Below are 72,089 nucleotides of genomic sequence, written 5' to 3' on the forward strand. Positions count from 1 at the left end.
AACGAAAACCGAACGAGGAAGAATTTTGCAAGGACGTTGAAGATAAGTTCACCCCCTATGTTGGTCAGAAATTTCTGGAAATAGAGGAGGCAGTGACATTTTATAGAATTTATGCTGTTGCTTGTGGTTTTGATGTGCGGAAGTATACGACTAAGAGATGGCGTGGCGGGGAAATAAAATCTAACCTGTTGGTTTGTAGCCGAGAGGGGTTCAAACATAAGGGACAATTGGAGTGTAGTGGCCGTCAGGACTCAGGTAGGAGACACAAAGTCAGGCGCGTTGGGTGCAAAGCGAGGATTAGGCTGTTTATGAGGAATGGGCAATTATTATCTGACAGATTCCATAGTGGCCACAACCATGAACTCGTATCAGCCAGAGATAGAGAGTTTCAAAAGTTGGCATGCAACATAACAGACTATCACAAAATGATAATTCTTTATAATTCAAGAGTGAGTATTCTAGGTTTGCTGAAGTTAGCCTTCACCTTCCTAAACTTACAGTTTTGTTGGTTAGAATTACACTTTGTTTGAGTCATTAGAATTATACTTTTGTTTATTACAATTACTATTTGAGCCGTTAAAATTACACTTTCAAATACTAAGGAATGTTAGTCAACCAATCGTTCACTACAACAAAAACATTTACTTAGTCAACAAATATATATATAATTAGGAATGTTAAGGGCCCCTTGTAAAAAATAATACACTTACAACTGCGAAAACGCGTCTGACTGATTGAACGCATAGTCAATCAAGTATTTCCTGTCACTAAACATTGGCACTAGGAGCTCCTGGCTGAATGCTAGGTTTCTCGTCGCAAAGCACAATTCAGGAGCAGGTGCCCCACAATCAATAGAACACCCAAGGTTCTCAATCACGTGATTCATGCACGATAAGGGCTCGCTCGAGTGAAGTAAAAAAGGATGGTAGCTCAGATCACTGTGAGGGACGTACAGTACCGGGATATGAATGTCAGCGTTCTCTGCCTCTGGTACTACATCAGCTGTTACCTCTCCATGGTCGATAGTCCCTTCCAAAGACTTCGCGGCATTATCCTCCACTGCCGGATCTGTAATAAATATAGTGTAATTTCATCATCAGAAAGTAAGTGTAACTGTAGCAGCTTAAAGTGTAATTTTAGCAGACAAAAGTTTAATTCTAACAAAATAAAGTGTTATTTTAACAGACAAAAGTGTAATTTTAACTAAAAAAAGTGTAATTTTAGCAAACAAAAATGTAATTCTAACAAAATAAAGTGTTATTTTAACACAAAAAAAGTGTAATTTTAGCAGACAAAAGTGTAATTCTAACAAAATAAAGTGTTATTTCAATAAAGTGTCACTTTAACTATAAAAAGTGTAATTTTAACGGTCAAAGTAGTAATTTTAGTGAAAAAAAATATAACTTCATCCATGGCACTTCTAAACTCTAAAGGTCAATGGATTACCTCCGTGATCCTTCAGTGCAGCCCCATCCACCACCTTCTCCACCACTATCTGAGGAATTGTATCCAAAGTTGGCTCACCATTCTTCCACCCTGGCTGTTTTTCAGCATGCACAGATGTTGGGTCCTCCTGGAACAGCGCGTTTACTTCCGCACTAGAATAGACGGTACTTGTCCATTCTACGTCCATAAATTCCTTTGCCTGCAACGCATATACATATTCCGGCAGCTCGTTACCCTTTAAAGACCGATCATCAGTCGTGGCGCATCCGCCGTTTCCGGGCCCCTCTTCATAATGTTGAGTTTCTGCTGAGGCCTGTTCGGCTGCACGCTCTGCGTCACATATCTCAGCAGTCGAGAAAAGGAACTGAGAGACAGGGGGCAAATTCTTTGTTCTGAGCTTCCACCAACGCATTTTCCGCCTTCTCAGACTCCCCAGCATCAGGCCCACTAAATTCCAAAGATTTAGTCTCCACTTGTACAACATCGTCTAATGTTGCAGTACACACTGTTGTACTTGCACATTGGAGACCAAGCTCAGCATTACCCTTCCCAATCTGGTTATCATCCCTGTCCGTCTCGGCATTCACAACTTCACTCACATGCACAACCGTTCCCGTAGCATCAGGGGCCACTTTCGACAATTCTGGTACCTCTCCAATTCCTTGGGCTTCTCTGGCCGGCATTTCAGCTCGGCGCTCTGCTTCAATAATCTCGGCAGTCGAAAATAGGAACTGAGTGACAGTTGGATCAGCGTTGGTGGGCTCATCCTCCTCATTTTTCTTATCAGCTATCTGAGGTTCCCCAGCAACAGGCACCTCCATTTCCATAGTCTGCTCTTGTTCCTTTGCAGCAGCAGCCTTCGCATAGAACTTCTTCTCTGCATCATCAACCTCTTCTTTTGAATAATACTCTTCAAGAATTTCCCGATCAAATTTAGGTGGTTCGTCAACGACCACCTTCTTCTCCACTACCTTCCTCCTTTTGTAAATAACGGAAATTTCCCGAGTATTACCAATGTCCACGTTGGTGTCGTTACTGTCATCCTCTCTATTAGCAACGTCCTTAAATTCAGCCGTGTTGTAAAATTGCACCACCTCCATTATCTGTTTTGTAGACACCTCTCGTGCTTTGTCACTGGCTAGTTCATCACAATCAATTGAGGCGGCTACCCCACCTTCGAGGTCTCTACCAACATCTAGAGTCACCTCTTTCTCATTATCGTATCCATCATCCTCCATATCATCACCATCCTCCACATCATCACCATCCTCGTCATCTCCCTCATCCTCGTCATCTCCCTCATCCTCCTCTTCATCATCATCACCACCCTGTTGCTCGTATCCCTCATCATCTACCTCCTCATTCTGATACTGAACACCTAGACTTTGTTGCAGCACAAGCGCTGATTTCACGGAATCATTTATTCGTTCAGCTATCTCCTACATTTCCACAGCATAATCTTTCATCCTTTGGCTTTGAAAGAATGATTGCGTGCATTGTGTAGCGACATGGTCACTAGAATAGTTGAGACCTCATGTTAACCTTTTGAGCGTCATGGCTGCATCTGCATACCATGAATAGAAGACAGTAGAATTCCTTTGCATCTTCAAGTAAAGCTCATGCACATCCTACACTCAAAAAAAGATAATTTGACAAGTGTTCAGTCAAAAGTGGTCATTCAAAAGTATAATTTTAACTTTGACAAGTCTAATTCTAACGGCCAAAAGTATAATTTTAACGGACAAAAGTGTAATTGTAACATACAAAAGTATAATTTTAACTTTAAAAAGAATAATTTTAACGGACAAAAGTGTAATTTTAACAAACAAAGGTATAATTTTAACAGTCAAAATTGTAATTTTAACAGACAAATGTGTAATTTTAACTTTAATAAGTGTACTTTTATCTGATAAAAGTGTAATTTTAACTGACAACCTTGTAATTTAAGCAACTACTGATTAATATCGCAATTACAATTGTAGTGTAATTGTAGTGAAAGAAAGAGTTACTTTAAAACATGTAAATTAGCTTTGACAAATGAACAAATAACACTTACATCTACAGCCCGAGCTTTCAACTCCTCGTCATCATCAACACCGGATGGGAGTTCAATCTCGATGAACTTCTTCCTGTCTGAATTTGAAGTCACTTGTAATGCCGCATCACTAACCACATTGCCAATGGCCAACACTTTGCTATCATTAGGCACCCCGCCAATGCTTAACACTTCCTTTTGAAGGCACCGAGGATACTTGACCAAGGACCAAGTTTGCCGACCCAAACGGTTCTTGTCAAGCTCACCATGTAATCTTTCGAAAGCGTCTGCGGGTCCCAGATGCTTAATGAGAGGGAGGCTGTGGCGACAACTCATACCACGGAAATCGAAACGTTGAAAGTACGTAATCATTAAGAAGGGGATACAACCGAGCAGGGTCTGTTTATTTTCACCAATAGCTGCCGCGGCCTTCACCAAATTTTCCAGGACATAACTACACCAATCGTACTGCGTAATAACGTTCACATCTTCAACGGCTCTCAAAAGCGTGAAGTCAATCCCCCTGTATGAATTTGGAGTTAGGAATGATGACATGGTGAGCAGAACAAACAGCCTGCAGAATTGAGGACCTTCTTTTATGTATTTGTTTCTTAAGATATCTTGGAATACAATTCCTAAATTAACGCCTTCGTTAACCTCTTTTATGTTGTACGCTTTCCGCCATTTATCTTTCAATTGCTTGTTCTCCGGCGCTTGAGAATCCTTTTCATGGCCCGTGGGTACTAGATCAACTGTTTTAGGACCAAGTGGTAACATAAAACAGTCATACACGTCATGCTTGGTGACTATGAACTCCTTATCTTTAGCTGCCCGAAAAATATACGATTCCTCGCTGAATACTTTGAGAAAATTTTTAACATGACCCATTGGATATGTTTTGAGCTTAAGCTCCAAAATACCACCGAATCCGATCCTCCGTACCGCGTCTCTCTGGGCATCATTAAGCTTTTCAACGAGCTCAACAAGCTGCTTCGGCCGGCACTTGACAGACACCTTTGCTTTTTTGGTCTTGGCTGGTTTAGCCTCAACGTGATCTGACATCTGCTGAAAAAACCAGAATTAATTAACAATGTGACATATAGACCTTACATAACACAAAATACAAAAAACTGTAATTTTAAGTTTTTCAACCTGCTCAACAGGCTGCTTCTTCAACTTGACAGACACCTTTGCTTTTTTGGTGTTACCTGATTTAGCCTCATTTCCATCTGACATCTATTAACATTACAAAAAATTAATTAACAATGTGATAGATAGACCTTACATAACACAATATATAAAGTTTAATTTTAACAGACAAAAGTAAAATTCTAACAAAAAAAAGTGTAATTGTAGCAGCATAAAGTGTAATTTTAGAAGACAAAAGTGTAATTCTAACAATAAAAAGTGTAATTTTAACCGACAAAAGTAACATTTTAACAAAAAAGTGTAATTGTAGCAGCTTAAAGAGTAATTTTAGCAGACAAAAGTATAATTCTAACAAAATAAAGTGTTATTTTAACAAACAAAAGTGTAATTTAACAAAAAAAAAAGTGTAATTTTAGCAGACAAAAGTGTAATTCTAACAAAATAAAGTGTTATTTTAACAGACAAAAGTGTAATTTTAACAAAAAAAAAGTGTAATTTTAGCAGACAAAAGTGTAATTCTAGCAAAATAAAGTGTTATTTTAACAGGCAACAGTGTAATTTTAACAAAAAAAAGTGTAATTGTAGCAGCATAAAGTGTTATTTTAGTAGACAAAAGTGTAATTCTAACAATATAAAGTGTAATTTTAACAGACAAAAGTACAATTTTAACAAAAAAGTGTAATTGTAGCAGCTTAAAGTGTAATTTTAGCAGACAAAAGTATAATTCTAACAAAATAAAGTGTTATTTTAACAGTAATTTTAGCAGACAAAAGTATAATTCTAACAAAATAAAGTGTTATTTTAACAGACAAAAGTGTAATTTTAACAAAAAAAGTGTAATTGTAGCAGCATAAAAAGTGTTATTTTAGCAGACAAAAGTGTAATTCTAACAAAAGGGTAATTTTAACGGTTAAAAGTGTAATTTTAAGGGTTAAAAGTGTAATTTTAATCTTCAAAAGTGTAGTTTTGACAAAAATGAGATTTTGAGCGACAAAACTGTAATTTTAACAGAGAAAGAGTAATTGTAAGCAACAAAAGTTAGATTTTTCAAAAAACTCTGAGTAATCTGAATGAATATGAACATAACAATCAAAAAGAGCTAGCATATCTGGATAATCTCAATTAACACGAAAGGTTAAAAATCTGAATGCATGTGCTTCAATGGAATAGTACAACATAACACACTGGGTTATCAAAATGTATGTGCTAAAATAGATAAGTAAATGTCCTAAATGTGCTAAAAATAACTGGGTAATCAAAATGAAGTAAGCAAATACAGTGATCAAATAGAACAGTACAACAACAATGGCGAATGGCAATTACATAACAATGCCCAATAAATTAAAAAAAACGTCTAAATAAATGAAGAGAAAAAATCATAAAACTCTAAAAACCAAAAAAAAAAAATTACCTTGATAACCTACACAAAGTAATCTGAATGGACGAAAATGGCAGGTTGCAAGTGAGTGAAGAAAATGGAGAAGAAACCGATAATAAGGTAACAAAAAAGCGATAAAATTGGGAGATTTTGAGAGCAGTTTCGTTCTTAGGCGGTTGAAATTATTGGGATTTAATTTGGGGGAAATTTAATTTTGAATAATTGAGTGAAATGAGAAATGGGGGGAAGCCAGTGGGACGTGTGTGATGTTTGATTGACAACCTGCATGCATGCTCATAACCTATGAGAGGTAGGATGAGAGAGGTAATTGTTTTAGCCATTAGAATAATATTATTAGTTGCTTTTTATTTTTAATCTAAGCCATTCAAACACATGATCTAAGGGTAGACAATCGAACTCATGGACTCACATGTAAGACATGGACTTAGTTGATCTTATTACTATATATATATATATATATATATATATATATATATATATATATATATATATATATATATATATATATATATATATATATATATATATATATATATATATATATATATATATATATATATATAGAGGAAGGATCAAGTGAGTCCACCTTAAGTCATTAAGTCCATAAGTCCCATTTAGAGCCCTTAGATTGTGAGGATGAATGGCTAAGATTACACCAAAAAGCAACTTATAACATTAAAATAATATGTAGACTAATTACCTCTCTCCTTAGGCTATTAGACTTACTGTTCATTCTGCATGTATGTTTCTCATCAGTCACTTGCACGTTATTCAACTTCCCTCCACTTGATCATACAACCTCCTCATAATTTCAAAAAACCGTCCTTCCTTATTCCTGTCTTTCATTTCACATTTCTTCATTTCTTTTCTATTCCTTACTGTTCCATTCTCTTGCTTACCAAATACAACAAATCCATTTCTTTTCTGTATTCTATCGCATTCAAACCTTTGTAGTTCCTATCTTTGTTTCTTTATCTCAGCTTGAAGGTAATTCATTGATCATCCTTTATTCTTTTCTTTGTTTAAATTTTTTTATTTTGCAATTTATGCTTCAGTCGTAATTGTTGTATTGCGTGTTTCAATTTTATTGTGTGTTTCAATTTCTGTGATTTTATTATGTGTTTGAATATTTAATTAAATTCACAGTGTAAATCTGAATTGATGGGTAGTGACAATGTATTTGTTAGGGTTTTAATCGAGCCTGTTTTTGGGGATTGTAAATGTGATGTAATTGGGACTGTGAATGTGAGGACAACCCAAGTGTAAATGTGAACCCAAAAAGTGTAAATGTGAACAATCGAAAAGTGTAAATGTGAGGATAGGAGAAGTGTAAATGTTATCAAATAAAGCGTAAATCTGACTCAATTGGAAGTGTAAATGTGAAGATATTCAAAGTGTAAATGTGATGATAGAGTAAGTGTAAACGTGAACACTAAAATCAGAAATCGACAAAAATGGAACTCAGAGATGTGAAGATAATGGAAGTGTAAATGTGAGTTTAGGAGAAGTGTAAATGTGAACAAATAAAGGGTAAATCTGACTAAATTGGAAGTGTAAATGTGAAGACACTGGAAGTGTAAATGTGAGTGTAGGAGAAGTGTAAATGTGAAGAAATAAAGCGTAAATCTGACTAAAGTGGAACTGTAAATGTGAAGATAATGAAAGTGTAAATGTGAGGATAGAGTAAGTGTAAATGTGAACAAATAAAGGGTAAATCTGACTAAAGTGGAAGTGTAAATGTGAAGATAATGAAAGTGTAAATGTGAGTGTAGGAGAAGTGTAAATGTGAATAAATAAAGGGTAAATCTGACTAAATTGGAAGTGTAAATGTGAAGATACTGGAAGTGTAAATGTGAGGATAGAGTAAGTGTAAATGTAAACAAATAAAGGGTAAATCTGACTAAAGTGGAAGTGTAAATGTGAAGATACTGGAAGTGTAAATGTGAGGATAGAGTAAGTGTAAATGTGAACAAATAAAGGGTAAATCTGACTAAAGTGGAAGTGTAAATGTGAAGATAATGAAAGTGTAAATGTGAGTGTAGGAGAAGTGTAAATGTGAATAAATAAAGGGTAAATCTGACTAAATTGGAAGTGTAAATGTGAAGATACTGGAAGTGTAAATGTGAGGATAGAGTAAGTGTAAATGTGAACAAATAAAGGGTAAATCTGACTAAAGTGGAAGTGTAAATGTGAAGATAATGAAAGTGTAAATGTGAGTGTAGGAGAAGTGTAAATGTAAATGTGTAGACTGTTATAGGTTGACTGATACTGTGCATTTCTTATGTACTTTTTGTTTCTGATTCAGATGGTATCTGATGGAGAAGTACCTGGAGGTGAACAACAACCGAAGTTACCCCTCATCAAGCTTTCCGTCAAGTGTCGCCCCAACCGGCTTCACAAGCTTATTGGTAAGCTTAACATTGCCCAACGAGTGCTGTACAGACAGAGGATTGGATTTGGGGGTCGCTTCATCTTAAACTCAGAAGTTTCCCGCTTTCACATGTTCCTGAATTTCTTGAGGCTTTTAGCGATGGTTCTCATGTTTTCAGGGCGTCGGAGTTGAAGGAGTTTATGGTTACTAAGTACGATGTCTATGACTGTTTCATGTTACCTGTTGGTGAGAGAGAGATGGAAATAGTACCTACTGGACACATGCCTGGTGCTAAAGATGAAAAAATATGTGCGCATAAAACAACTGTGGCGCAAAAAGTTCAAAGTGAAATCAAATTCTGATTCTATTCCTTTAGGAGACGTCTTCAATTATATTGAGTCGAGCAATTCAAAGATGGAGGCGATGAATTCTGCGCTTTGTTTGTGCTTCTTAGCATTTCATCATTCCTTGCGCCGACATTGAACAACGGCATTGAAATCAAACTTTTGAAAGTGGTTGAAGATGTGAGTGCCATACCGGAGTATGACTGGTGCTCGTATGTATTGGAATGTCTAGCTAATGCTGCATGATACGTGCATTTTATATAGTCTTATTAGCCTACTTTATGCACGTATTTCTATGCTTTTATCGTGGTTTTATGCTACGAAATGCCCCGAATATGCTACTTTGGTTTGTTTTGTCTTATTTGCAGGAATGAACCCAAAAGTAGTGAAATCAAGCCTTTTACCATCCTTTTAGCATGCATTTGGAGGAAGAGTGAATTTGGAGCGGGAATGAAACTATTTTGAGATGCGCATTGGAGTAAGGAAGTTAGGCGAGCTAAGAGAGTGCTTCAATTTGCTAGTTCCTGCTTGTAAGAGCCATATCTCGAGTTCTACAACTGATATTCAGGTGATTCCAATTGGAGATGAAAGTTTGTCCTTTTAGATTTCCAATGCCACCGGAATCACCCTGTTTGACCAAGTAACGAAGAAATGGCAGCCGTTTGAAGTTCAGTGCGCGAAGCAGGAATTACGCGCTGAGAAGTGCTCGATCGAGAACTACTTCTATTCGATCGAGAGCCAATTTGCTCGATCGAGAGCTACCTATTCTTGATCGAGTGATTTAAGGAAAAGAAGTCCTCGATCGAGAGGAATTGTGCTCGATCGAGAGGAATGCTAAGGAATATCACTCGATCGAGAGCCTTAAGTGCTCGATCGAGTGGATTTTGCTACGGGCTGGGCTTTTTAGGTTTAATTCCGTCATTAGGTTTAATAAACCTTATTTTCTTATAAATAAGGAGTCAGTTTGTCATTGTAAACTCTCTTCTCTTCTCTTCTTCTTTTTCTCTCACACTTTTGCTACATTGCTGATTACTGTTACTCTGTTCTTATTTCCGGATCCTTAATTTCAGTAATTTCTTCTCTCTTTTCTCCCTTTTTATTTAATGGTTATTATTCCCTCTCCCTCTTTATTTATTGTTCTTATTAATTCTATGTCTAGCTAAATTCCCCGTAGTATGTTAGGATTAGGGAAGCCGTGGTAGCGATGCTTTAATTGTATTAAATAGATTAGTCTTGCGATAAGAATTGTATTAGGCAATTTAACTGTTATCCGGTCGAATGAATGCATGTAGGAGACCATAAATTTAGTTAACCCCGACCTAGATCGAAAGATTGGAAGGGAAGGCTTGCTTAATTACAATAGGGTATTGCGGTGAGGGCGAAAGTTAAGTCATTTACGCTCTAGGGCGGTTTAAGGACCGAAAGGTGACGACCATAGCTCTTCTTATCAATAGTTTAATCGCCTTAATATTCTCGATAGTATAAGATCTGATAGCTGCCATGGTAGACCGACTCTTAGCATACTACCCTTTTCCTTTTGTTAATTTCTTCATTCATTTCTCTCGCTTTAATCTCTAGTTTAGTTAAAATCAATTCAACCCCCATCGTGACATTAGACAGATAAATAGACAAATAGATAGTACACCGCCTCCCCGTGTGGAGATCGACCCTACTTGCTTGCCGACTTCTTCATAGTTGTACTTAGGTATTTATTTTTGGTACGAAACGACGGTATCAAATTTTGGCGCCATTGCCGGGGAGGCAATCTATTTATTTATTTGTTAAATTTTATCTGTTTGTAGCCTCTGGGGATTTTTCCCTTGAGGCCGTTTTAATCTTTTGTTTAGTCTTTGTTTTGATAGGCCTTACAGGTACTACCTAGACAGTTCTAGGTGAAAGACAATCAAAGGGAAGGCTTGAGTACCTTTGACCCATCACCGATGTCCCATTATATGGAACAGCCGGTGATCCGCTACGGAGATGTGGTTCTGCCGAGCACAATGCAGCTGTAGTTGTGCCGCCACATCCGCCCTATCAATGGCCACCGCAACAAGATTCCCTTGATATACAAGAAGAAGACATTGCGGAGCTGAAATCCTTGATGGAGGCACTTGCATTCCAAGTGCAAGAATATGTCTCGCGATTTGATGAGCTCGAGTCTCGGCTTGCTCAATTAGCACCGAGATGGAGAGAGAAGAGATCGCGAGTCGACATATTTAATGAGAATGCTTGTATCACAAATGCAAGAGAGTGATAGGTATACGGACGCTCGAATCCCGAACTGGAGTCACAAATAGCTCGATTAGCGAGATGCAAGAAGAAGAGGTTTACCTTCTTTGAGAGCGGTTTTTCTCCTGAGGAAACCGTGTTGCCCAATGATGAGGATGACTTCTGTGACTCGGACGACGAGTTCCTTTCATATTTCACTGCCCCACGTGAAGATTTCAGCTCTATGCAGGAAGAATCACTCGATCGAGTGACTTATAATGGTCGATCGAGTGAATTTCCGAGAAGACGATCCTCGATCGAGTAATATCCCTTCTCGATCGAGTGACATGCAGGAGGATAGTTCTCGATCGAGTGATGTTGTTACTCGATCGAATGAGATGCGGGAGGAAGTTGGTCGATCGAGTGATTATTCGCTCGATCGATCGAAATGGCCATTGGGAGCTTTGGTTCGTCATTCGGTTTGATTTGGATGACGAGTCCGACGATGATGAAGATTACGGTAAACCTCCCTATTCACAAATAGCCGAGTCGGATACACTTGAAGATGCGATTTACGGGATGGATTCCACTGAGGAGGTTGATGAAGAAGCAGTTGAGACGGTAATTGCTCCTAGCACGGAAGAGGTAATAAGCTCTTTTACCTATGATTCCGTCATTTAGAGCGACCGATCTGAGGTAGTAAACGATAATTTTATTATTGTTTGTTCTAATAGTATTTTGCCTCGTTTGACTCGCGCTGTTTCTTTTAAAGTTATACCTCCTCTCATATGGTCGATTAATTTAAAGAATTTTCACCGTCCTTATCATCTCAAAACTGTTAATCTGAATCAGAACCCCCATATATTGACAATTGCTCCCGCGCTCCTTTATTTTGTGGATAAATTTAGGAGCTCCCATAGGAAATTTGCTAGACTTAAATGTTTACATATCTTTATTTCCTACTTTGCTATTCCACTTTTGTGTTACTTATGCTTTTGTGTAGCACATGCGCAGCTATTTGACAGGTTGTTGCGCGCTTTGAGCTGTTTTGATTGTGCTTAATTATAGAGGCTCGAAGAAAAAGAAGGTCGAGCTGGGACCTGACTGAAGCTAGCGCTACCCGGGAGGCAACCCGGCGATTTTAATTTTGCTTTTTATTTTATTTCAGTTGTAATAAATGGTTTTTATACCATAGACGGTCTCAGTTAAGCTTGTCTCTGTTAGTTGCGGGCTGTTTTTATTGCGTTTTTGCAGGTATGCACTGAGGATTACTCGATCGAGTACTTTTTGTACTCGATCGAGAGCTTTTTCTGCTAAATTCACTCGATCGAGTGATTAATCTACTCGATCGACCACCTGCAAGATGAGGAACTACTCGATCGACTGCTATTCTCCTCGATCGAGCAGTTTTTGGATGCCCTTTCACGCTTTTGACTTGGATTAGCTTCCTGAGACGGTTTTCGGGCCCTTAGCAACCTCCCATTTCATGGTCGGTTTGGGGAGGTCCCCTTATTCGCGCAATCTTGTGAGTTTTCCGCATTTACTCTATTTCTCCTTTAGTTTGCATTTTCCTTTCCATGTTTTGGTACAATGGGGGCATTGTACAGTTTGGTTTGGGGAGGTTATGCATCCATATCTGTGTCTGCATGTTGTTTTCATTGCATTTTAGTTATCACGTCTAATTTATGTTTGCATTGTTGTTATTTTTGTTGAAAATTCAAAATCACATAAAAATTGAAAAAATTGTTAAAATTCAAAATTTCACGTTTATTTTAGCATATAGGTTGAGTCGGAACGGTAGATTTCAGTGATGAAATTGCACTACAACTGTCTTTTTGCTTAAGCCTTGCACTGAACTGTTATCTTTTAGCTTTGTCTTATTGCGTAATCTACGAGTTAATGTTAAAATTTAGCTGAACGAATAGACTTGACCTGAAATTTTGGCAACCTACTTATAAATTCTAAGGATTTAGAGCCGTATAAACTGGTGTCATTTGTGACCAGTTTCATGTAGGATTGTGAGTAGTTACTCCTTGCATAACATGTTCATCAATTTGCGCGTATATGAAATTCAATTGCTTTTTGCCGTCAAACATTCGGGTTAGTGGTTGGTGTCACATGCAGGGAGGTGCTTATAATTTCCCTTTCTTTCATTTTTACCCATTTAACTCCACATTAGCCAAATTTGCCTGTTGACCCTTAGCTACATCCAAATTTAGCCTGCCTTGTCAAGCTAGTTTAGATTGTTTCTGCGGTATATTGTCTATTGTATCGAGTTTGGCTTGCATCTATTGATTCGGAGTTGGTAATTTATGAAGAAAGGGAGGATGATGAAAAATGACGTGAAAAAGAAAAAAAAAAGTGAAAAAAAAAGAAGTTGAAAAAAAAGGGAATTCGAAAATGAAAAAGAAAAAAAATTCGAAAAAGAAGAAAAAAGAAACCGAAGAAATGAAAACAAAAGAAAGAAAGAAAAAGATGTTGTTTGGTTGACGGTTTCTGCTCCTATGTTTTATTTATATCATTTGAGGAGTGTTTCTAGTTTGGTTTGGTGAGATTTTATGCCAAATGAAGGGCATTGTGCTTAATCAATAATTGAGTTTGAAATGGATATGTCTCATATGGTTCTGTTTAGGTACTAGCTTGATCACCTATACCTCCACATTCCCATAAATGTTTTGCCTTTTCTTACCCATTGCCTCACTTTACCATATTTTTGTAAGCCCTCGGCTGTGACAGGACCTCGTTTGGTTGGAATGTGTTTACGGTAGTTAGAATTGTCTATCATATGAGTTGCATGCATGTTATGTGGGTCGTAGTCTAGGTGAGCGACTATTTTTCTTTCTCTCTTACATATATTTGTTCACCCTTTGCTTCATGAGAGAAGAGTGACCCGTGAGAGTCCATTGTTAAAGGTCTTGCAAGGTCGACGGTTCAGCTTTATTACAAACATCTTATAACTCGTTTGCATTTGACTGTCTGATATAAGTGTTAGTTTGCTTGCATTAAATTGGCTTAAGTGGGCATTTATAGCTAGCTCTGAGTTATCTTTTCCGTTCCTTTAGTTGCATTTTAGTTTACTCGGGGACGAGTAAAGGTTTGGTTTGGGGAGATTTGATACGTGCATTTTATATAGTCTTATTAGCCTACTTTATGCACGTATTTCTATGCTTTTATCGTGGTTTTATGCTACGAAATGCCCCGAATATGCTACTTTGGTTTGTTTTGTCTTATTTGCAGGAATGAACCCAAAAGTAGTGAAATCAAGCCTTTTACCATCCTTTTAGCATGCATTTGGAGGAAGAGTGAATTTGGAGCGGGAATGAAGCTATTTTGAGATGCGCATTGGAGTAAGGAAGTTAGGCGAGCTAAGAGAGTGCTTCAATTTGCTAGTTCCTGCTTGTAAGAGCCATATCTCGAGTTCTACAACTGATATTCAGGTGATTCCAATTGGAGATGAAAGTTTGTCCTTTTAGCTTTCCAATGCCACCGGAATCACCCTGTTTGACCAAGTAACGAAGAAATGGCAGCCGTTTTAAGTTCAGTGCGCGAAGCAGGAATTACGCGCTGAGAAGTGCTCGATCGAGAACTACTTCTATTCGATCGAGAGCCAATTTGCTCGATCGAGAGCTACCTATTCTTGATCGAGTGATTTAAGGAAAAGAAGTCCTCGATCGAGAGGAATTGTGCTCGATCGAGAGGAATGCTAAGGAATATCACTCGATCGAGAGCCTTAAGTGCTCGATCGAGTGGATTTTGCTACGGGCTGGGCTTTTTAGGTTTAATTCCGTCATTAGGTTTAATAAACCTTATTTTCTTATAAATAAGGAGTCAGTTTGTCATTGTAAACTCTCTTCTCTTCTCTTCTCTTCTCTTCTTCTTTTTCTCTCACACTTTTGCTACATTGCTGATTACTGTTACTCTGTTCTTATTTCCGGATCCTTAATTTCAGTAATTTCTTCTCTCTTTTCTCCCTTTTTATTTAATGGTTATTATTCCCTCTCCCTCTTTATTTATTGTTCTTATTAATTCTATGTCTAGCTAAATTCCCCGTAGTATGTTAGGATTAGGGAAGCCGTGGTAGCGATGCTTTAATTGTATTAAATAGATTAGTCTTGCGATAAGAATTGTATTAGGCAATTTAACTGTTATCCGGTCGAATGAATGCATGCAGGAGACCATAAATTTAGTTAACCCCGACCTAGATCGAAAGATTGGAAGGGAAGGCTTGCTTAATTACAATAGGGTATTGCGGTGAGGGCGAAAGTTAAGTCGTTTTACGCTCTAGGGCGGTTTAAGGACCGAAAGGTGACGACCATAGCTCTTCTTATCAATAGTTTAATCGCCTTAATATTCTCGATAGTATAAGATCTGATAGCTGCCACGGTAGACCGACTCTTAGCATACTACCCTTTTCCTTTTGTTAATTTCTTCATTCATTTCTCTCGCTTTAATCTCTAGTTTAGTTAAAATCAATTCAACCCCCATCGTGACATTAGACAGATAAATAGACAAATAGATAGTACACCGCCTCCCTGTGGAGATCGACCCTACTTGCCGCTGACTTCTGTTAGTTGTACTTAGGTATTTATTTTTGGTACGAAACGACAAGATCACCGCAGCCGAGGCTCGCAACGTGCAATCACATCTTGCTTGGTTGTATCCCTTTCCTTATGATTACTTATTTTCAGCGGTATGATTACCGTGGCAAGAGTTGCCCAGATGGCCTTCCACTTATTCAGCATTGGGATCTGAAAACTCTATCGAAGAGGTTAAAGGATGAGTTGGACGTGGGTCCACTGGGTCGTCTAACTTTGTCGAAGGTGATGTACCCGCGATGTCAAAACAAGACCCCGATGAGAAGGACACCGGTAATACGATGTTGGCTATAGGGGCGTGCCCAAGGCGCCATTGGCAAGCCCCACGCCTCTTCTGATTTCAACGTCGGGTACATCACCCGATAAGAAGTTTATTCAGATTGAACTCCCTCCCGGTGTTGAAGATGACGATGAGTTGAAAGCTAGGGCTGTAGATGTAAGATTTATGTTATGAATGTTTAATTAATCGCATATTTTTATTTAATATATATATATATATATATTGAGCAGGTATATTTTGTGTATCTAGAGTCTTAAATCTTTTTTTGTTACCAACTGTAGGGTGTACACGAGCTGTACTTGAAGATTCAAAGGAACGTTGTGGCCTTCTATTCCTGGTATACGGATGCAGCTGAAATGCTTAAGAAATTAACAACAGGTGCTACTTCTTCAACTGATCTTGTTCCGTCACAAGCGACGCAAGCTTTTTTTGAAGGAGCAAAGGTGAAGGAATATGTTGAAGAAGTTGGAAATTTAGCTTCCCAAATGAAAAAGTATAATGATAACGCTCCCTCATTGTCAGATGTTGGGAAGGTGGCCAAGAAATAAACAAAGGCAAGCAAGAAAAAAAAGACGAAGGCTCCTAAGTTCGAGTTTACGCCATCGTAGAGATCCCGTATCACTTGCGAAGATTCGATTTGGGTGATAAAGCAGGTGATGCGGCGATGTCAGAGGTAATGGAGACCGCTAATTTCTACAACACCGCTGAACTTAACGAAGCCTGTCGACGAGAGGAAGAGGAATGCGGGCTAGATTTAACCGACGACTTGACTCAATACACTGATCGGCAGATTCTAGAGAAAATTTATAGCCCGGATGAAGTTGAAGAAGCGTACACAAAGTCCTCATTGAACGAGGAGCAGGAAAGTTTGGGAGGGGAAGTGCCTGACACTAGTGGTGGCCCAGAGAAAACTGAAGATGTTGTCCAGAAGTGTAAGTCAGAAGCAACGAATAAGGGTGATGCGGATGTGGTAGGTCGATCAATCAAGATGGTTCATCTTCGATTCAACTAAAATTTATTTCGATCACGATATTGATAATGCGCTGCAAGGTTTGGCGATGTTGGGGATGGTGGCGGTGAAGCGGCAGAGGGGGTCGCGTACGATAGGTGAGGATGAGATTGTGCGGGGTATGGATATGGAGTGGCTCAAGAACAAAATTGTTTACGCGAAGGGGAGCCGTCTTCTTCAAAAGTAGTATACAAGGTGGGTGCGGATGTGGTAGTCCCGTCAATTGAAGATGGATCATCTTCATTTGAGTTGAAATTTATAGCGACAGCTGATATCGATAATGCGCTGAAAAAGTTGTCAGACAGCGGTGACATTGAAGTGGCACAGGGTGGTGCACTGACAGTCCAAAATGAGGCTGTGCAGGGCATGGACATGGAGCCGTCCCAAGAGCAGGGGCCCTGCCGCGGGCCCGAACCACTCGTGGTTGGACTAGTGCCTGGTGAGGCTGTGGAAGCTAGCGGTGCACCGGGAGTGGAACAGCCCGTTGACCGACACCAAGTCAGTGGTACGAAAGCACCGGATGGTGAGCCTGGCGTTGTTTCGACCACAGTGCGTGAAGATGCATCGCAAGAAGGTTTAGAGATTGGTAGTGGCATGGTCAACGAGGAAGGTGAGGGCACTCTTGAACAACCTGGTTGCCCTGGTTCATTTCGAATGATGACAAGCCCATGGATGTTGCGAGGGTTCGAGATAAGGTTTTTGTTGAAGCACCATCCTCCGAGTTTAAGTTGCCGGAATTTCAAAGTACGTTTATATCTACTTTGCAGAGCTAGCCGAGGCGTTTAAGGGGGTTCCAGTGAGGATTTTGGAACGACCGATGTGGCGAGCCCTTCTCAACCAAATGCCGTTCCGCGGATGGTCGGGAAATTTATGTCCCCCGGAGTAATATGGATCACCACCCTTTCCTATTTCATTCACCCGAGCCCTTACGGTGCATGGAAGTGGTCCCCGAGAATCGACTTGCACCATGGATTGTGGGGAACCCATGCCCGAGCAGGCTTTGTTCTTCAGACTGCAATTTGAATAAGAAATTATTTAGGGGTGTTTTTAAGGAAAGGAAATACGTCCTGGACTACGTATTTAACAAATCAGAAGCTTGGTTGAAAGGGTGAGTCGATTAATTTCTATGTTAAACATATTAATACTTATATGTTGTCATAACCATGTTTGCCTTATATAAATCAAACTTTTTTGTAGGGAAGAATTGGCGCTTTTTTTCAGACTTTTTCTTCGTGTCACGGGAAGACATGTTAACCCTTGAACCTGGACAGGAAGTTATGAATTCTGTAATCGATTGTTGGTGCCTACTAATCAATAAGATGATGTACGACCAAACCGCACCGATTTGCATCCTCTCGTTGTTTCTTCGGGCTTAGTCACACTGTACTTGCCCTATCCTCACTCAATGCAATTTTTATAGTTCCAATTTAATTGATTAGTAAGTGTCTAAATTTAATAGCGCTGCCGTTTGTTTGAACAGAGCCCCCCGCACTGAAATTTGGAAAGCCAAGAAGAAAGGAATTGTTCTTGACAAAAAGGACGAAATCTGGGCTGGGTGGGATGCTTGGATTCAATTCTGTTTGTCTCCATTTCAACTTGGATCTGATATGGTAAGTGTAAATGTGACCTATTGTGAAGTGTAAATGTCATCACACCGAAAGTGTATATGTGATTTTCACAAAGTGTAAATGCCTGGATGTGATTAAGAAGAAAGTGTAAATGTCATGGAACATGAAGTGTAAATGTGATACGTAGTGAAGTGTAAATGTTATGATGTATAGTGTAAATGTGATTATATAGAAAGTGTAAATATGTTGACATAGCGAGTGTAAAGGTGACTAAATAGAAAGTGTAAATGTCAGCACACATAAAGTGTAAATGTGAAAATATGTAAAGTGTAAATGTCATGACATATGAAGTGTAAACGTGAGACACAGTGAACTGTAAATGCCATGATGTATGTATTGTGGAAATGTGAACATCTAGAAAGTGTAAATGTGATGACATAGGGAGTGTAAAGGTGACTAAACAGGAAGTGTAAATGTCATCGCATTTAAAGTGTAAATGTGAAAATATGGAAAGTGTAAATGTCAGCACTTTGGAAGTGTAAATGTGAGATAAAGTGAAGTGTAAAAGCTATGAGACGGGTAGTGTAAAGGTGACTAAATACGAAGTGTAAATGTCATGACATATGTAGTGTAAATGTGAATATATGGAAAGTGTAAATGTCATGACACAGGGACTGTAAATGTGACGAATTATTGAAAAAGTAAATCTGAATTTTTTACTGAGTGTATCTTTTATGTCTTTGTTGTCACACCCGCCAGGTCTTCATCCCGATCTTATCCGGCAATAATGATCATTACAAATTGTGCATGCATAAACTTCGTTTCCGAGCGTATAGAGTATTTGGACAACCGTCGATACGACGATGATTTTGAGAAGCTTCCATATTTTGGAATTTCCCGCATTGCGGTAATAATTATAAATAGCATTCCGTAATTTGTTCTTCAGTGTTGATGTATTCTGGAATTGTAAACACTGTTTTTCAATTGACTTTTTTTTTTAATTCCTTTTACAGTGTGATTTAATGGGTGCGTATCTGGAGTCTAAAGGGTTTGTCAGAGGATCAAAGGTTGCTGGGTTCAAATTTGTGAATGTCGAATTTAAATGGCAAGGCACGGGTAATTCTGCGCCTTAGGTGAGATGGACGTTCTGAACCTCGTCCGGGCTGAAGTGGTGTCGATTCTTATCCTGAGTGACCATAACAAGGTGAGGGAGAGCGTTCGCTCAAGGATAACCCAATTCAGAGAAAAGTATGGTCAAGGTCTGAACCCGCTGGAAAACCTGGTCTCCAATGTTGCACGAAGCGGAGTCGAACGATGAGGAAGAGATTACGTACGATGCGACCTCGTGTTGCGCCCCACCCCTAAACGCGTAGAAGGAAGCCCTGTGGTCAATCCCGTAGCCATACAGCGGAAAGCAGCCCATTTGTTGTTCAAGCGTCAGCAGCGATCGTCGGGTAGCCAACCGTTGTCACCGTGACGGAGCCGTCCCCGGGCGGGGGATGGCTTGGTTGCTCAATTGATCGTGGGGCTGCTTGTACGCAAACTCTTGTTGTCTCGACCTTCTTACGGAACAATCAAAGTTTGGTCAGGGGTATTCGATCACGTCGAAAGCATGCGGTGGACTATTGCACATTAGACGACTACAACTTTGAAAATTCGTTAGTTCCCCGCCCGCCGTCTCTTATAACAGGGCCAATTCGTTACGATATTTAATTTGTAACTACTTCTCAATTTCTTACTATTATACGTGTGTTTTATTGCAGTGAATCAATCTCTTGGTACAAGAGGCATGCGACGCTGCGCCGGTCCGACATCATGACCATGCTTCCCGAGGTTGTAATGTCGCTGTTGTCATCATTGAGTCGTGGGTCGTTTTTCTTTGAACCATTTGGAGTCTGCTGAACACTTACTTCCTAGGATGGCCTTCTTTGGGATACGTCATATGGTACACCCCCCCCCCCCCCCCCTCCTCCCAAATAAGACAAAGCCTCAAAGTTATACATTAGTTCTTTCTTTTATTATGAAGTCTCACTCACTCCCCGAACAGAATGTATCATGCAAAAAACATGGATATACGTGAAGCAGCTCACAGTCTAATGACATCACTGATCGGCTGTATCACATTTGGGATACCTTCATCCAGGACTGTGATAAAACTTTCAACCTGAATGCCGAGTTTATCTTCGTACCTGTCAACATTGGTGGTCACTTTGCATGCGTGTGTATAAATTTTGGACAACAAACCGTGGATCTCCTTGACTACCAACATCATGCCAACTGGGATCAGTCTGAGATGTGCAATGTTACTCGCCAAGTGGCATCAGCTGTTAGCGATTATTTGGACGTCAGAACGGACAGGGGATATGAGATTACTAGCTTTGAGCATCGGCAAATCCCGTTCAGCGCCAAACACCTCTTCCTAACATAACAGAATCGGGATTTTCTCGTATGATGTATATCTTGATGTACGAGGGTCAACCTTTTGAGCATCCGGACTTGGAGAGGAAGAGGAATCGACGGTACTTGGTAGTCGAGTTGGTGGCGACGCTTGTTCTAGCTGACATAAATGTCAACAGAGACATTTTTGAAGCAAAGTTGAATGGGTTTATCGCTGGAAAAGAAGATTTATGGGCCAAGTTACAAAAGAAGCGCAAAATTAAGGCTGTGTTGTCGAAAAAGTGAACAATTTGTGGACATATTTTTTTTTAAAATGTATTTTGTTTGGCAATCTTGAACTTAGTAAATAATGTTTTGCAAGTGTAAGCTTTACAGTAATGAAGTGTAATTGTAAATTACACTAATGAAGTGTAATGGTTGACTATTTGTTGGCATTTATAGTCATAGTTTATTCAAAGTGTAAATGTGACTAAATTGCAAGTGTAACTGTTATCACACTTGTAATTTAGTCACATTTACACTTTAAGTGTAAATGTTAACACACTTAAAGTGTAAATGTTAACACTGTCAGTGTCAACTTTAACATACCGAAAGTTTGAATATAAACACACTGAAATTAAATTGAATGCAGTGTAAATGTGGTGACATGGGAAGTGTAAATGTGGTGACAGCCCAAGTGTAAATGTGAACAAAAAAAGTGTAACTAACAACAAATAGGAAGTGTAAATTTGAATATAGGAGAAGTGTAAATGTGAACAAATCAAGTGTAAAACTGAGTAAATTGGAAGTGTAAATGTGAAGATATTCAAAGTGTAAATGTGAGGATATAGTATGTGTAAATGTGAAGTTACTGGAAGTGTAAATGTGCTGACATGGGAAGTGTAAATGTTAACACCGGTTATTTGAAAATAAGTGTAACTGTTACTTGAAATAACATAAGTAATCCAAAATAAGTTCAAGTAACACAATGTTTGGCTATCTAATAAAACAGAGAGATTTTGGTCTTATGCCAGTGTAACTCTAATGTTGGTGTTACTAAAAGTTACACCAACTCGCATTTCAAAGTTACTGTTGCCATGAGACCAATTCCTTATCGCCCGCTCCAGTTATAGCACATCAAAGTTTTAAGTTACACACTCAAAATATATAAAGCAACACTTGTCACCGATCCGACGTCTATTCTTCTCCCGACTCCAGCTCTTCCTCCTCCTCTCCTTCATCCTCTTCTCGTTCAGACGACCCTTCGCACAATGGCGTGTGTCTTTGAGAAGGGGTTAGGGCGATTTATCTTGTCGTGATTTGCCATTCTCTTGCAATTCTTACACTTACGTTTGGGTTTCCTAGCCAACACCATTGCTTTTGTTTTGTCTGACAAAGAATCTTTTCCGGTCCCCTTGTTTTTCGAATTCTTTGGTGGCAATATCGTGACTACCTCACATGCCGTACAATTCAGAAATTTCTCCATTTGTTGATTTTTATTCAACACTTCCTCTAATGGTGAGAGGGACTGTCTAAATGATCTAATTACAAAGTGGAAAAGTGTCAACATCAGCTATTCCTTTGTCTCGAAAGAGCCCTACACTTCATGAACTTCGACCACATTATTGACATTGCAATTTGTTTTTCATCGATGACTTGCATGTTTTCTGTTCCTTCACCATTAGATGTGAAAATCCTTAATCGGAGATACTCTTTCATCCATCTATTCGAACATAATCTTCTCGGTATAGTCTTTATCCCACTTGCTTTGAAAAAATCCATATTATATGGCGACATAGGATTCCTGGTTCTTTCAAACATCGTACAAGCTACCGCAGCTTGCTTTACGTGTACCTTCGTCATCAGATAAAGCTATCATGTAAGTGTGAACGTTAAAAACAGTGAGACTTATGTAAAGTGTAAATGTATTGAATTGTAAAGTGTAAATGTGAAGTCATTAGAAGTGTAAATGTAATGATCTAAAGTGTAAATGTCATGAATTGTAAAGTGTAAATGCTAAGTAATTAGAAGTGTAAATGTAATCTAATAGGAAGTGTAAATGTTAAGGTATTAGAAGTGTAAATGTAATGAACTAAAGTGTAAATGTCATGAATTGTAAAGTGTAAATGCTAAGTAATTAGAAGTGTAAATGTAATCTAATAGGAAGTGTAAATGTTAAGGTATTAGAAGTGTAAATGTTAAGTTATAGGGGATTTACATGTGTAAATGTCATATGATGTAAAGTGTAAATGTCATCAATTGTAAAGTGTAAATGTTAAGTTAATAGAAGTGTATATGCAAACTAATAGGAAGTGTAAATGTAAACTAATGGAAAGTGTAAATGTTAAGTTATTAGAAGTGTAAATGTTAAGTTATAGGAATTTAAAAGAGGTAAAAACAGAAAGAGGTAAATGTCATATGATGTAAAGTGTAAATGTCATCAATTGTAAAGTGTAAATGTTAAGTTAATAGAAGTGTATATGCAAACTAATAGGAAGTGTAAATGTAAACTAATGGGAAGTGTAAATGTTAAGTTATTAGAAGTGTAAATGTTAAGTTATAGGAATTTAAAAGAGGTAAAAACAGAAAGTGTAAATGTCATAGGAAGTGTAAACTACCTGTACTGTACACAACTTCAAAGGAAATGTCATATGATGTAAAGTGTAAATGTCATCAATTGTAAAGTGTAAATGTTAAGTTAATAGAAGTGTATATGCAAACTAATAGGAAGTGTAAATGTAAACTAATGGGAAGTGTAAATGTTAAGTTATTAGAAGTGTAAATGTTAAGTTATAGGAATTTAAAAGAGGTAAAAACAGAAAGTGTAAATGTCATAGGAAGTGTAAACTACCTGTACTGTACACAACTTCAAAATTCTTCTTTCTGGTTGAATCTTTGACAATAGTTATCTCTATTTCGCCTCTCTCAGTGAAACCTCCTGTTCTACATGTATCAATTGAGAAGAAGGCTTCTTGTTTGAATGTGTTGAAAGCTGAATATGTGTACACCTTTGCAGCATGAATCTCTAATGCCAGATGTGTTGACGCCGTTGCGGACGAGTGTTTATCCATGTTGTCAAGCTGCTTTTGTGTATGTCTTTGTTGGTCCATAGCGCTCTCAAAACGCATCCAAAACTCAACCAATGTTCCCGACTTGTGTTCAAACCTCTTGAAAAAGCTATTTTCGCTCTCTGATCTTTGAGTTGTCCTCATAATCGACGCCATCCTCAAGTCTCTGCAATGCGCCATCACCCACTGTCCCCTTATAGCATATGTATCTGCAAACCAATCATTTACGCCAACACCATGATCTTGAACTATTTGCTCCCAGAGACCATCAAATTCTGCTGCCTCAAGCTCATCGTCCCATATAATGTCATCAATTTTACAGATGAAGTCATTATAGTCGCTTCTCGATACGCCAAACTTATTTGGCATTTTGTTCATTATATGCCACATACAGAACCGATGGCGCGCTGTCTTGAAAACAAGAGGGAAAGATTTGATAATACCTGGGTCCTGATCTGTAATTATGTACTCGGGTTCCTTACCTCCCATTGCTATTAAAAACCGGCTGAAAACCCAATTAAACGACTCATAATCTTCCCTTGCAATTAGAGCCCCACAGAACGTCACAGATCGTTTATGGTGGTCAACACCTGTGAATGGTGTGAATACCATAGAATACTTATTGGTGGAGTAAGTTGGGTCGAATGACACCGCATCACCAAAAATTTTGTAATTATCTCGGGCGGTACCGTCCGCCCATATGGCCCTACGTAGGCTGCCATCATCGTCAAGGTCATAGTCAAAGTAGAAACCTATTCTTGTTTCAGTCATTTCCTTGAAATGGTCAACAAACAACTGAACATCCCGTTCGTTAATGAAACATTTAACATCCCTATGGAAGTTCTTAAAATCATTTAAGCTTGCTCCAATGTTTTCGTATCCATTCACTTGTTCTTTTTCGCAGATTCTGTATGTTTTGCTCCTATCTTCACCGCCAATTAATCATTAATGTATACGTCATATAAATATAACATGAATGGAATTATTTATTTAGTATAGAGACTGATTATGTATTACAAACCCTTGAGTTTGACACGATTATCATCTTGTGATAATCTGTTATGTTACGCGACAATTTCTGGAACTGTCTGTCCTGAAGTGAGATAAGCTCGTGATTGTGACCCTCGTGGAACCGGTCAATTACTAAAACACCATTCTTCATATATAGTCGTATCCTCGCTTTACACCCCACTCTAGTGACCCTGAATATCCTCTTTGAATTCTCCCCATCCAGTCCGCCATCCTGATCTTTCTGGGCTTCTTGTGAGCGAAACCTTCTCGATTGCAGACAACGAGCTTTGACTTGATCTCACCGCCACGCCATTTTTTTGTTGTGTACCTACGTACATCAAACCCACAAGCAATGGCGTATATCTTATAAAAAGTCACTGCATCATCAACACCCCCAAACTCCTGGCCGATGTACGGTGTAAACCTCTTCTCCACCTCCTTACACTCTCTTGCCTGTCAAAGTTGAACCCCATTCTGTTTTACCAAGTCTGTAAATGTGCACAGAGTGTAAGTGTAAATGTAAATGTCCTCAGATATGAAGTGTAAATTTTCTGTTGTAAAAGTGTAAATGTCATCAAAAGTGTAAATGTCAGAACTATAGTAAAAATAAACATCCAAAAGTGTAAGTGTAAATGTCAGTAGAAACAAAGTGAAAATGTGCTGTTCTGAAAGTGTAAATGTCATCAAAAGTGTAAATGTCAAAACTATAGTAAAAGTAAACATCCAAAAGTGTAAGTGTAAATGTCAGTAGAAACAAAGTGTAAATGTGCTGTAATGTCATGTGTAAATGTCAGCAAAAGTGTAAATGTCAAAACTATAGTAAAAGTAAACATCCAAAAGTGTAAGTGTAAATGTCAGTAGAAACAAAGTGTAAATGTGCTGTAATGTCATGTGTAAATGTCAGCAAAAGTGTAAATGTCAAAACTATAGTAAAAGTAAACATCCAAAAGTGTAAGTGTAAATGTCAGTAGAAACAAAGTGTAAATGTGCTGTAATGTCATGTGTAAATGTCAGCAAAAGTGTAAATGTCAGCAGAAATGCAGTGTAAATGTGATTCTTTATAAGTGTAAAGTACACCAAAAGTGTAAATGTTTTCAGAATGCTAACACAAATTAAAACTATAATATTAACAGAAAGTGTAAATGTAAAACTATAGCAAAAAGAGTAAACATCGAAATGTGTAGCAGAAACGAAGTATAAATGTGATTGTCTGAAAGTGTAAATGTCAACAAAAGTGTAAAAGTGTAAACGTGAGCAGCAATGCAGTGTAAATGTTATGCTTTAAAAGTGTAAATGTCAACAAAAGTGGAAATGTCAACAAAAATATAACAATAAAAATGCAAATGTATTGAATTGTAAAGTGTAAATGTTAAGTCATGATCGAAAGTGTAAATGTTATGAATTGTAAAGTGTAAATGCTAAGTAATTGGAAGTGTAAATGTTAAGTTATAGGGGATTCAAGTGAAAATGTCGTATGATGTAAAGTGTACCTGTGTACAGTACAGGAAAAGTGTAAACGTGAGCAGTAATGCAGTGTAAATGTGAGACTTTAAAAGTGTAAATGTCAATAAAAGTGTAAATGTTGTCAGAATGCTAACTCACATAAAAAATATAACAATTAAAATGCAAAGTTGACTATAACAATAAAAAAGTGTAAATTTAAAAGTATAGGAAAAGTGTAAACGTGAGCAGTAATGCAGTGTAAATGTGAGGCTTTAAAAGTGTAAATGTCAATAAAAGTGTAAATGTTGTCAGAATGCTAACTCACATAAAAAATATAACAATAAAAAGTGTAAATGTAAAACTACAACTAAAATGTTCATGTAAATGTTGTCAGAATGCGTTCATGCAAATTTAAACCCAAATTAATGAAAACCCAGCAGGAAGATTTAACTCTAACAATGTTCATTTCAAACCCAGTAACAAATAATCAAAACAAGAATGAACAAATTCAATGACATGCAAATATGCAAAACTGTAATGTTTACCTTCATCCTTCCTATTCAACTGAAAAATATGAAAATGTGACTGAAAACAATTAATAAAATGAAGAAATACCATTGATGCCATCTATTATTTGCATGTTTACGCTGATTTGGAGGATTTAGAGAGAACTTTATCTTCGTTTGGAGATGAAAGAACCCAGTTTTAGAGAGAAGAAAGAAAGAAAAAGGTTGAAATTAAGTGTGTTGAGGAAGGAAGAATGTGGGAAGTGGAAACATAGTACAAAGGATATATGTTTTTGTCCGCAGGAAATAATCATTGGTAAGAACAATTCGCAGGAATTGTTGTCCTCTCTCATAGCCATGCTTTTCCCTTTTTTTTTTGGCCTACATTTTGTAAATAATCTCCACCATAGATGTTGTCCATCTAAGGGTCCTTATAAGGACTTAAGGACTTAAGTGAGGTAAGGGACTCATTAGATCTTACCTCTATATACATATATATATATATATACATATATATATATATATATATATATATATATACACACACACACACACACACTCATCTCCACGATCATAACCCACGATCCACAACTGTTACACACAGTCACATAAGCTTCTTAAGTTCATTTCTTTTATTACCACAAAACTCACTCATAACTTAACATGATACTAAGTCCCAATAAAAGGAGTTATAAACCACCTGTAGTTCTAGTTCAATACAACACATGTTCCACAATTCTCTTGCCACAACTCAGTCCACCAATGCCTTATCTAAAACAAGATTAAAAGTACTCTAATAACCTCTCACAACTGTGTCCCATTAACAGAATATTACTATACCATGACAACAACAGAACCATACCCAACTCTCTTTCATATCATATTCTATTCTCACTCCCAAGCCGACACTGGTAAGAAACATCGGGAAACAAAAAAAACGGTCTATATGCCCCAACCGACATTGACAGGAAACAGTAGTAAACAAACAACAATCTATGACAACACGAAAATACTCATATCACAACACAGATTGCAGTGTCCAGTGCACAACAACTACATCGATAGTCATCGCAACCTTTACAATCTCATAACACTGACCCAGTACAACTTTCTTAACCAGATGACTTTCTTTAAACCGCTCTACTAGATCACGACGCAACATATTACATGGAATCACGGATACCAACCTTACGAATATTATCCAAACCATGACTCATGAGGTCAGAACGTCACACCAACATTTACACATATCATGGACCCATAATCGAATGTAACTGTTGGAGTATGTGTCCTCGACAATAGTGCGATCACATTATTAAAACTCATATTAAGCATACACAAAGGGATTATTCATTTTTTATACGTCAACTGATCAACATTAATCGGTAATGATTGGCTGACTAGAGTTTGACATTACTGTCGTTTGACGGTGGTGATCAGTTGATCCCTTAAGGTCACACCTACCCTTAATAGATAAATTAATTAATTGTATGATGATACAGATTAATTAATTCCTTAAAATTGAAAAATTTACATATGTGAGTGAGAATATGAATCTTATTTTAATTCGATTAAATGACATTCGTTTTAGTAATTAAGATGTTATATTACTAAAATTTTGTTTATGAAACAATTAAATTAAGAATGAACAGTTAATTATAATTGCAATATGTTGTAGATTATATTAACATGGACCATTTTATTTACATGTAATTAGGAATTACTAGTCAATTATTGTATATAATTGAATTAATATATGTAATGATATTTAATTATTAAGTATGCATTAATATAATTAATAACATGATTATATGTCACATGTCACACATTATATGACAAAGTGACAATTGACAAAAAAATAAAATAAAATGGACTCCATATTGTGTATAGTGACCGAAATTATGGGGTATTAGGATGGATTGATTAATTGTTTTAAATTGTTTAAAAGCATAATCATTGCCTTTTCTTACAAGTCTAAAATATTTTGGGTAAGACAAAAAGGAAAAAGGAGAGGCCATGCATTGGCCCCTTCTCTTCACCCTACCCGGCCACCCCTCACAAAATGAGCATAAGTTCTTATTTTTATGATATACACTAATTCATTCTTAGATTTTGAATATCTCACTACTCTTCTCTCTTCATCTCTCTAAAATTTGTTTTAGAAAAGAATATAAAAATTGTTCTCATCTAATATTATTTTGTTACTAAAGGAAGTAATAAAAATATTATTAGATTATTTTGAAGGCCTCTAATTTAATATATCTAGTTAGTATATAAATTAGAATTAAGGGATTGTCTTGGTGCAATTGAAATGAGGTTCTCACAATATTCAGACAAGGGGGATCATCCAATTATTTAAGCTCAAGAACAAGTAAGAAAGGAGTTCTTGCTTGTGCCCCTTAAACCGTTTTTTTCTCAATGTAAGGAACACATCTCTTAGTCTTTGTTTTATATTTTGTTATGCATGCATTGTTGGAATATGTGTCCTTCGACAATAAAACGATCACAACTGTTGATCATGATGATCACATGTTTAAGTCTCATTTTAAAGAATACAATTGGGAAGTAATTTTTACTGTCAACTGGTCCACACATATCGGTACTGATTGGCTGACTAGAGTTTGACATTACTATCGTGCGACGGTGGTGACCAGTTGATCCCCTTAGGTCATACCTAAAGGGTAACATTCTTAATTGATCGTATAATGATACGGGTTAATTAAATTACTTAAAATTGACGGATGATTTTGGAATTAAAATTTACGTGTCTCATTGTAATTTGATTAAATTAGATACGGTCTAAGTAATCGAATTGTTTTATTACTTAGATGAAATTATTGTTTAAGGAAACAATTGCATTTGAATGAATAAATTATTATAAATACAAGATGTTGTGATTTATAATTGGTAAAATATTTTGGTATAAGTAATTATGAATTACTAAGTCGATTTTTGTATATGACGTATTTTTATTAATGCGTTGATTTTTAATATGTTAAAAATACATAACAATTTTATGTGACATGTGACATGTGACATATGACAATTTGACAATTTGACAAAGATAAAATGGAGTCCATTTTATCCATGTTAACCGGAATAATGGGAGGATTAGGAAAATATTATGTTAATTATGTGAGTGGTAAGCATAATGATTTACCTAATACTAGTCATGCAAACCTAGTGGTTATTGTAAAAAACACTTTGATCATGCATTGGGTATAAAAACCTCGCCCCCTTCCACCCGGTTTTGTGATGAGAAAAACCGTGGGTTTTTCTTATTATTTTACCTAATATACACTATCATATAGTCTAGTGTTTATTATTATTCATTAATCATCTAAAATAAGGTTTTTAGTGAGATAAAATCTTCCTCCTCCTCTTTCTCTCTTAAACGAAATTATTGAGAGATCAAATAATATTTTGGGTCAATTTTTACACAAAATTAATATTGTTCTAGTAATAATAATATTAATTTTATTAAGTTGTTACTTTGGGTATAATACCTTGGGAGGGATTCTCTACTTGAATCCTTGTTCATCCACTTAAGGAAGCTCAAGAACAAGTGAGTAGGAGAACTCACTTGTGCCCATATAAACCGAAATCTTCAATGTGAGATGATGATTTCTTCTTTAATTATTTTATTGTTTGCATGCATAAGATCATTGTTTAATTTTATGACTAAATTAAATCATCACATATAAGAATATGTCAAGTAATGAGATATAGATTTCCAACAAGCGGTATCAAGAGCCTTGGTTGTTTGCATGCAAATCGGTTATAGTTTTTCCGAGTTATACGATTAACATATAAAACTTGTAAATTTGTGTTATTATGATATATCACGAAAATAATTTATGCATGTTAAAGTTTCTGATCCTAAAATGTATTTAGGATATTTTGGTTAATTTATGGATTTTTTATTGTTCATCTTATATAATAATGGCATTAAAATGTGATTTTATGATTAAAATGTCATTTTCGGACTAAAATTATCTAAACTTCGAATTTTCTAGTGATTTTTGGATATGTTATCACATGTTTTATTTTTAGATGACCTGTAAATTTTCAGAATTTTTGGAGTTTTTATGCTCGAAATATGGATTTTTCATGATAAAAATCGGATTTAGATGAAAAATAGGTTAATATGAGATAAATTTCGAATCTGGTCATAGGAATTTAATATGTTGTCACATACAATTTTACAAGATGTGTGTAAAATAATAGGCTATATTGAAGTCTTTATGCATGATTTATGAATTTTTGATGAAAAATAGCATAAATAGTGACTTAATTAGTGAATTATTGCTAAAACATACTCCATGACTAAGGAAAAACGTCACATGTTGCATTTTATTACCTATTTCAGATATAAAATTGAAAAGTTGATGAAAATAATTTTTCTCATATTTTTATGATTATAATTGATAAACCCGATAAACCGCAACATAGTTTTTCCGATAAATATTTCGAAATTTTAACCTAAAGTTTTTGAACATTATGAGTGTCATGGTTTTTTTCCAGAATGTTCAAGAGTTTAAATTTCAAATTTTGAATTTATTTGAATTTTTGGTGATTTATTTGAAGTTTATAGCATTTTATTGTTATTTTGGGTCCATTAATGAACAATTTTAAGAAATATGAGTTAATTATGGTCAAATAGTTACTGGAGACTAAATTTTGAGTCCTAAGTGGTTAGGGTAATTAACTTGTGCATAAATATGAATTTATGTAATTTATTGTGATTTTAAAAGGTTGAATCACGCAAATCCGTAAAAACCGTTAAATATACGATATTGGCTCCTTAAAGGCGATTTAACATAAAATTGGGCATGTTCATACATATTATAATGCTGCATTTTATTTATGATTGTCATAATTTTATTTTATGTAATTTTTGAATTATGTAATTTTACTTAGTATGACCTTAGTTTTTAATTGGTATTACCCGAAATGTATTGGAATATCGATTCGGTTGTAATTTATTGTGATCTCGTATCACCGTTTTGTAATTTAATAGATTTATTTTATTTTAATTACAAATGTATAATAGGAAATTATGTAATTTGTTATGTAATTTATTTATTCCAGAGTTCCTCGAAGACGATGTCACTCAAGGAAGACGATACATAAAGACGGTGTTACCTCGAGATGCGTGCCAAAACCGAAGTTCAAGGGACCAATGGAGTTGGTTTCCGAATATGTAATAGTTAATTAGATTTTCTTTTTTTAGGAAGGCCATACTAAGATTTAATTTATGCTTTGCATTTTTATTTATATGTTGCATGCATCGCTAAATCGTCATAACTAAAACACGCATCATCTCTTAATCGAGTTTATCGACCGTGTCAATTAGGATTATCGTAGTTCACCGCTTTAGTTCACTTAAAACGTGATAGATAATAAATTGACATGACCTCTCGCTAAAATAATCAATTGAGACATAGCCTTACCAAAAAGTAGAAACCATGAAAACCTATTTCGCGAGGGAGTGCACTCGGCCCTACCGGGGTACAAAACTTGTTACGTAGGGGAAATGGGTGATAAATGTCTATCCACCGAATTCATGTTGATAAGGGATGAATCGGCCCTACCGTGCCCAAGTTAATGTGTATTTGGATCATGGACACATTTATTCGAAATTTGGATTGAGCTCTACGGAAGTATTCGTGACCGTAGTCGCATGTGTTACGGGCTAAAGATATAAGTTAATGTAATTTTATCGACCAAGAGTTCTAAAAGTAGAATCGATTAAAGTGTTAATCCACCGAGTTATATTGATAAGGGATGAATCGGCCCTACCGTACCCAAGTTAATATGAATTTGGATCTTGGAATCATTTATCTAAGTTGGGTAGAGGTCACTAGATAAATGCAATAAAACTTGTTTAAATTAATTTTTACGAGTATTATTATTATTTTCAAAACGACATATGTTTTATTCTTTCTATTTTGTTTTGTAGACCGTTTTTTTATTTCTCATAACAAATGGCCAATCCAAACACCAACGCCACGCCTCTCACTAATACTTCATGGCTCCGATCCTTCATGGATCGATGTAAACTTGAAAAGAATGGGTAAAATTTCTCCGATTGGGATGCCCAACTCAAATTAGCCGCCCAAGGTGACGACAAGCTTCGTTACCTCACCGAGGCCTCTCCACCCGAACCTAATACTAGGTCGACCGCCGCTACTAGGGAAGCATATGAGACTTACCATAAGGAGTCTGCCGCAATGAAAAATGTGTTGATCTTTGCGATGGAGGCGATCTCCAAAGGAGAGCCTTTAAGATGGGCACCGCTAATGAAATCTACTCCAAGCTTGTGACAATGTTTTCACAAACTCCGCGGATCGTCCAATATGAGGCGGCCGCGGCATTCTTTGATCTCGACTTCAAAGAGGGCCAAAAGGTTAGCCCTCATGTGCTCAAGTTAATGGAGCTAGTCGAGACTTTGAAGATTCAAAAAGTTGAAATCTCCAAAGAACTCATTGTAGATAGGATTCTACACTCCTTATCCAAAGTCAAGGCGTATGTTCAATTCCGGGTGAATTTCAACATGCAAGACAAGGACGTGTCTCTTGAAGAGTTGCACAAGTTACTTGTGCAAGCCGAAAGAGACATGAGGTTAAATGTTAACCCACCTAAGGATGTGCTTAACATTAGCACCAAAAGCAAGGGGAAGTTCAAGAAGAATGGGAAGAAGGGTAAGAAGCAAGCTCCCACTTTCACCAAATCTAAGACTTATGAAGCTAGTACTTCCAAGACCAAGAAGGGTCCTCTTGATAAATGCCATTATTGTAATGGTGTTCGACATTGGAAAAGAAATTGTTCCAAATACCTTGGTGGCATTAAGACTGGAAAGATCACTCCAGTAGGTAAATGATTATCCTTTCTTTTATGTTTCTAATTCAACTATGGTATTGTGATACAAAGTTGTGATAATGTAGCCCCTTTTTATTGTAAATAGGGCCTCCACCAAGCAAGGACAAGGGAAAAGAAAAGCAAGCTTGAGAAACCATCAAGAAGCTAGGAATAGCTTCAATGAAGCTTCGCTTTTTATTGTCTTATTTTAATTATGTTTCGGATTTTAGAACCTTTTGATTTCCGTGTTCGACATGGAAATGTATTTTGGATAATGGTTGTATTTTGGATAATGGTGGCTTGGTTTGCAACCCAAGTCACCCGTTTTATCGTTTTTATCCTTGTTCTAAAATTCGTCTTTATCCGCTTGCTCATAGAAACATATGATCATTCACTTAAAGTGATCTAATAGACACCTATAATGATGGGATTCATTATATGTCCACAAGCTTAAGGCTTGTATATGATCAATTATAAAGTGATATTGAGTTGATGAACTCTCTTAAAGGAATGTCAATCACCAAGTACACTCATCAAATTTAAAACAATTAGTCAACCTATGAGATAGTCCTCCTTATACTTCAAAATCATTATTTGTGTCTCATAAGCTATCTTTGAATCTCTAGTGTATTCATTCTAAAGATAGAGTGGGAGAAAAATGAAGACACAAAGAACATCAAGAAAATTTGTGTAAATGAGATCTACGCAAGGAAGAATGATTTGAATAAAGGTATATCTATTTATATAGTATACACGAATAGATGAGATCTATGGTCTCGAATAGATCTACATGACAAAAGAGACCAAGTGAAGTAATCAAAAGAATATGTTCTCAAGAATAACTACACGAGGAGACCAAAAGAAAGTTTTGGAATGAGAATGACTAATTTAAAGTCTTAACCATAAGTTATGACTAAGTTTATGAACAACTTTTGACCAATAGTTTCAATATTGATATTTACTTAAGAGCCTAAATGAAACAAAGTTTCATCCTCGAAAATAAGTGAGATTTATGACCAATAGGTTGCAAATGTTGATATGCCGATATCCACAAAAGCTGAGTTAAGTATTAACCTCGCTAATGTCATTACTTAACCTCATTATGAAAATGAAATGGTTAAACTTCCTTCCGAAAGGGTATCTTGAAGGACGTGTATTAGATATAATTCACATTTGAATAATGACATTGCTAGGCATCATCACAATATGAATGAGTTAAGAGATTAGAATCTCTTTTCATAAGGTTAAGATGAAACCTCTTCAAAATAGGTATTTTGAAAGGATATGATGGGAACATATATGGTTTTATCTTAATAACTTAGCAAAGCAATATATATATTTCAATTCTTGAAATGTTTCGATTGAGTAGTCAATTTCGAAACATGTGGAATTAAGTGGGAGTTTAGAAATTATCATGTGAAGACATGAAATTTAGTGGGAGCAATCATCTTATAAAATTTATAACTCACTAACTCATTGAGAATGACGAGCTAATACCTTCTTTCACAAAGAAGTATTTGAGTTTTCAATTCTGGATGAAAATAGACTATGATGAATCCAATTACATCACGAGATGTTGGATAAGTATTGAGATATACACATCGAATCAACGAGAAACATAGGTTATTCATGTCAATGAAAATGGAATTGCCATTAGCAGTCATGGTCGTTCATTGAACTTAAGAATGGTTGATCTCATGATTATTAGTTACTAATGTTTCTGCCATTAGAATAATCATGCACATGTCCAATAATGAATCATATGCATAAGTGGCAAGCCATAGAAGAAACATCATGAATTCTCGAGGAGAATCCGATGAGCGATTTCAGTGTTGAACAGAACACTTTGTTATGTGTCAAGAGGTTGCACATATTAAAGTTCGAACAACATGTAAGGATTTATGAAAATCCTAAGCCTTTCAAGCTAAAAAGAGAAATAAAAGTTTTGGAAATGTACTTAGTTGAAGTAAGAAGTTACTCAAATACTAATATTTCCTAATATGCTAGGACATGTGAGAAGTGCTAGGCTAATCATCTTGACAATTGTTGCAAGACTCTGCAAAACATTTACCTAGTGCATTATGAGTGGGTGGAGTACTTGATTAGTGCAAGTTATTTCATTCACCGCAAATTCATTGGTTATGTGATAATCGACAGGGAAGTTCTTTCAAGATAAAGAACCCAAACCAAGGTTGGGAACCTATATGTGTACTTGGTAAGGTTTATGCTATGATAGATAACATGAACGTAAAGGAAAATGCGATTATAAGAAGTTTGAACACATGGACACATGGTATGTTAAACTTCTATTGCAATCAACAAGTGTTTACACACTTACGATATGCATCACAAGGTTGTAATATGGTATTGACTACCCGAATGTGATGTCGACATTTGTCGTTTGAGTTATTATTAACTCACCTTATACTTTGTTACATCCAACGGGTTGTAGAGACAATTGAACCCCGTTTAAGTGAACACGGATTAGCATTGTATTCGCCCATAGTTACTTACATGAGGTGACGTCTCGAAGTGACTAGAATGTGATGCGATTGATGGCAAGTTCAAGTGCCATGGAGTCATATGAGAATGACTAGTCGATCACATAGGCAGACTGTTAGGAACATTTTGTCGGGCCTTATGACCGCTTATAGAGTTCTGGCAAATTTATATAGCCTGGTCGTGGCGAGAGCTACTATAGTATTCTAATGAGTCGATTCTTTTGACTAAAGACTATTCGCCTAAGATGGCACGATTTGATTAACTTTGATTTGTGTTACTACGACCTTCGTAAATGGGGTCAAATGGGCATATTTTGGGTTATGATGGCTGTGGCTAGTCGAAGGGAATAAGTGCGATAGGAATTGTCCACCCCTTGTCAGGGTTATAACAATATCTCAGGGCCACTCGAGGAGTAATGAACTGGAAATGCGTGGCCACACTCGGAATGTATCCATGGTGGATAAATCCGGTCAATCAGTTATTCTCCAGATCGAGGAAACCACTCTCGATATGATCACTTGCAAGTACGACCTGAAAGACACCTTGCATTGAGTGGGAGATAGTAATAGGACAAGAGAATTGGTGACACACACTTGTCGAGGACAAATGGGAGATTGTTGGAATATGTGTCCTCCGACAATAATGCGATCACAACTGTTGATCATGATGATCACATGTTTAAGTCTCATTTTAAAGAATACAATTGGGAAGTAATTTTTACTGTCAACTGGTCCACACATATCGGTAATGATTGGCTGACTAGAGTTTGATATTACTGTCGTGCGACGGTGGTGACCAGTTGATCCCCTTAGGTCATACGTAAAGGGTAACGTTCTTAATTGATCGTTTAATTGATCGTATAACGATACGGGTTAATTTAATTACTTAAAATTAACGGACAATTTTGGAAGTAAAATTTACGAGTCTCATTGTAATTTGATTAAATTAGATACGGTCTAAGTAATCGAATTGTTTTATTACTTAGATGAAATTATTGTTTGAGGAAACAATTGCATTTGAATGAATAAATTATTATAAATACAAGATGTTGTGATTTATAATTGGTAAAATATTTTGGTATAAGTAATTATGAATTACTAAGTCGATTTTTGTATATGACGTATTTTTATTAATGCGTTGATTTTTAATATGTTAAAAATACATAACAATTTTATGTGACATGTGACATGTGACATATGACAATTTGACAATTTGACAAAGATAAAATGGAGTCCATTTTATCCATGTTAACCGAAATAATGGGAGGATTAGGAAAATATTATGTTAATTATGTGAGTGGTAAGCATAATGATTTACCTAATACTAGCCATGCAAACCTAGTGGTTATTGTAAAGAACACTTTGATCATGCATTGGGCATAAAAACCTCCCCCCCTTCCACCCGGTTTTGTGATGAGAAAAACCATGGGTTTTTCTTATTATTTTACCTAATATACACTATCATATAGTCTAGTGTTTATTATTATTCATTAATCATCTAAAATAAGGTTTTTAGTGAGATAAAATCTTCCTCCTCCTCCTTCTCTCTTAACCGAAATTATTGAGAGATCAAATAATATTTTGGGTCAATTTTTACACAAAATTAATATTGTTCTAGTAATAATAATATTAATTTTATTAAGTTGTTACTTTGGGTATAATACCTTGGGAGGGATTCTCTACTTGAATCCTTGTTCATCCACTTAAGGAAGCTCAAGAACAAGTGAGTAGGAGAACTCACTTGTGCCCATATAAACCGAAATCTTCAATGTGAGATGATGATTTCACCTTTAATTATTTTATTGTTTGCATGCATAAGATCATTGTTTAATTTTATGACTAAATTAAATCATCACATATAAGAATATGTCAAGTAATGAGATATAGATTTCCAACATGCATAAGATTATCACATTTAATTAATGAGTAATTAGATATAAAATTTAAGAAGTTTAATTTGAGGGTTGTTAAATCCTTTCAAATGGTATCAAGAGCTTTGGTTGTTGCATGCATAATTGGCTTAGTTTTTCCGACTAAATTAAAACATGAAATTTTTGATTTATATGATTAAGCCACGAAATTATTTTGCATATTATATATTCTGGTCCTAAAATGAATTTAGGTCATTTTGATGAGTTATGGTCTTTTTTAGCTCATTTTAATGATTTGTAGTAATTTTATTACATTTTATTGATTAAAATGGTGTTTAAAATGCTAAAAATAATTAAACTATGTCTCTGACATTGAATTTTTTATATGACCTCACATGCATATTTTACATATTATATGTAAAATTTTGTATAAATTTGATTTATTTTGCATGATTTATAATTTTTATGAGATACAAATGACATAAATGGAGGTAAAATGGTTAAAATTTGTTAAACTTCAAAATAGATCTTGAAATTTTAATATGTTGTCACATGCACCTTTTACTCACCGTGTCTAAAAGTTTTAGATGAACTTGATTCATTTGCATGAATTATGAATTTTTAGGTATAAAAATGACATAAATGGTGACTATTTTAGCAAAAATTGCTAAAATAAAATACATCGCATGAGAAAATTATTTTTGGTTGCATTATTATCCCACATAGCATATCTAAAGTTGGAACATTTATTAGATTAATTTTTATATGCTTTAGATGTTTTATTTGATAAAACCGATTAATTGCAACTATATTTTCCTCGAAATAAATTCGAAAAATTTTAGCCTTGATTTTTCACATTATGAGTGTCATGGAATTTTTCCAGAATTTTCAAAAAATTAAAATTCAAATTTTGAAATTATTGTAATTTAATTTGGATTTATATCATAAAAGGTTATGATTTAAAGGTCAAAAATGAGCATGAATGATAAAACAAGTTAAATTATTGTCAAAAATTGAGTTATGACTAATTTTTGAGTCCTAAAAGGTTAGGATAATTAACCTGGACTAAAATTTGATTTTAGTATTATTTTGTGTAATTTTAATAACTTAAAATTGCGAATATCTATAAAACCGGTTTATATTTACGATATAAGTTTAAATAGGGCGATTTGGAATATAAATTGGCATGTTAGATACATATTATAATGCTGCATTTTTCATTGATGAATGTCATATTTTATTTATATAATTTGGAATTATGTAATTTTATCTTAGTATGGCCTTAGATTTAATCGATATTGCCCGTAATGTAAGGGAATATTGATTCGGTTGTAATTTAATGTGATCTTGTATCACTTTTTTTTTCATTTGTATTAGATTTTATTTTACAAATGTATAATAGGAATTGCAATGTATTTTTTATTATTAAATTATTTGTAATTCCGGAGTTTCCTAAAGACGGTGCCATTCGGAAAGGAGTTCCGATCAAGACGGTGTTTGTCCTTAGGAGGCGTGTCAAATGAAGATTCAAGGGACTAAAGGAGTTGGTTTCCGAATATGTAATAGATTATAAGATTTTCTATTTTAGGAAAGGCCATACTAGGAATTTTTTTTTTTATTTGCTTGCTTTATATGTTTGCATGCATTGCCAAATCGCGATAACTTCACATGCATATTTAATCGTTTTATCGACTATTGTCAGTTATAATTATCGAGTATTCATCGACTTAGTTCACTTAAGGATGATAGATAATAAATCGACAACACCTCTCACATATTAAAAATTGAGATTAGCCTTACCAAATAGTAGGACTCATGAATCCCTTTGACATTTGGGGTAGATTCGCTTCCCCATGGTACTTTCATTTTTCATTGGGTAAGTGGGGTAATAAAACATTATTACACGCGAAATTTGGTTGGACTCAACGGGATGTAAAGACTAGTCTTATGTTCCGGGGATAAAGATGAAATTTATGAAATATATCGACCGAGAATTCTATGGTAAAATCAATTAAAGAGTTAATTCACCAAATTTATACAAGTGTGGGTTGTATCGGTTTCCCGTGCCCATGTTTTTGTAGAGACGGATCTCGGAATCATTTATATAATTTAGGTGCGAGGTCATTATATAAATGCATACTTTTAAAACCTTGTTAAAATGTTTAGAAGTAAAACGATAAATGTTAATTATTTCCTTCATCTCCGTTTTGTAGTTATCTTGGTAAACCGCTATGGATGCATCTAGTTCTTTAACACCAATCACCATTGAATCTTGTCACGAATCCTTCGACGATATATGCTCATTTCAAAACCTTGATACAACTAGAGAAATTCACTTTCGCATTGATTTCGATGGAAGCCTTAACTTTATTACCATTTCCTCACCTCCCATCAAACGTAGCAACTTAGTGGAGAAGTCTTGTGAAGACAACCTCACTAATACCATGGGATCCTTGCCTTTGGAAGTAAGGAATAATGATAAAGCTAGTGGGAGTTTTGGCAAAATGCTTGCCATTAAGAAGAGAATGTATGAAAGGAGGAAGAAAAGGAAAATGGCAAAATCGATCCATAAGGGTACAATGGCTAGTGGGACTACCAAAAATGTATGCCTTTATTGTAATGGCATGGGCCATTGGGTGAAAGATCGCCCCATCTTTTTGGGAGTTAGCAATGGTAATATTTCTTCCGAAATCTTTGTTATCGATATAAATCTTGCTTCCACCTCAACATGGGTATTGGATATCGGATGTGGTTCTCACCTTTGTAATCATTTACAGGGGCTTAGAAACGTGGAAAAGCTTGATAAGGGTGATGTGGATCTTCGACTTGGAAATAGAGCTAGGGTAGCCGCCACTTCAAAGGGGACTTATGAACTTGTTTTAGCTAATGGCTTTGAGTTGTACTTACATAATTGTTATTTTGTACCTTGTTTATCTAAGAACATCATTTCCGTTGCCATGTTAGACATGGAGCATTTTTATTTTGCTATTAAGAACAATTGTTGTTTAATTTCTAAGAATGACATGGTCATAGGGCAAACCATTTCAATTAATGGCATTTATCTTCTTGAAACTTCTAGCTCAAACAAAGATATCTATAACATGCAATCAAAAAGACTCAAAACAAGTGACCCAAATGATTCATACATTTGGCATTGTCGATTAGGTCACATAAATGAAAAGCGCATTAAAAGGCTAGTGTCGACTGGTGTAATTAAATCATTTGATTTTAAATCATTTGGTGCATGCGAATCATGTCTTCTAGGCAAAATGACTCGTAACTCCTTTAGTAGTAATGGCTTACGAGCAAGTGATTTATTACTTCTAATACATACCGATGTGTGTGGACCAATGACTATCACCGCTAGAGGAAATTATGACTACTTCGTCACTTTTACCGATGACTCAAGTAGATACGGGTATGTCTACTTAATCAAGTTTAAAAGTGAAGTTTTCGTAAAATTCAAAGAATTTCAAAACGAAATAGAGAACCAATTGAACAAAAGGATTAAAGCACTTCGATCCGATCGTAATGGTGAATATCTTAGTAATGAGTTTGATTCACACTTGAAGGGATGTGGCATTGTGTCACAACTCACTCCACCTGGTATGCCACAACTAAACGGTGTTGCCGAGAGGAGAAATCGAACCTTACTTGATATGGTTCGATCAATGACGAGTCATTTTGATTTACCTGATTCCTTTTGGGGATTTTCTCTCCAAACGGCCGTTCATTCACTCAATCGTAGCCCAACTAAAGCAACCGAGAAGACTCCATATGAGATGTGGAAAGGGAAGGTCCCTAATTTCTCTTACCTTAAGATTTGGGGTTGTGATGCTCATGTCAAAGTCAAAACTGACAATAAGCTAGTCCCAAGATCTCAAAAGTGTATTTTTGTAGGTTATCCAAAGGAAGCTTTTACTTCTACAACCATAACGAGAACAAAGTGTTTGTGGCTCGTGAGGCTGTCTTCCTAGAAAATGAGTTTATTTCTAGGAGACAGAGTGGGAGAAAATTTGAACTTGATGAAGTTCAAGAGCCACAAACGGAAGAGAGGACGCAAGAAGATGTCCCTTCCTCGTCTAACCTGAACGTTGTTCCTTTCGAACCTAGGAGGTCATCAAGAGTCAGTCGCCAACCTGATAGATACATAGGTATTGTCGAGCAAGGTGGCAACTTAGATGTGTTACTGTTAGAAAGTGACGAACCTGCAACCTACAAAGCCGCAATCTCTAGTCTAAATTCAACTTTATGGCAAGAAGCCATACAATCCGAAATAAATTCTATGCATGAAAATCAAGTTCGGGACTTGGCTGATTTGCCTCAAGGTGTAAAACCTCTCCAATGCAAATGGATCTTTAAGATAAAGAATGGCATAGAAGGACATGATGATGTCTACAAAGCAAGGTTAGTGGCAAAAGGTTTCACCCAAATTCATGGCCTACACTATGATAAAACTTTTGCCCCTGTGGCCATGCTTAGATCAATTCGGATTATGTTAGTGATTGCCGTATTTCATGATCATGAAATATGGCTTCCTAAATGGGTATTTAGAGGAGGAAGTGTACATGTTACAACCGGTGGATTTTGTAAATCCGAAAAAAATCCTAACAAGGTATGCAAACTTAAATGATCCATTTATGGTCTTAAGCAAGCATCAAGAAGTTGGAATCATCGTTTCAATCATGTGATAAAAGAGAATGGTTTCACCCGAAGTGTCGAGGAACCGCGTTTATACATGAAAATCAGTGGGAGCAATGTCGTCTTCCTTATGTTGTATGTGGATGACATACTACTCATTGTAAATGGTATACCTATGCTTACCTCTGTCAATGGGTGGTTGGGAAATCATTTCCAGATGAAAGATTTAGGAGAAGCACAACGCATATTAGGTATCCGAATCTATAAAGATAGATCGAAAAGGGTATTGGCATTGAGTCAAGAATCTTATGTTGATAAGATTCTTCGACGTTTCAACATGGAAAATTCCAAAAGAGGATTGATTCCAATGGGAATTGGAATCACCTTGAGCAAGTCTCAGTCACCCACTGAGCCTGAAGATGTTGAACGCATGAAATTGATCCTTTTATGCTTCCGATGTTGGATCAATCATATATGCCATGATATGCACTTGTCCCGATGTTTCATATGCTTTAAGCATGACAAGTAGATATCAAGCCAAACTAAGTGAGAGTCACTTGGTAGCCGTCAAGAATATCCTTAAGTACATGAGAAGGACTAAGGATTTATTCTTGGCGTTTGGAGGTGATGTCGAGCTATGTGTGAAGGGTTACACCGACTCGAGCTTCTAAACTGATAGGGACGATTTGAAGTCCCAGGCTGGGTTTGTTTTTATGATCAATGGTGGTGCCGTTAGTTGGAGAAGTTTCAAAGAACCAGTTGTTGCAGATTCTACAACGGAGGCTGAGTACATTGTAGCATCTAAAGCTGCCAAGGAAGCTGTATGGATTAGGCAATTCTTAGAAGGACTAAGGGTAGTCCCTTCCACCAAAGATCCTATCACACTTTATTGTGATAATAGAGCGGCCATCTTTCAATCTAAAGAGCCCAAGTCTAGCAACAAGTCTAGACATGTACCCAGGAAATTTCATACGATTAGGGATTACATTGAATGGAAGAAAATAGAGATTTGTAAGGTTGGGACAAATGATAATATTGTTGATCCTTTAACCAAGATTCTACCTCAGGCTACGCATAACCGACATGTAGCTTCCATGGGCCTTAAGCATATGCCTAATTTGTATTAGATTATGAGATATGAAGTAATAATATTGTATTGATTATTCATATAAGATGATCGCATTTATCGTTTGAGTTTTATTTTAAACTCTTTTATGTTAATTTTATTACTTTATTTAATCCAAATAGGTTGTTGAAACAACGTTGAACCCTATTAAAGTGAACTGGATTAACATAGTAATTGCCCCTAGTTACTTATATGAGGTTACGTCTCTAAGTGAGTAGATTGTGAGTCGATTGATGACAAGTTCAAGTGCTATAGGGTCATAAGAGATGACTAGTCGATCACATAGACAGACTGTAAGAGACACTTTGTCGGGCTGTGACCGCTTATAGAGTTCTGGTAATTCATATAGCCTGGTCGTGGCGAGAGCTACTATAGTATTCTTTTGAGTCAATTCTTTGAATAGAGACTGTTCGCCCAAGTTGGCACAGTTTCTGAATGACTTTAAATTATGTTCTACGATTTTTGTAAATGAGGTCTAATGGCCATCTTCTGAGTGCGATAGGAATTGTCCACCCCCTTGTCAGGGTTATTTAATAATCTCAGGGCCACTCAAGGAGTAGTGAACTGAAAATGCATGGCCACGCTCGGAAGGTATCCATAGTGGATAATTCCGGTCAGACTGTTACTCTCCAGATCGAGGAAACCACTGTTGATATAATCACTTGCAAGAACGACCTTCAAGACACCTTGCATTGAGTGGGAGATTGTAATAGGACAAGAGAATTGGTGACGCACACTTGTCTTGGACAAGTGGGAGATTGTTGGAGTATGTGTCCTCGACAATAGTGCGATCACATTATTAAAACTCATATTAAGAATACATAAAAGGATGATTCATTTTTTATACGTCAACTGATCAACATTAATCAGTAATGATTGGCTGACTAGAGTTTGACATTACTGTCGTTTAACGGTGGTGATCAGTTGATCCCTTAAGGTCACACCTAAAGGACAATTCCCTTAATAGATAAATTAATTAATTGTATGATGATACAGATTAATTAATTCCTTAAAATTGAACAATTTACATATGCGAGTGAGAATAGGAATCTTATTGTAATTCGATTAAATAAGATTCGTTTTAGTAAGTAAGATGTTATATTACTAAAATTTTGTTTATGAAACAATTAAATTAAGAATGAACAGTTAATTATAATTGCAATATGTTGTAGATTATATTAACATGGACTATTTTATTTACATGTAATTGAGAATTACTAGTCAATTACTGTATGTAATTGAATTAATATATGTAATGATATTTAATTGTTAAATGCATTAGTATAATTAATAACATGACTATATGTCACATATCACACATTATATGACAAAGTGACAATTGATAAAAAAAAAAAATGGACTCCATATTGTGTATAGTGACCGAAATTATGGGGCATTAGGATGGATTGATTAATTGTTTCATAAAACATCTAAAGTATCCAAAAATTAATCTAATCAATTTTTTAACCTTAGATCTGATAAGTGGGATATTTATGCAACCTAAAATAGTTTTCTCATGCCATGCAATTCGTTTTAGCTATTTATGCTAAAATAGTCACTATTTATGCAATTTTACACTAAAAATTCATAAATCATGCTAATTGAGATCATTTCATCTAAACATTTACATAAACTCTGTAAATCATGCATGTGACAACATATTAATGTTTCACGTCCTGGTTCTAAGTTTAACTAATTTTAACCATTTTACCTCTTTTAATCCATTTTTATCTCATAAAAATCATAAAACATGCAATATTAATCAAATTAATACGAGATTTTACACACAACGTGTAAAATATGCATGTGAGGTCATATAAAATGTTCAAGGTCAGAGACTAAGTTTAACCATTTTTAGTCATTTAACCTCCATTTATGCCATTTTTATCACATAAAAATCATAAATCATAAAATATTAATCACATTAATATAAAATTTTACATACAATACATAAAATATTCATGTGAGGTTATACTAACAAATTACGGCCAGTAGTGGAGGTTAACTTATTTTAGTGAATAAAAGTTCATTTTACTCATAAAAATGTAATTATTTCACTAAAAATCATTAAAATGAGCAATAAATTTCCATAAATCATAAAAATGACTTAAAAACATATTAGGACCATAATATGTAACATGCATCATGATTTCATGATTTACTCTTATAAATCACAAATTTTTAGTTTTATATGTTCACATTTTAACTCGGAAAAACAATAACCGATTATGCATGCAAGATCCTATGCTCTGATACCACTTGTTAGGTTTAATTACCTATTATTAGACTCTTCTAATATTGAACTAATTAAATTCTTAATTATTTGTTCTTTAGATCTAGTGCATGCATAACAAAATAAGAGATTTATAAGAAAAACAATGACCCTTACATTGTAGGTTGGTTCGAAATAATGGGCACAAATAAGGTCACCTTCCTTATTTGTTCTTGAGCTTAAAATGTTGTATGATCCTCCAAAAATCCCAAAGTAGAGATTCTCCTTTGATTGCACCATGTACTAATCCCTTAAACTAGTATACTAATTAACTAGATTAATACACTAGTACCCTTAAAATGTATTCTAATATTGTTATTATTACTACACTAGTAACCTTATTTTGATATTAGAATGGATGAACAATTTCTTGTATTCTAAAACTTGTTTAGAGAGAAGTGGGAGAGAATAATGAACAACTTTGCATGTGTTGTGTTAGAATGAATGAGTAGTATAAAAATGAGAACAAAATTCTCATAAAGAGGAGGAAGTGGCCGGGTAGGAAGAGGCCAAAAGAGAGCATCTTCTCTTTTATTTTTTTCTTCTCAATATTATAGATGTGTAAGACAATTAGAGTAGGTGCAAGGCTAGTATGTATAGGAATGATTACATATTACTTTATCTCATGAAATAATTAACCACATACTACCATGACTCCCTCCATTTCGGTCCAACCCACATAAAATGGACTACCATTTTATTTTGTCAATTGTCACATAATATGTCACATGTAGTATGTTACATGTTATTAATTAATTTAATGCATATTTATCAAATAAATATCATTCTATGAATTAATTAAATTACATACAATAAATTGACTAGTGATACTTGATCACATAAATAAAATGGGTCATATAATTATAATTCACAACATCTTGTAATTATAATTAACCATTCATTCTTATCTCTATTGTTTCTCAAACAATAAACAGTTTTAGTAATAAAGTATTTCAATTACTAAAATAAATCTTATTTAATCCCATTATAATAAGATATAAATATTCATTCTCATAAGTGAATTGTTCAATTTTAAGGAATTGATCAACTTGTATCATCATACAATTAATCAATTTGTATATTAAGGGAATTGTCCTTTAGGTGTGACCTTAAGGGATCAACTGACTACCACCATCAAACGACAGTAATGTCAAACTCTAGTTAGCCAATCATTACCGATTAATGATGATCAGTTGACTATATAATGAATCATCCCTTACGCATTCTTAATATGAGATTTAAACATGTGAACGCACTATTGTTGAGGACACATACTCCAACAATCTCCCACTTGTCCGAGACAAGTGTGCGTCACCAATTCTCTTATCCTATTACAATCTCCCACTCAATGCAAGGTGTCTCGCAGGTCGTACTTGCACTTGATCATATATAGAGTGGTTTCCTCGATCTAGAGTGTAACCGTCTGACCGGAATTATCTACCGTAAATACCTTCCGAGCGTGGCCACGCATTTCCAGTTCACTACTCCTCGAGTGGCTATGAGATTTCATTTAACCCTGACAAGGGGGTGGACAATTTCTATCGCACTATTCCCTTTGTTTAGCAACAGTTCATCATAGCCCAAAATATACCCATTTGACCTCATTTACGACAGTCGTAGAGCATAAATCAAAGCCAACCAGAAATTTGTGCCAACTTGGGCGAATAGTCTCTAGTCAAAAGAATTGACTCATAAGAATACTATAGCAGCTCTTGCCACGACCAGACTTTATGAATTACCAGAACTCTATAAGCGGTCACTGCCCGACAGAGTGTCCCATATAGTCTGCCTATGTGATCGACTAGTCATCCCATATGACTCTATGGCACTTGAACTTGCCATCAATCGCATCACACTCAAGTCACTTCGAGACGTCAGCTCATATAAGTAACTAAGGGCAAATACCATGTCAATCCAGTTCACCTTAATGGGGTTCAATTTGTCTCTACAACCCATTTGTATATAACAAAGTAATGGGTGAGTTTAATAAAACTCAAAGGATAAATGCGATTATCACATATGAATAGTCAATACACTATTACTACTTCATATCTTATAATCTTTAGTGTACCTTTTACACTAGTCGAAATGCAATAAAAGCTTGGCAAATGGATATTCCCTATAACCATATATTCCAACTTTGTCAATTGTTATTTCCTTCTATTCAATGTTATTTCTAATAACTTGAATTTATCTCTAAGTATTTGTCTAGTCTTCTTACTAGACTTGGACTCTTTAACATGAAAGATTCTCCCACTGTTATGGCATAACTTGTGATGAAGTCATTTGTAGAGGGATTCACTCTTACTCCTTATGTTGACCATTTATCACAATTTACTTAGATTCCTTTTGTAGTATTTGCAATGCACGAAACTAAAACACCTTAGCTTTCCAGTTTCTTACTCCTTAGTCAATAAAATGAGCCTAGGATTTCGACAAATCCTTTTTAGTTTGGAAACTAAAGTTTGTGCAACCCTTAAATACATAACTTAGTGTGTCATCCAAACATATGAACGAATCCTTAATTCTTCTCAAGAATCTCAAGGATGTTCTTTAAGGCTTTCACAAGCCATATCATGGGAATTGACTTATCATGCTCTAGGCATATGTCACATCATGGCATGTACGTCCGTTGGCATACATGATCATTCTAATGGCGGAAACATTAGAAATCAATTTCATGTAATCAACAACTTAATAGGTTCAGTAAACGACTATGACTCCATCATAGCAATTCCACTTTCATCAACATGAATAACCCATTCAACCTTGTTGATGTACAACATATACGAAAGATATTATCCTCATAAGACTCTCAACTCTTTGCCAATATTATCTCACATAGATTCAAAAATCTAGAATACTTTGCATCCTTTTCCAAGTCTCAAATCACTCATTCACAGAAGAGAGCATTGATATATTATTCTCAATAGGTAATATGTCGTCAACATATAAGACATGGAGAAACAGTTCTAGCTCCCACTCAACTTCATGTATAATCATGATTCTTTAATCATGTGAATGAAACCATTTACTATTATCACATGAACGAAAAGTATAATCTTTTAATGCTTGCTTAAGACCATTCTAGGATCACTTAAGAAAGCTGCGCATAAGATGTTAGGATTATTAGATCTTCATCTAAGGTTTTGTGTTCCAAACACATCCTTCTCTAAATTCCCATTTTAGAAAAGTGAATTTTTAATATCATTTGCCATGAAATGTGGCAATTCCTAACATAATTTTATCTTGTTTTTTTTTGGTAGAATGTGAGCGTTTCATTAAAATAAAACAATACTACATGATGATTCAATACAAAACATAGCTACAAAAGCTGAATACTAAACATGAATATCCAAACTAAGTAGCCACTCCTTATCCTTTTGAGGCATAACAGTCTGAATTTTCTGAAGAATTCGTGCCTTGACTATAGATTGGATCTCTTTAATCACCCTTCTTGGTGTAGCTAGTGTTAAAGAGAGCCTGCATTCATTCCTGTATTTCCAGATACAATACCAAGTAGCCATTAGAGCCATCCTAGCTACAAGCTTCTGCAACTTTGTACAGTTCAGATTTGAACCAGATATCCTCCTGCATAACCATTGTTCAACACCATCAATAATCTGTGAGCTATACACACAGCTGCCAAACAAATGCTCATGTGTCTCAGTAGCTTGCTCACAGTTCACACAACTATTACTGTCACAAATCTACAATTGAAACAGCTTATCTCTCAGCTGTATACCCTTATGCTTTACCATCCATCCAACTAAAGAATGCTTAGGTATATTCCAATGAGCGCAAACAATATTATACCACTGGACTAGGGGGTGTGGACCCTGCAACCAGTAGTAACCAGACTGAATAGAGTAGCCCCTAGCATCAGCCTGCCAGTGACCACCCACAAAACCAGAATTCAAAAGATCCTTAATTTTACAGATATTCCTCCAGTTCCAATTGGAATCAGGAGGAGGTTGGTAACTATGCCAGTCAGCTCCTTTTAGATATACATGATCAATCCATAGAACCCATAACCTGTCAGCTTTAGTATGTATCCAATTAACCAATTTACCAACAGTAGCCTTGTTCCACACCTCTGCACTTTTTATATTTAGTCCACCTTCCTTCTTCCTACAACAAATTTTCTCCCAAGCTATCAGAGGAACCCTGTGATAATCAGACTCCCCACTCCAAAAGAAGTTTCTGCAAATTGCTTCAATTCTTCTAATAACACCTTTAGGGATAAGAAATATAGAAGCCCAATAGTTGTGGAGAGTGTTTAACACAGAGTTGATTAACATAAGCCTGCCTGCATAGCTAAGCTTCCTTGCACCAATGCCTCTAATCTTATGAACCACCTTATCCAACAGTATATTACAATCAGCTTTAGACAATCTGCCAGGTTGGATGGGCACTCCCAAATATTTGAATGGTAACACCCCTTGTTGGAATCCTGAAACCTGAACAACATCCATTCTCACATCACTAGGGACCCCATTAAACACTACCTCTGACTTAGCAGCATTAACCCTCAAGCCAGAAGTTGCAGAGAAGGTAGATAAGGCCCTCAGTAGTAGCATAATTGATCTGATATCACCCTTACAGAACATTAGCAAATCATCGGCAAAAAGAAGATGTGTCAACTTCAGACTTTTACAAAGAGGAAGATATCTAAAGTACCATCTTCTAGTGGCATACTCCATAACCCTAGTTAAGTACTCCATACAAATGCAAAAAATGAGTGGAGAAATAGGATCTCCCTGCCTCAATCCTCTTTTGCCATGAAAATAACCAAAGTGTGAACCATTCAGATTAAGAGTATAAGATGGAGTAGTAATGCACAGCATAATCAACTTCCTAAAATGCTCAGGAAAGTTAAGAGCATCTAACATTTGGTCCACAAACTGCCACTCAATTGAATCATAGGCCTTCTGTAGGTCAAGCTTGAACATACATCTTGGTGAAACCATACCTCTATTATACATTCTAACCAGATCCTGACAAATGAGTATGTTTTCCAGAATACTCCTCCCCTTAACAAAAGCTCCTTGATTCCTACTAATAATGTCAGGTAAAATCCTTGCAAGTCTATTACGCATAACCTTAGAAATTGCCTTATAGAGGACATTACAAAGAAGAGATAGGTCCAAGTGTTTAACACTAGTAGGTCTATCAATTTTAGGGATGAGAGTGATTACAGAGAGTTAACCTGATTCAGAAGCCTCCCACCTCAAAAAAATTGATAACAGCGCTCAAACTCATCTCCTATAATATCCCATGCATCCTTATAAAATTGACTTGAATAGCCATCGGGCCCGGAGATTTACCAAGTAGGGATACTGAAGATGCATTGTTTCACCTCTTCCATAGTAACTGGTTGGGCTAGAATGAGCCGGTGTTCCTCGATCAGACAAGGACCTCCAGTCACCACATGCTTCAGTACAGAAAGAGTCTGAGTATGAGAACCTAGCAGACTCTGGTAATAATCCAAGAAAGCCATCTGGATATCAGCTCCCTCAGTACAAAGCCTACCATCCTTATCCTCAATTTGGAAGACCTTATTCATCATTATTCTCTTTTTAATGGCCTGATGGAAATAAGCGGTGTTTAAATCACCCTCAATAGACCACTTTGGACTTTAGCTTTCGAGATAAGAAACTATCCCTTGCCACGATAAGCTCCCTAAGATCCCTAGCTAAGTCCAATTCCTGTTGAATTAGATTTACATCCTCAGGATTGTCCACCAAGGCTTGCTGAATATTAGTCAGAGCCAAACTAGCAATAGTAGTAGTGTTTTCAATATCAGAAAAGCAGGTAGTATTCAATCTCTTCAAAACTGGTTTGAGAGCTTTTAACTTCTTAATTACTCCAAACATTTTAGTGCCAGGGAAAGATCTTCTCCACACCTGAAGCACACTAGGTTTGAATTCAACAGATGAGCCCCACATATTGAAATACTTAAAGTTCCTTTTTCCTCTCAAATCAGCTCTCCTATGCACCACTGTACAAGGACAATGATAAAAAAGACCCTCAGGATGGAAATGTGCAATATAATCACCATACATAGCCATCCATTCAAGATTCCCCATTGCCCTGTCCAATCTGCTATACACTCTATCAGAAGCAGCCTGCTTATTAGACCAGGTATAAAGTGCCCCTGTAGCAGAAATATCATCCATACAACATAAAGAAACACATTCTTGAAACTGTTCCATTTCAATCTCAGTAGTGTTACCACCAAGTCTTTCAACAGGAGAAAGAACAGTATTAAAATCACCAAGCCAGAGCCAAGGATCAGTACAATTAGTAGCCACTTGTTTAAGAAACTCCCACAGCTCCACCCTTTCATGTAAATCATTAGAAGCATAAATCATAGTCAAATAAAACCTCCTATCATCAGTTTGAGACCTTACAAACATATGGATATATTGAGCATTGTAAGCCAAGAACTGTATATCAAAACAATCAGATTTCCAAAAAAACCAGATTCTCCCCCCTTTATGCCACCTGCAGTTAGTGGTCACACTCCAACCATCACAGATAGAAGTAGGTCTCTTTAGTAATGTACTAGGCTTTAGTTTAGTTTCTAGCAGACCAAATAGACCAACTCCATTATTGTGCATAAACCACTTGACCACTTTCTGCTTATTCAGGTCATTAAGACCCCTAACATTCCATAATCCAATACTATGCATCAGAACAGGCTACTGGAGGGTCCTTTCCACTCTCAACCACTCCCCCTCCAGGAGTAGCATTACTAACCAAGACATCAGCAAAAGTATATGGGCTAAACTTCCCTGACAATCTGACACCAGCCAACCCCCCTTGCCTATTGATCCTCATAATCTGCTTAGCAGGTGTAGCTTTGACTCCAGGAGTCAATTTAACCTGTCCCAAAGGGGGAAAGGCCTCAGGTGTAAGAATAGTAGGGGATTGAACACCAGTAGGAGCTTTCTGAATTGGCTTCCAAACTTTTTGAGGCATCTTCTTTGATTTAGGTACATTGCCTGAGCCCTGCTGCTTCCTGTTCTTAGGACCAGGCTTCCTGCACTGTGTAGCCAGGTGACCTATACCAGTACAACTAGTGCAGGTAATTGGTTTCCATTCATAAGAAACAGAAACATTAATCACCTTGCCATGTTCATCTAGGAATTTAACCACATCAGGCAAACTCTGATCCATTTTCAATTCAACCAAAACCCTCGCATAGCTTAATTGAGTTTTATCAACAGTAGGTCCATCCAACTGAAAAAAGTTCCCCACAAGACCAGCTATCTTAGGTAAACATCTCCCCCAAAATTTCAAAGGTATACCAGCAAGACGAACCCAAACAGGGACCACATCAACCTTACCCTTCTCTAATTCAGATGAAACTTTCCAGGGTTTAATAACAACGGGTTTATTGTCAAACAAATAATACCCAGACTTTAACAAAGCATCCCTACTACCCTGTTTAGTAAACCTAACTAGGAAAACTCCATTATCCAAGAAAGAAACTCTGTCAACACCAAAATCTCCCCAAACATCATAGACATAGTCCTCAATAAGCCTCCATGGCGGATTAGCGCCTAAAACATAACAAAAGACAGAGTTTTTCCAAAATTCTACCTCAGGTTGTATGTCCTCTGAGGTAAACTGAAGCAGCTCCACCAACTCTTCCTCCTCTGCAATAGGCTCCATGACCGGTTGATCTTTACCATTCCGTCTAAGTACCCACCCATCCTGAGAATTGATTTCTTCTTCCTCAGACAGGTTAAGGACAGGGATCCCCTGTATTTCCTGTAAAGACCGCACCTTTGTAGCTGCTGCAGAAGTAGGACCCCTAAAGGTAGGAACTTTAGGTCCCAGCTGTGAAGATCCTGCTCCAGAATTACCCAGCAACACATTCTTAGCAACTGTAGCCGAAGATGAAGCTGAATTTTTTTGTAATGGCGTAAAACGGTTATGGTTATTGAGCTTAACGGCTGTCATAATTTTTTAGGTTTCCTGAATTTTAGAGCTTTTCTCTCTCTAGTTTATCTCTCATGGTTTTTTTCCATAATTTTATCTTGATTAACATCTTCATGTCAATCTATGCATTTGAGGACTCTAAAGATCTATATTACTTTTAAACAAACCCTCGCTTTAAAGTAAATCCACTCTTGAGTAACAATTTTCGTATTATAGTGCTACGGCTCGTATGTAACAAGGTCGATTTGGGATAATACCATTACTTTGACAAAGCAATATTTTAACCAATAAGACATGTGCGCTAAACTCCCACTGAATTATACTCCCACTCTATCTTTATAGATTATATTTCCATTACTTTCACAAAGTAACACTATAAGACATGTTTGTGACGATCCAATCTACTCCCACTGTATCTCTTAGAAATACATCTATCTTCTTAAGAGATAGCTTTGTGAGTTAAAAACATATATATGGTGGAGTATTAGAAGTTTTTCTAGACTATGCATTAGCTTACAAAAGGCTATCCCTATCATAGCAGCTTGATTCATGTAATATGCGAGTCTTATCCATGTCATCTGTTTAATAGACTCTCTATTTTAGGTATCTCCTAGTTGACCATCCGTTTAGATTAATGTGTCCATATTGTATCGCAAATTCCCTACTTTATGAGTTCAATAGATCATCACAACTTTATAATTGATCTTACATAAGTAAGTTTTTAATTTTTATCACACAAACTCAGGTTACATAGCTACGTTTATTTTATCACGTTTTACATCAAATTGCTGTGGAAATTTGTTGTATTTATTGTGGAAATTTGTGAAAAACACAACAAGAAACAGGATAGAATAGGTAAATCTTGTTCTAACCTCACGAGGTTATAGCTCGATTTGCAATATCTCAACCTCGCAGGGGAGAGTCCTAAACTAATCTCGCAAGACTAATTCGAGTTGCTTACAAATTGTAAACTTTATTGAAATCTGATTGTAATCTGAAAAAGAAGGCCACAATCGGTCCTTATTTATAGTCCTACTCGATGTCACAATCTGACTCGAGATCTAAGTCCTCAACTTGTCTTCCAAGATATCTTTCCTAAACTAACTAGGAAACTTATTATATAATTAACTAATAAAAATCAGATTTGTGGAAGCTTAATAAAACTAGGATTAGGAAATATAGAGTTTCCTAATTTTATTCGAAAACAGTAAAATAAACTAATAGCTAATCCAACACGATTTAGGAAATCGTGTCTCCCAACACGGCTGGAATTTCGTGCTCCTACACGGCTTAAGGAAGCGTGTTTCCAGCTCCTCCACCATCATTCCTCTCCCATTTCAACATCGTCACATAACTCGAACCCATTTTGAAACCTTCTGTAACTTGAGTTACATTTCGACTAATGAGCACTTCATTTTGAGTTACATTTCGACTAATAAGCACTTCATTTTCGCTATCTTCCAATGCTCCCGCATCATTCTCTCCCTCTTTTTGAGAATTTGACCTCAAATTTTCGTCATCAAGGTACGGTGATAGATCTCCCACATTGAAAGTTGCACTCACTCCTTCATACTCACTTGGCAAATCCAGCTTGTAAGTATTCGAACCATAACATTCCAAGACTTTGAATGGACCATCTGCTCTTGGCATTAATTTATTCTTTCGTTTAGATGAAAATCACTCTTTTCGTAAATGTAACCATACAAGATCACCAACCTTGAAGATAGGCTGTTTTCGATGCTTATTGGCCTTCTCTTTGTATCTAGCATTTGCTTTCTTGATCTGAGCTCTAACCTGCTCACAAACTCGAAGAAACGCTGCTTGTCTCTCCTTAGCCTCGAAACTCAACACATCTTTCTTCGGAATGGGTACCAAATCGATAGGTAAGTACCGATTTACGCCATTGACAATCTCGAATGGAGCTCTTCTCGTAGTCATCGATGGTGTACAATTGTAAGCCAACTCAGTGTGAGCTAGCTTAATGTCCCAATCCTTTGTGCTTTTGTTAACCAACCCTCGCAATAAGCTTCCCAGAGTTCGATTAGTCACTTCCTTCTGACCATCTGTTTTTGGATGGTGAGAAGTACTGAAAAGTAGCTTAGTTCCCATCAAACGCCATAACGTTTTCCAGAAATAACTAAAAACTTAACATCTCTATCCGAGACAATTGTAAGAGGTATTCCATGTAGTCTAACAATTTCTCGATAGTATAAATAAGCCACTTTGGTAGCATCAGTAGTTTTATGGCATGGAAAAAAATGTGCCATGTTACAAAATCGATCAACAACCACCATAATCGAATCTCTTCCCCTCTGAGTTCTCGGCAACCCTAGGATAAAGTCCATGCTTACCTCATTCCATGGTTGCGTAGGTACGGGCAGAGGTGTATACAACCCTTTGTGGAACGTACTCTTTGCTTTCTGACATGCCACGCACTTTGCTATGATTTCTTGCATATCCTTGCTCATTCTCGGCCAATAGAAGTGTTCACCCAGAATGTCGTTTGTTTTATTCACACCAAAATGCCCAGCAATAGCTCCTCCATGAGCTTCACGAACCAGTAACTCCCGAATCGATCCACTAGGAATGCATAATCAATTACCTCGGAATAAATAACCATCTTGAGCAGAATATAAACCCGTTGGTTCGATAATTTCTTTTGAGAACTCCGGATTAGATTTATATAACTCCTTGAAGTGCTCAAACCCAAGTATACTTGCATCTAACTCAATCAATAAAGAATGTCTTCGGGACAACGCATCATCAACTATATTCGAGTTTCACGTCTTGTATTTGGATGAAAACGTGAATGATTGAAGAAATTCGACCCACTTAGCATGTTGTGGATTCAACTTTTGCTGTCCGTGGATGTGTTTAAGAGCCTCATGATCAGAATGCAATATGAACGACTTTGGACATAGATAATGACTCCAGTGATCCAACGCTCTAACAATCGCGTAGAATTCTTTATCATATGTCGAGTAATTTAACTTCGCACCATTCAACTTCTCACTGAAATATGCAATAGGCCTCTTTTATTGCACCAACACGGCACCAATCCCAACGCCACTCGCATCACACTCGACTTCAAACAGTTTATCAAAATCGGACAGCGCTAAAATAGGTCATGAACACAGTTTCATTTTCACCTCCTCAAATGGCTTTTGGGAACTTGTCGTCCAAACAAACTCTCCTTTCTTGGTTAGCTCTGTAATTGGAGCCATAATCGAACTAAACCCCTGGATAAATCGTCTATAGAATGAAGCCAAACCATGAAAACTTCGTGCTTCTGTAGTCAATTTAGGAACCGGCCAGGCCTGGATTGCTTCGACCTTAGATGGGTCCATACTCACGCCATCTTTGCCCACAATGTAACCAAGAAACACTACACTCGGTACCATAAACGTGCACTCTCAAGCTTACCAAACAATTTCTGTTTCCTCATCATTTTGAACACGACCCTAAAATGTTGCTTGTGTTCATCTTTATTCTAGGTGTAAATTAGAATATCATCAAGATATACAACCACAAACATTTTAAGCAAAGGCCTTAACACTTCATTCATAAGCCTCATAAACGAGCTAGGAGCGTTACATAGACGAAACGGCATCACGAGCCATTCATATAACCCCTGTTTCGTTTTAAAAGCTGTCTTCACTCATCTCCTTCTCGAATCATTATCTGATGATAACCACTTCTCAAATCTATCTTAGTAAACACACATGAACCAGAAAGTTCATCCAACATATCATCAAGTCTAGGCATAGTAAAGCGGTATTTAATGTTAATGTTATTCACCGTCCTACTGTCAACACACATCCTCCATGTCCCCTCCTTTTTTGGCACTAATAAATCAGGTAGTGCACACGGACTCAAACTCTCCTGTACATAACATCTTTCAATTAACTCCTGGACTTGCCTCTGTAACTCTTTTGCCTCCTCTGGATTACAGCGATAAGCAGGCTTATTTGGTAATGCCGCTCCTGGAATCAAGTCTCTTTGATGTTTAATTCCCCGCAAGGGAGGTAACCCATATGGTAACTCCTCGGAAAATACATCCATAAACTCGTCAAGTAACCCCTGCACTCCACGGGTATTACTTGCAATAATAGAATCCAAGTCTCGGACAACTAGCACATAAGCTTGTTCTCCTCGAGCGAGAATTTCCTCTACTTCTTGATCCTCGATAAACATGTTGCCCCTCTTTAGTTTTGACTCTTTAACCTTATTTGGTGACATAGGTTTCAGATTGTAAGTTGCATTACCCTTTATCACGCTATACATGTTAGACCTCCCATCGTGTTCAACCTTCCGATCATACTGCCAAGGTCTGCCCAATAGAATGTGGCATGCATTCATTGGAATCACGTCACACCACAACTCGTCATTATAGGGTCCTAAGTTCAACGAAATCAAAGCCTGTTTCTTTACTTGAATCCTGTTATCCCCATTCAACCAATGCAGCTTATATGGCTTATCTCCGTCTTTAATTTGTAATTTAAGTTCGTCAACCAAAGCCCTCGATACTACGTTAGTACATGAACCACTATCGATAATAAGATTGCAGATTTTGTTATGTACCTTGCACCGAGTATGAAATATTTGTTCTCTCTGTTCGGCCTCTTTTGGACTCGTTTCCACATGTAGGTTTCAAAGTACCAAGCACTCTTCTTCATTCAGTGGCTCTATATCATAGACAACACCTTCTTCGTGGTTAAATTTGTCGTCCCCTTGATCCGTCTCCTCTTCTGGTGTTACAAACACAGGAATCATATCGCACAATTCTTGATCTGTTAGGGCTCGCTTCTGAGGGCACTCGTTTGCTATGTGTCCATAGCCTTTACACTTGAAACAACGCCTCATAGAATTCCCTTTAGGCTCCACGACAACACCCTTTCCTTTATATTTGGCTTCTTCTTTCGGAGTCTCTTTAGGCTTGCTAAGAGTTGGCCTAGAATAAGAACTCGTTCCAGCATTCATGCCTTTAGAATAGGAATAAGGTTTTCGTGCCTTATCATGCTTTTCAAATTTAAGAGCAAGCTTGCAAACATCATTAAATCCATCATAATTCTGGATATCCACCTGTTGTGCTAGGCTCGAATTGAGGCCACGAATATAACGCGCGGTTCTCAATTCTTCCTTTTCTTCCAAATCGCAAACAATAGACATCTTCTCAAATTCCTTGATGTAGTCGGTTACAGACATACTTTCTTGCGCTAAAGATTGGAGCTTTAGGTAGTTTTCTTGCTCGTAATCTTTGGGCAGAAACCGCTTCATGAGATGCTTCTTCAATTTAAGCCAAGATTTAATCTTTGCTTTACCTTCCTTCTTCCTTTGTTTCTTTAAACTCTCGTACCACAAAGAAGCCTATATAGTAAGTTTCAAAATTGCTACCTAGAAGTGCTTCTTGTGGTCATATTCTTTGTACTCAAGCACCCTCTCTGCTTGTCGTACCCAATCTAAGAATTTTTCTGGATCAATGTCGCGATTAAAATCAGGAATATCGAGCTTTAAACCTCGATCATCATCGTTCTTGTTCCTCGATTTTTCTTTTGGCTGCTCATCCTCTTCAGATCCGGATGGACTGTCTGAATCCCTTTGCTTCTTTCTCTCTTTGTTCTTTAACATAGTAGCTATCTCCTTTAAAACATAAGACACTTGAGCCATCCCCGTCTTTAACTCGTTATGACCATCTTCCCATGTTTTCGAAGTGCCATTACCATCTTTGTCGTTAACCATAATTAACAACTTCCCAAGACAGATCTATTAAGGAATAAATCTGAACCTTGCTCTGATACCAATTTGATGTAAACCGTGATAGAATAAACGTAGCTATGTAACATGAGTTTGTGTGATAAAAATTACAGCGGAAATTTGTTGTATTTATTGTGGAAATTTGTGAAAAACAGAACAAGAAACGGGATAGAATAGCTAAATCTTGTTCTAACCTCGCGAGGTTATAACTCGATTTGCTATAACTCAACCTCGCAAGGGAGAGTCCTAAACTAATCTCGCAAGACTAATCCGAGTTGCTTACAAATTGTCAACTTTATTGAAATCTGATTGTAATATGAAAAATAAGGCCAGAATCGGTCCTTATTTATAGTCCTACTCGATGTCACAATCTGACTCGAGATCTAATTCCTCAACTTGTCTTCCAAGCTATCTTTCCTAAACTAACTAGGAAACTTATTATATAATTAACTAATAAAAATTAGATTTGCGGAAGCTAAATAAAACTAGGATTAGGAAATATAGAGTTTCCTAATTTTATTCGAAAATAGTAAAATAAACTAATAGCTAATCCAACACGATTTAGGAAATCGTGTCTCCTAACACGGCTGGAATTTCATGCTCCTACACGGCTTAGGGAAGCGTGTTTCCAGCTCCTCCACCTTCATTCCTCTCCCATTTCAACATCGTCACATAACTCGAACCCATTTTGAAACCTTATGTAATTTGAGTTAGATTTTGACTAATGAGCACTTCATTTTGAGTTACGTTTCGACTAATGAGCACTTCATTTTCGCTATTTTCCAATGCTCCCGCGTCAGAGTTATATATAATATAAGTTGAAGTTATACAAAACGGTCAAAGAGTTGCACATAATTAGAAATTCATATTCAATTACTGGAGTTATACATACTGTGAGTTAAATTTATACAAACAAGGGTAAGAGTTATACATAATATAGGTAGAGTTATACAGATAAGTAAAAGATTTACACATGTTATAAGCTTAAGTTATACAAGAAGGGATAAGAGTTATACATAATTAGAAGTTTCACAATCCATTTTTGGAGTTATATATACTATGAACTAAAGTTATTCAAAATGGGATCAGAGTTATACAACAAATGTCTGGAGTTATAAAAAGGGCAACTTTTTACCTTGGTATCAGGTCCCTTGTCAGTAATTTGTACATCATCTATCTGTAGATGACAAACAGTATTAGTTCAACTTATACATACAGTGAGTGGAAATTATACATAATTCTATAAGAGTTATACAAATAAGACGAGATTTTTTTACCTTTGCATCAGGTTTCTTGGCAACATTCTTGGCATCACCCATCTGAAGAAAACAAATGATGAGAAAAAGAATTACAAAACTGTTGAAGAAACTTAAAATAACAGTTTCGTCTGTGTTACCATAATTGTGAATTGAAGAAATCAACAATAGCAAAACCATAATTGTGAATTGAAGAAATTAAATGAACTCGTTTATGATAGTTTAACAAGGCAATAATTAACAAACAACAAATAAAAATCACTAAATAAGAGAAAGAAAAATACCTTATCAGAAAATGAAGAGTTAGATGAAAATTTTGATATAAAATGGCGAGTTGCAGAAAATGGCGAGTTGAATGAATTGGTGGAGATGAAATATGGCGAGTGGAGTTATCAGCAATATGAAGAAAAATTAAGGGAAGATGAAATGACAGAAAATAGAGGGAAAAAAACCGCAAGTTGTTTTGAATTCTATGGGAAATGAAGAGGGAAATGATGGAAGACTGATGGGATGTAACAGTAGCATGCGTGGAGTCGTGGGTAAGAGGAGAGAGGTAAATAAGAATATATATGTTGAGTGGGGTGTGGTGCGGCTTTTGCCACAAATCTTGACCATTGATTTGCTTGATCCAACAGCCCTCATGAAGATTTATGAACCTATTAACATAAGAAGGACTTAGTTGATCTCTACTCTCTCTCTCTCTCTCTCTCTCTCTCTCTCTCTCTATATATATATATATATATATATATATATATATATATATATATATATATATGAGAAGGGATCACTTGAGTCTATCCCTTTCTCTTGAATCCATAAGTCCTCCTAAGAGTCTTTAGATGGGGGAAAATGGATAAGTGAGATTGAAACAAAAAAAGGGGATTAATGGGTCATTAAGACACTTCTATCACTACACTTACTAATCAACATTAATCAACATTAATTAAACACTAATTCACTATATATAATTTATTCCCCTACCCACTTCTCTCACATCCCTCCCAATATCATTTTTCCTCTCTCTCTAAAACCTAGTTAAATAAAAAAAAAACCTCCCAAAAAAATAATCCTCTCTAAAACCCAATTGAATAAAAAACCCAAAAAATACCTCATCCTCACACTCACCATCACCACCCACCAGACACCGCCTCCTACCACCACCTCCACCGACCTCTTTCCTTCTCTTTCCAGCAACAACACACCAACAACCACCACGGACAACAGCAGCCTACCCGACACAAACACCACAACACCTCACTTAAATCACCACCACCTCGACTACCACAACCACTCTCCCTCACGCACACCACCACCACCCACTACTCTCACTTACTCACACCTGCCTCCTCTCTCCTCCATCCACCCACGCCACCACCTAGAAGCCACCACTACCGCCACCACCCACCACCTTCTCTTTCCATGCACCTCCTTTATTTCAGATCTGACCACCACCACAACAACCATCTCCTCCACACACACACGCACCACCAACATGTAGCTCCCTCTACTCTGACCCACCACCTTACCCGCAACCACTCAACAACAACGATGCAGCCAAGCCACCAACAACAACCACCCACACATCCACTTTCTACTACCACCTTCTACACCACCACGAACACCACAACAACTAGCCTTGAACCCGACGACCTCCATAAGTATCCACCACCACCGCCAATAACACTATTACCCAAAAAAACGAGATATAGTGTTTTATTTTGCTACGGGGTCAAATAGTAACGAGGTTTGGTGTTTTATTTAATTTTTTTTTATTTTTTAGACAATGGAACGAGATCTACTTTATTGTATATGATGTTTTTTTTTTGACAATAATAAACCATTATATTAAAGGACGAACCAGCACACAGAGTTAGCCTGTTGCCAGACTTACAGACCAGTAAGGATAAATTACAAACAAAGCACGGATTTCTCGGATGGAATTCCGCACAAGATATGGGACCGGCAAAGTGGTTGCCAGAACTGCAGATAGTTTACAACAAGTGACCTGAAAACAAACAGAACACAGGCCCACCGAATGGGCGTATCGCATAGCTTGTAACAGAACTCTAGTCGATGCATCCAGAAATGAACTTGCCCGTAAAATGCTTGAGTCGGAGAAATTCAAATCAGAACAGCGGATGCAGCAGGTGAAGCAACGTGTGCTTGGGGCATTGCGTGGTGAAACAGAGATCGAAAACACTATTCGTGGAAGTGTTGATTGACCCAGAACAGAAGCGGGCACATCTAAACCATAAAGTGATTGTAGAATCGGAAAACTCACCTCTGGAAGTCGACTATGTGAGTGCATCAGATCTTCAATAATGCGACATGTAACCGCAGGGTCAACCATATTGTTTCGAAAAAGCACGGAATTGCGAGTAGTCCAGATGGCCTGGAGAACACAGCAGAAGTAAAGCAGCAGCCATTTTCGATCAGATGCCAAAGTTTGACGATATAGATATGACACAAAATCTGCAATCCAAGAGACGAAAGGAATAGATGGGTTAGCAATGGAGTTAATCCCAAGGGAAGATGCTTTCCAGATATGCTGGGCAATGACACAGGTCCGAAACAAATGCTCTTCAGTTTCAGGGGATGCCCGACATAGTGGACATACGGAGTCGACTGGCACATGTTTTGAAAGCAAATTATTAGCTGTTGGCATAATGTTATGAGCTAACCGCCATAACATAACCGAGTGTGTCGTTGGTTTTTATTTTTTTTACTCTTTTGTTCTATAGATTTCGTATTTTAAATGTCGTCTTGTTTTTATATTTTTTCAAATCTCGTCTTCTTATGTATTTTTTTTTATCAAATTTCATATTTAAAATATCGTCTTGTTATTTATTTTCTCAAATTTCGTCTTACACATTTTTTTTCAGATTTCGTTTTTCAAATCTCTTTTTTTTTGTGAGATTCTTTTATTTTAATGTTAGATCTACTAAATAGAACTTAAATAATTTATTGAGTTTAATCTTAGATCTACACAAAACCATAATTACACTTACCAAGGATCAAAGTTACACTTATAAAGGATCAAAGTTACACTTGTAAAATGTTAAAATTGTATAAATTCAAATTTTTATAGACAAAACTGCCTTAAAAAATCAAAGTTACACTCTTAAAATACTAGAGTTACACTCATAAAGCATCAAAGTTATATTTATAAAATGTTAAAATTATGTAAATTCAAATTTTTATCCACAAAACCACTTTAAAAAAATTCAAAGTTTCACTCTTAATACAAGAGTTACACTCGTAAAGCATCAAAATTACACTTGTAAAATGTTAAATATATATAAATTCAAATTTTTATATACAAAATCGACCTTAAAAAAAATCAAAGTTACACTTTTACAACTCAGAGTTACACTTGTAAAATGCAAAAATTGTATAAATTAATTTTTTTATATGCAAATTCGACTTTAAAAATTCAACGATACACTTTTATAACTTAGAGTTACACTTGTAAATGTAAAAATTGTAAAAATTCATTTTTTTTATATAAAAAATCGACCTTAAAAAATCAAAGTTACACTTTTACAATTCAGAGTTACACTTATAAAATGCAAAAATTGTATAAATTCAATTTTTTATATACAAATTCGCCTTAAAAGGTCAAAGTTACACTTCACAACTCAGAGTTACACTTCTAAATCTTATAAACTCAAAAGTCATTAATTAGGGACTAAAAGTCATTAAATACAAACTAGAAAATGAAATCCAATTAACACTACAAAAAAAAAAGGAATCATAGCGACGAACACACTGCGACGGATAAAAAAGCCGTAGCAAACAAAACCATGCGACGGAAGTTGCGCGGCTCCCTCAAATTGCGACGGCTTTGCGACGGAATTTCTGTAGCAGCCAAATCTCCAAGACCGCGTATTTTTTTGACATGGCGGGAAGGTTTGCGACGGAAATTCCGTCGCGAGAATAAAATATTAATTTTATTTGCAACGGAAATTCCATTGCAACATAAAATATAAATTTTATTTGCAACGGAATTTCCGTCGCATGTTTTTTTAATACGCACGCTTTACACGTCACAGAAAAAATATTAGTTAATGTTGCGACGGAAATTCCGTCACAGAGTCCGTCACGGGCCTTTTTTATATACGGGTTTTACCCCGTCTTCCTCATATTTCTCTTCAATTATTTCGATTCAATTATTTCAAAACCCCAAATCTTTTACTCTGTCGACAACCACATCAACCACCACACCGACCAGCACCCCTCACCACCGTCGTCGCCCCTCTCTCCTCCCTCATCTCTCCTCTCTTCTTTCCCCTTTCCCCTTTGTGGACAAGGCCCTCGGGAACTGCGTCCGCGGGATCCACACTAGGCATAATCGACTCGAGGTTCTTTCGAATCGAATTAAGACCAATTAGAGTCGCCACCAAGTTTTTTGGGAACTTGGAACCGTTCAAGTCAACTTTACACCTTTCATCGAAAAGCATAAAGCCAATCGACTACGAGTGATTAAAGATAAAGACTTGTACCCTATATCACTCGATTTGAATGACTCTCGTAATCCAATGGTATTTAGACGGATCCACAAACCATAGATCTTGAGTAAGGGGTGAGGGTACGTGTTGGGAAGCCCATAAGGACACCCAACCCCGCCCGTCGATAACGGCCTCTACTAAGTCAAGTGTCGGAGTTCAAACAAGGTCATAGCTACGTACGATGTATGATATGCAAACGTTGTTTTAACCCTATCATGTGACAACAATTTCTATGTCGTTTTAGATGCAACTAAACTAACTTTGTCAAAGTTGTAATTTAGCATGTGGGTTGATTGATCTAACAACATGTAAAGCAAACAAACAAGGCTTAAGGGGGAATGGGGGAGCCGTTGGGATCTACCTATTACAAACCAGGCATTTCATGCCGACACAACGATAAATAAATTACAACTCGATCTAATTACAATTGCTACATACAACTCAAAACACGACACAAAACACACGGCCATTGGGCCTTGAAAACCGTGCACATGAGGGTGGCCCACGGCTCACATGACCCACGGTCCTTGGGTCACTCCTCGTGTTGCGCGCTCTCACTTAATCTCATCGAATTAGACATAGGGCTACGCACCAAAGCATGCATTAGCATAAACCGGGCCATGTTGCTTTCGACAACATGCGGTTTACTACCCTCCTACAAGCATTGGGGAACAACCGTCTAACCAAACAAGACCAAGGTTTTTGAAAAGGTTTTGACTCAATAAAAGAAAGCTAACTTGAAAAAAATACAACTCGATAACAAACGATAAATTACAAACAATGAAACAACGAGGAAACAAACGGTATAAAAACAAAACGAGAAAAGTAAATAAAACGGCCACCTCACGGCCCAAACCAAGGCCAACCTAGTTCCTAAGTTAGATTCATTGGTTAGATCGAATGATTGCGAAAAGGGATAGGAAACAAGTTAGAAAACGAGTTAAAAACGATGTCGATTGATTGTCGCGCAAGGGTGCATTCTACACGGCCTAAAGGGTCTAATTAGGTCAAATTCGCTAATTAATTTAACTCATCGAGTGTCAATAAGAAGGTGCTAATCACGCACTCTTATACTAGCGAGAAATTAGGTGAAAGAGAGAGATGCATTCAATTAATTACAGAATCGTCGATTGATTTTATAACTTACGTCGAAGCCACCTATCGTGTCTAATTAGGTTATTAAATTAAATTAAAGTCATCTAAATACGTCATAGGTTAACAACCAGAGGTTAAACTAACATGCAACGGGTCCTAGGGTCTGTCGATTTGGCCGAAACAAAAGGGGGTCGAAAACGAAGAACAAAGTTAGATAATTGTTTTATTTATGCCCTACCTTGAACACGAGGATATGTAAATGAGACGGGGTGTACGACCGACAGATGTAGCGGTTTCTTTTCCCATCTCAAGTCAACGCGGGTGTTCATAGTGGTACTTTAACTCATACTCGGACTAACTAGTTTCATAGTTAATTTAAAACAATCGATAAACAAGCGAAAAAACAAACAAAAAAGGACAATAGAAAAGGCATAAAAAAACGAAATAAAAAGAGAAAAGAGAAGGGGATTTGATGCACCCTCAACCTACATGTATCGTTGACACCGTCTTGGGTCGTAATCGATGGTAGATTTTATCTCGAGAGGCCGTCGTCGACGAAGAACAAAGCAAACACGGGTTTTGGAAAGTTTCTGGACAGCGATTTTAAAACAGTGATATCTCCCTCGTTTCACGACGAAAATTCGATTCGAAAGATGTTTTGGAAACTAGAAAGAGAGGAGAACAAGGATCTTAAAGCAACCCCTGCTCGATTTGGGTTAATGGGCACGAAAAACGAGCACAAACAGAACTGGACAGACAAGAAGAAACCGCGAAAACAGAGTGTTATTTCACTCTGTTTTTCGAGGGATTTCGTGTACTCTCAAGGGCAATTTGGCTCGTAATTCTTTGTCTAATGTGTAGATGGATGTTATGTGGTTAATTAGGAACAAGAAACTCGAATTTTTATGGAGGTTTGATGGAGGAACGAATGGGTTTTCGAAGAGGACACACAAACAGTTTCAGTTTGTGTGTCGGTTTTGTTTAGGGTTTTTGAAGGATGTTTAGGGTTTGTTTCTGAGGTTTAAAGCTTGTGGGTGATGCTTGGATGTGTGGAGAACTTAGAGGAATGAATGTATGGTGAAGGGGTGGTATTTATAGGGAGTTAAAATAGGTTAAAAGAGAGGGAGGGCAAATCGGGCTAGCTGAACATAGCTGCTGTCCAGCAGCTTTTGGGGGGGTTTCTAGGGTTCGTTTTTGGGGGTTTTCTTGGTGATTAAGCTAGGATAATATGGGTAGGATACTAGGGTATGGGTTAGGGTTAATGGGTACGGGTCTTGGTAGTGTTTGGAGCGGGTTTGGGCTCGCGAATTGACACGCAAAACAGGGGACTGCATTGGTGTTTTGCGGGCTGCTTGTGAGGGGGTTCGAACATGGGTTGATGGGTATTGGTCTAGGTGGGTTAATGTACTCGAGATTCGTGCCAATTCGCAAAGGAAACGGGCTTAAAAACCGAGCTAAAATCGAGCTCAAAACACACGGTTAAAAAACGAGTTCTTCGCTTTTAAAATCGATTTTTCAAATCAATTAATAAATTAAAATAAATGACTTTTCAAATCAAATATACTCATAAAATGATTTTTCAAATCAATTATTTATTTTATTTTCAATAAAATAAACTTGGGAAAATAAATTCAAAATAAAATAAAATAAATTGAATTTACCTAAAAAACCATATTTTAAATATCATTTAAAATAACAAAATGAACTCACTAAAAAACATTAATTTAAATATCATTTAAATTACTAAAATACTTCATCGACGACGCCCATTCTACATCGTAAAACGAGCTCCAAATAATGACAATGACAACTAAAGAATACATGTGTCCTATCATCATCGGGTGTTTGTCGGGTTCTCTATAAATTCCAATATCGACGGATACGGGTATCTACAGAGCCCCCACTTTGACTGAGGCTTGGACAAGGCGAAAGTCAAAGTATACCCCAGTCCCTCTCGACTGAGGATTCTCATGGGTCGTTTATAGTCCATTAGACTTGCGTATATAAGCTCGCCAGCCATAAGAAGAGATCATACCTGAAACTTCGTCGGGGATTAACTCTTCCCTCTGTTGCGTCGAATTATCTTCGTTGGTCATCGACCCATAAGTTGCATAAGTGGTGGGTTGAGCCTTATCCTTAGGCGCCTACGTATCCGTTTCTGACAGAATCAAACCCGCGTCGTAGTTCGGCAACTGCTGACACATGCCCAAAGTTTATCATCTGCTGGCGTATGTCCAAAATTCATCATCTTCTGACATTTGCCCAAAATTTATCATCTGCTGGCGCTTGTCTAAATGGGACGGGACTTTCCGAGGAGGTTGCCGTCGCTTTCATCATTTGCTTTCAGCTACGGAATTCTTCCATTTCATACTCTTGTATTGAATTGAATTCTTGGTGGATGTCATCCTTTGCATCTTGATAATGGTCTCTGGAGCCAACGGCTTCAGAGCCCCCAGTTTGCAATGGCTCTAAAGTCGAAGACTTTAGAGCCCCCAGTTGAAGCATATCCTGCTATATTTGAAACACAAAAACGTACTAGCAATAATCATCACATAAGCACATTTGGATCATCGATCTTAAAATTGGATCATTTGAAAGATTGGGTCATCGACCCGAAAATTGAATTTGAAAATTTTGATTAATTGGGTCATCGACCCGAATTTTGAATTTAACATTACTTGGAATGTTCGGTCATCGACCCGAAATTTGAGTTTGAAAGACTGGGTCATCGACCCGAAATTTGAACATGTTGAAAATTTTGAATAATTGGGCCATCGACCCAAATTTTGAATTTGAAATGAATCACTTAGATGTTGGGTCGTCGACCCGAAATTTGAATTTGAAACGAATCATTTGGATGTTGGGTCGTCGACCCAAAATTTGATTTTGAATTTTGAGATTTGAACCTTGACTTGGATCATCTATCCATAATGCGCAAAAAGTTTTTGAAATTTTGAAATTTTGAAATATTTGGCATTTTGAAATCGAACCTTGATGGGTGAGCATGAAATACGATTCGGACACTCTGTATGACTCGTAAACCACGTGGGCGTAGCCCGCTACCGTAAAACAAAAAAAGGAAAATAAAACCGTAAGTGTGCACAGGTTTTAATTCAACTATTGACTTGTTGGGGGTAGAAATGTAAATTGGCCATTCTGGCGCCAAAAGATGGCAAATTGGAATCACAAGGCCATCGGACTTGAGACAGAGATATCGTATGGCATGGGCGTGCTCCCAAGGGCACATGGGAATCAAGATCACTTGGCATTGACAAGGTGGATTAAACTCACAGAGCAACAACGTTGGCTTCGCCCAGAAACTAAACACAGACTGATTTTATGAAAACACTTAGACATCACACATTACTCTTGTTGGGAACATTCTGTCACTCTTCTCCTCGCCTCCTTTCTTTTCAGCGAGTTTCATCATTTCTTGCCACCGCCTTCTTTCTTTTCAGCGGGCTTTACTATTTTTTCTTCCACGCCTTCTTTCTTTTCAGCGGGTTTTTCATATTTTCTGTTCCCAATACAAACCCACATCTATGTGACTCAGCATCTTTGCCTAAACCATTAGATAAAGCTCATTCCGAGACTAGACACTACTCATCTGAATCTATATCCTCATCCTAGCCTATATCGAGCGCTAAGACCGACTCAAACAAAGGTGGCTTCATTTGGACTTGGTTAAGACCCGTAAGAAACCGACAAGATGACAACTTGGATGATGGGTGGATTGAATCCCTTATTCTGAAGGACTGCCTACGTATTCGCGTGGAGCGAAATCAAATCCGACGTAGTTCGATCATGGTGCATAAACATGGCATATTGATTGTGTGTACACACTCGAAGGTTTCACCTAAGGTATCATGTCGTATCCCATTCTAGGCTGTAAGGTACCGTTAAATCCCGTGTTTGGGGTTAGGTGTAAAAGGCTTGGATCTTTTGGGATGTGGAGCTTGGTAATAACAAGTTGGAATGGTTAACCATCATTCTGAAGGTTTGTTTTGTGGTGCTAAGGCCAAGGGCTATGGCTGCTGATGTGGTTGGAATGGGTGTCTCGGGTTTGATGAACCACGAGTGCAAATGGGTTGAAAAATGATGTGGGTTCAAATTTCCATGTCTGGACCCTAAAGGTCGGGTGTAACGGACACTGCGGAATGATTCTCAAAATTCCTGACTATCCCCTTGTAACCGTCTCAGGACGGACTTAGAGGGTAAAGAGGTTACTACTTACGCTTTTGGGCTTCGCCCATTGAACTTCAACTATGGGTACTTGACTTGACTTCTGGCTTCCGTAACTTCGATATTCAACTAAAAGCGTTCCGCAATAACTTCAACATCTTTTTTCTTTTTTCTTTTTCTTTCATCTTTTTTCATTTTTTTTCTTTTGCTTTTTTTCGTCCTTTTTTTCTTCTCATCTTTTCATTCTTTTTCATCTTTTTTTTTTCTTCTCTTCTTGAAAATGGTCTTCTATTCATTCCCTTAGTCACAAATGGATACACCTTGAAAATTGGGCTTTGCCAACTAATTTGGGTAGGAACTAACAATTCCTTGTTAGAACGGATTGATATCTTCTCTCTTCGAGATGGGATGATTTTGTTGGGGAAAAGGCTTGCCTTCCATCATCGATAGGGGAAACAAGGAGCTAGTCCGGGTTTGTCATAGAATCATCTAAAAGCTTGTCACAAACATTGGTTCTGATGGAGGTTTTCTACCGCCAGACATGGAATAGGTAAAGGAATCAAACACGGGATCCTAGTGTACCTTGCATTTTGAAACAGGACATATTTCTACCCCAGGGATTCCTTTGAGTGTGTTGTGCGTTTTATCATGTTTCGGAATGATTGAGGATTGAAGACAAGACAAATTGGGAAATGAAACTGCAACCTTTTATTGGAATGGCAAAAGCTTAACAGACTCAAAAGAACGATTCCTAGGACACACCCTAGGTCATCGCGGAACAAACGACTCAACTTCAAGAAAAGAAAGTCCTAGACTCGACTCGACTAAGATAAGAAAACAGATCCCGACTCATAATTTTCAAATCTGGTCTTGAGCTTTCCCTTGTTCAGTTGTCAGCTTAGATGCTTGGCTATGGTCCTTGATCCCTTTGATGGTCTGCCTCCATCCCGAGGTAGTCCTCTGAGGATCTACGCCAGTGATGAAGGTTGGTGAACCGAATTGTCTTTTATTAACTTCGTTAACGAGAGGAGTGCACTCTAGAGCAAGACTCCCGACTTGAATTTCATTCTTCGGGTTTGGCAAGAATTCAAAGCAATCCACAAATATTTTCCCGATAAACACCTCTTTCAAGTGACATGGGCGGATAAGATGGGAATAATCGACATTGTCTTCGACAGAAACAAAGTTAGTGTGATCGCCAAATGGATTGGTGATGTTATTGGGTTTAACAGTTGGGATTGGGAGTGTTCCATTCTCGATCATG

General features: G+C 36.8%; 3 protein-coding genes across 3 annotated transcripts; 1 reads left to right on the forward strand and 2 right to left on the reverse strand.

Annotated features, from left to right (window-relative positions):
• The first annotated feature begins 15,622 nt into the window (after positions 1 to 15,622).
• LOC141608128 (uncharacterized) lies at positions 15,623 to 16,375 on the forward strand. The gene is made up of 3 exons (XM_074427482.1): positions 15,623 to 15,777; positions 15,842 to 15,983; positions 16,109 to 16,375. Exons 1-3 carry the CDS (start codon positions 15,623 to 15,625, stop codon positions 16,373 to 16,375), a joined length of 564 nt encoding a protein of 187 aa, XP_074283583.1.
• Positions 16,376 to 22,032: 5,657 nt separating this feature from the next.
• LOC141608129 (protein FAR1-RELATED SEQUENCE 7-like) lies at positions 22,033 to 26,929 on the reverse strand. The gene is made up of 8 exons (XM_074427483.1): positions 26,918 to 26,929; positions 26,350 to 26,406; positions 25,036 to 25,312; positions 24,032 to 24,774; positions 23,632 to 23,947; positions 22,635 to 22,652; positions 22,411 to 22,546; positions 22,033 to 22,321 (listed from the first exon to the last, which is right to left on the reverse strand). Exons 1-8 carry the CDS (start codon positions 26,927 to 26,929, stop codon positions 22,033 to 22,035), a joined length of 1,848 nt encoding a protein of 615 aa, XP_074283584.1.
• A 24,769-nt stretch (positions 26,930 to 51,698) lies between these two features.
• LOC141608130 (uncharacterized) lies at positions 51,699 to 52,693 on the reverse strand. Its single transcript, XM_074427485.1, has 2 exons — positions 52,676 to 52,693; positions 51,699 to 52,529 (listed from the first exon to the last, which is right to left on the reverse strand). The coding sequence occupies exons 1-2, from the start codon at positions 52,691 to 52,693 to the stop codon at positions 51,699 to 51,701; spliced, it is 849 nt and encodes a 282-aa protein (XP_074283586.1).
• Positions 52,694 to 72,089: the final 19,396 nt, after the last annotated feature.

This window comes from Silene latifolia, chromosome 10 (assembly GCF_048544455.1).
Source record: "Silene latifolia isolate original U9 population chromosome 10, ASM4854445v1, whole genome shotgun sequence".
Classification (NCBI taxonomy): Eukaryota; Viridiplantae; Streptophyta; class Magnoliopsida; order Caryophyllales; family Caryophyllaceae; genus Silene; species Silene latifolia.

What these genes read in the sequence shown, in the direction of transcription:
- LOC141608128 (XM_074427482.1), top strand. Translation starts at nt 15,623, where the DNA reads ATGATTACTTATTTTCAGCGGTATGATTACCGTGGCAAGAGTTGCCCA. An exon ending in CTAACTTTGTCGAAGGTGAT is followed by an intron (nt 15,778 to 15,841) that starts GTACCCGCGATG and finishes TGTTGGCTATAG; the next exon opens with GGGCGTGCCCAAGGCGCCAT. An exon ending in TGAAAGCTAGGGCTGTAGAT is followed by an intron (nt 15,984 to 16,108) that starts GTAAGATTTATG and finishes TACCAACTGTAG; the next exon opens with GGTGTACACGAGCTGTACTT.
- LOC141608129 (XM_074427483.1), bottom strand. An exon ending in TTTTCCTGTACTGTACACAG is followed by an intron (nt 25,313 to 26,349) that starts GTACACTTTACA and finishes CAACTTTGACAG; the next exon opens with GCAAGAGAGTGTAAGGAGGT. An exon ending in ATGCTATAAGGGGACAGTGG is followed by an intron (nt 23,948 to 24,031) that starts GTGATGGCGCAT and finishes AGCTTTTTCAAG; the next exon opens with AGGTTTGAACACAAGTCGGG.